This window comes from Zootoca vivipara, chromosome Z2 (genome assembly GCF_965207765.1).
Source record: "Zootoca vivipara chromosome Z2, rZooViv2.hap1.1, whole genome shotgun sequence".
NCBI classification, from domain to species: Eukaryota; Metazoa; Chordata; class Lepidosauria; order Squamata; family Lacertidae; genus Zootoca; species Zootoca vivipara.
Window position 1 is genome coordinate 47,813,324 of NC_142585.1, and position 71,735 is coordinate 47,885,058.

The 71,735-nt window shown below is 45.9% G+C and overlaps 2 protein-coding genes across 2 annotated transcripts in view; both read right to left on the minus strand.

The window, feature by feature from the left end:
• Positions 1-1,112: 1,112 nt before the first annotated feature.
• Positions 1,113-25,325, minus strand: URM1 (ubiquitin related modifier 1). Its single transcript, XM_035133372.3, has 5 exons — positions 25,253-25,325; positions 18,796-18,866; positions 7,355-7,436; positions 3,475-3,523; positions 1,113-2,043 (listed from the first exon to the last, which is right to left on the minus strand). The coding sequence occupies exons 1-5, from the start codon at positions 25,285-25,287 to the stop codon at positions 1,975-1,977; spliced, it is 306 nt and encodes a 101-aa protein (XP_034989263.1). The 5' UTR covers positions 25,288-25,325; the 3' UTR covers positions 1,113-1,974.
• Positions 25,326-40,760: 15,435 nt separating this feature from the next.
• SLC27A4 (solute carrier family 27 member 4) overlaps positions 40,761-71,735 on the minus strand; it is a 31,228-nt gene continuing 253 nt past the window's right edge. The window contains exons 1-14 of the mRNA XM_035133358.3: positions 71,653-71,735; positions 63,883-64,012; positions 63,171-63,337; positions 58,497-58,891; positions 57,653-57,811; positions 54,405-54,474; positions 53,941-54,032; positions 53,249-53,358; positions 52,009-52,218; positions 51,741-51,867; positions 49,086-49,223; positions 47,135-47,299; positions 43,297-43,443; positions 40,761-42,051 (exon numbers count right to left, since the gene is read on the minus strand). The exon at positions 71,653-71,735 is cut by the window's right edge and continues 253 nt beyond it. Of these exons, the coding sequence (XP_034989249.2) occupies positions 41,894-42,051; positions 43,297-43,443; positions 47,135-47,299; positions 49,086-49,223; positions 51,741-51,867; positions 52,009-52,218; positions 53,249-53,358; positions 53,941-54,032; positions 54,405-54,474; positions 57,653-57,811; positions 58,497-58,891; positions 63,171-63,331 (1,932 nt within the window). The 5' untranslated portion in view covers positions 63,332-63,337; positions 63,883-64,012; positions 71,653-71,735 and the 3' untranslated portion in view covers positions 40,761-41,893. The remainder of the gene's footprint in view (positions 42,052-43,296; positions 43,444-47,134; positions 47,300-49,085; positions 49,224-51,740; positions 51,868-52,008; positions 52,219-53,248; positions 53,359-53,940; positions 54,033-54,404; positions 54,475-57,652; positions 57,812-58,496; positions 58,892-63,170; positions 63,338-63,882; positions 64,013-71,652) is intronic.

Sequence of the window (71,735 nt, forward strand, 5' to 3'; positions counted from 1 at the left end):
TGCACATGCTCAGCTGACGTGGACAGAACAGTTCCCTCCCTGCTCATCAAACAAGGATTTGATGACTGGGGAAGGGTCAGTGCGTATGCCCAGGAGAGTGCTGGAGAGGAAAATTGCACAGTTTGTACCTTACAGAAATATGTGACATGGCAAAATGGTTTACTCGGCTTCCCCTCCCACCCAAGCATGTGGGGGCACAAGGTAAAATCATTGGCTTAGTGTTACACAGGAACAGGGAATTGTGGTTCTTTATACCAAAACAAACCACAATCTTTAGCCAAGGTTTGTTTTAGTGAAACTAACCGCAATCTCCAGTTCAGATGTAACATATAAGCCAGGCATCATGATTTCTTTCATTCATCTGCAAAGGGGGTGTAAGTGGTAAACCATGGCCTATGGTTTACTGCGACACATGAACCAGGTTGTTTAATTTAGTACTGGCATCCTAGGGAATGATTGGACTATAGAAGTGCCCAGACAGCTCAATCTATCTTTCTGCAACACAGAGCCCTCCAGGTGTTTTGGACGACAACTCACATCATCCCTGACCACTGTCCATGGCTGATGGGAGCAATAGTCTTAATATCTGGAGGGTGCCATACTTGGGAGGTCCCTGTAAGATGGACAAGACAAGGGTAATAAGACAACTATTTCCCAAGTGAACCATCTACACAAGTCATCCCAACTGTTAACGCTGAAACCTAAGCCAACCGTTGTCATGCTGGTTTACTGGAGATGAAGAGTCTGGTTTCCTAGTACTTCAGAGGCCACATTTCCCCAGATCATGGCCAACTGGAGGCAAGCAACAATTTGGGTCTTCCTGCAGGACCTTTTGATGTTGCTTGAATTGTGGGCAAAGCAAGCAGCTTTTTTATTTAAGACTCTAAAAACAGAAAAATGGCATGCTTCTTCAGCAGTGAGAGAGAGAAGAGAGCTCAAAAGAAACTCAAGTGTTTCCCTGTTTCCAACAGAATCTCAAGGACCACCTCAAAGCACACTGTAGGAGATCCTTGGCCCAGAATTAAAACAGAGACAACACTGACCAACACAATGCAAACTGTGAATCATCACAGGAACTCTAGCCTTGGTACCATTTACTCCTATACTCAGAATCGTTTCACAACTTTTATTGTTTATTGTCACAACCATCCTGCAGAGTAGATCATTCCATTTTCAATCTGCAGACAATTTGAAAAGGGGAATCAATCGCATGCATATGCAGCTGCTGCAGCAGAACAGGATCAGGCAGTGCCTCCAGAAGATTAAAAAAATAGAGCATCATAGAATTGTAGAGTTGGAAGGGACTCTGGGGGTCATCTAGTTTCTTTTTCTTCCAAAAAGGCAGGCAAAAGTGCACTTCATAGGCATCAAAATTCAAAGTAACCATTTGTGAGCTGGCTCTAGATGGGTACTTTTTAAAATTGAGTCACAGAACTGAAATCCATGCATCGTAAATCAAGAGCAGATAGGCTGAGGGTGGCTTGGATGGCTTGCGTCTGCCATCTTCCTTGAACGCCCCCCCCCCAATATCCCTTAATGACTGTAAATGGCTGCAACCTGATCCAAGGCTTGGATTGGAAGGGAGACCCCCTCTTTGATCACAGACCGTTCCCTGCTGCTGCTGCCAAGGAGAAGCCAGCAAACAAGTGTGACAGCCAGGGTGAACTCAGCCGTTCCACGTGCAAAGCGGCTCATTTTCAGCCATTTGTTCCATGGTGTGCGCCTCCTGGAGCAGGGAAGAGGGTGACCAAGTGCAGAAATTATTTCGACCTTCTTGGACAAAGGAGGCGAGAGCTGAACCACTGGGTGGGAGGAGCCAAGTGTCAAAAGGGCAGACTTCATTAAAGAAAAGGAGCTAATGAGAAACCAACTCTGATCTGGGGTGACAGCCAAGAAAGCAAGGAATGTTTATGTCCGGGCCAGGAATCCCTTCTGCACACCAGCACAAATGTTCTTTTTCATACTCCCAGCAGTCTAACCACCATGCAAGGTGGAGATGAAAACGATGTTATCCTGGTCTTGGAGCAGATAGTCCAGCTCCCCCTGATTGAAGAAAAAGAAAACAAAATGAGAATGATTTCCGTACCATTTACTTTATATGAGAGATGGGAAGTGTGCAGCTTTCCAGATGTTGTTGGACTTTAACCTCTAACAGCCTGTCTGCCTAAGAGTCAGTGATGATGAGAGCTGGAGTCTACCAAGATCTAGAGCCACAGATGTTCCCCATCCTTGTTCTATACGCTGAGATCTTAATGTTTCAGCTGCAAGTCAAGTCAATGTTTATTACGGCAAGCAGCCAGCATATTAAACCAGAAATTCTGCATAATTCTCTACATGAACAATAAAAGCAACCGATATGGGGTTTTAACAGTCAATATACAATACTTAAAATACAGGTCCAGCGGAATAAAACAGCATAAAAGAATAAGAGATTTAACTAAGAGCTGTAGCAGCAATATCATCATCAGAGGACAGGACAAATTGTTATAATATGTTATTCAATAAAAGAGATTTACGTTTTTTAATAGCTAAGGTGCAGAATTTGGCCACAGCGTAGGATACTGAGCTCAAAGAGTCTTCCAGAAGGAATTTGCGTAACATTTCGGGGGGAAATTCCAGATAATATTGCAAGGGTGTGAATTTTGATAATAGGGGTAAAATGAGTCAGGATCGTTCTTCATTATAGAATTCACAGAATAGAAGAATGTGAATAACAGTTTCCACCTTGTTGGACATGCATGGACCGAGGCGCTCTTCGATTGGTATACGCAAGAATTTGCCGTGTAAGACAGCTGAAGGCATCACTTCAAATCGGGCTCTGGAAAAGGCCTATCTATAAGATTAATAGATAATATTGGATAGGTACGGGGCAGCTGCCAGATTAGGCCAAGATTTTAGACACCTGTAGTTCTTAGCAAGTAAGGCACCTTCTTTTTGCAGTTCAGTGTCAAAAAGCCTCTGAGTAATAATTGTTTTTGCCTTATTCAAAGTACCATTAAAGAGATTTTCTGGGTTTAGGCCAATTTGTTTGATCTTTTTAGTAATTTGCGAAAGCCAAGGTGGATAGGGGGCTGCGGCCAAGAAATGAGATAACATTCCCTTTGGGTTATAATGAATTTTCACCCAGAGGGATATTGCTTGTTCCCAGACTTTTAATTCAACTCTAAAGCCAGCTTGTTCAATCTCCAGGAAGCCCACAAAATATTTTATTTAGTTCTGCTGTCTATGCACCACTTTTTTGGGCGTAAAGCAGCTCATACACAAAATTAAAAAAACATAAAAACACTACTAAAAATCATCTCATTATAATTACAAAACTGAGGTAGTTGTCCACAAAAGATTAGAAATCCAGACACCATTTTCCTCCCTCCCTGAAGTTGAGGGGGAACTAGTCACTCTAACAATGGTCCGCAAGAGAATTTGCAACACAGTTCCAAACAAACAAGATCCCCAAATGGCAGAATCCATACAAACCATCAACTCCCAATCTGCGTCATTGATCAGCACCAAGATTCCAGGCCGCCTGCAACAAAACAGAGAAGCTGTTGAGAGAACAGGGAATAAGTCTCTGAAGGAAGAGGGGAAGGGCTGTAGTTCAGTGGGAGAGCACCTGCTCTGCATGCAGAAGGTTCCTTGTTCGATCCCTGACACCTCCCTGCCTGAAACCCTGGAAAGTCAGTTATGTAGACCACACTGAGATAGGTGGGCCAGTTAGGAAAGGTAGTAATCATAGATCTAGAGCAGGCATGTCAAACCTGCGGCCCTCCAGATGTTTTGGCCTACAACTCCCATGATCCCTAGCTAGCAGGACCAGTGGTTGGGGAAGATGGGAATTGTAGTCCAAAACATCTGGAGGGCCGCAGGTTTGACATGCCTGATCTAGAGGGTGTCTTGTAGGCCAAGTCCCTTCCTTGAGGCAGGAAATGCAGAGATCTAGAGCATTCCAAGCAGACCTAGTCATCAGCTGTCCAGCCTCTGCATGGAAACTTCCAGTGAGGGAGAGGCCAACTCTTAAGAAATTAGTTCCAGTGTTGAACTGCTTTTGCAATTCAGAGGCTTCTCCTAATGCTCAGCCCATATCAGACAACCTGTAACTTAAGCCTATCAGAGCTAGTCTTTGCCTTCTTCTGTTCTGTACAACAACCCTCTCGTGCCGAAATGGTACCATCACATCTCTCCTCACTCTTGTCTTCTCCAGGCTAAACATGCCCAGTTCATTCAACATTTCCTTGCTGGACTTGTTTTCCATACAGGTGGTATCCAACTCTGAGTATAACTGAGGATGCAACCGTACTATTACTGCAGTCCTCTGGAACTCCTGAAAGGATATCTGTCTACATCCCTCTTAAAGTGTGGCGTCCAAAACAGAGGACCAAATTGATTACCTTCTTGTGACTTGAGAGCTGCCTATGCAGCCTAAAATCACATTCAACTTTTTTTTTTGCAGCATCATGTTCAGCTTGTGATTTACTGCAGTTAATGCTTGCTTATTTTAAAAAGAAAAAAATATCCTCCATTTCTTCAAAATGACTTCAATATGGCTAACAGTAAACTAAAACACTACCAAGTCACCCCGATATCATTTTCACATGTACCACAGAAAAAACATCTCCCATATATATTCATTATTTAAGCCAGATTTTGCTCTGGGTCATTGAGGAATTTGTGCTTTCTGCACAAAAGACTTTCAGACCTTGGGTTCATACATTCCTCCTCTTCCCAGATATAATGAAAGGCCTTTTGCTTGATAAAGAACTCCAAATTTCAGATTAACACCTGCCAATTCTTAGGGAATAGAATGACTACAGGAATGCTGTCCGCTGTCTGCCAAAATGCAAGCACAGTTTTGAGCAAAACTTATAACGCAATGCAGAAAAAGGCAATTGAGTAGCTGAGAACTATATAAGCTTTCATTTTTGAAATTTCTAGATCTCATGATTGCAGAGTTGTGACTGAAAATGTACAGTATCTGAAAAGTTGCCTTACACCTGTTCAGACTATTTCTCCATCCACAAATTCTACTTACTGATGGGAATGATCTGTTACTGTCAAATAGAGATGTCATTTGGGATTGAACTTGGGACTTTCTACATGTAAGGTTGAGCCTCTGACCCTGAGCCCTTCCCCTTCTTCTGCCATGTACTCATCTGCTTACTGCTGAAAACTCAGAACCTGCTCAGCAAATGAGATATCACCAGATGCTGCCTTTGCATTTTTCGAGCTTCAGTTATCTTCACCTCCCTGTTGTTGTTGTTGTTGTTGTTGTTTGTAGTAGTATGCATATAACAATGCAAATGTTTGAGAGATACACAGAGAATGTCCTGCCCTTTTGACATCATATGGTCCACAGACTAGTTCTATTCCTCTTTAAAACGACTGCAGAGATTAAATATCTTGAAATCTGCATTCAATACCAAATTTTACGCTGGCATGGTGTAATCACATAATACATCTATTATTGGCCATTACTTGTTTCTATGCTTGTCTATAGCTTGTGTGCTAAATATACATCATTTCCCCAATTCAACAAATGGCTCGAGGTAAATTTATTTATGCCACCACTTCTCAGCCAAGATAGGTTCCCAAAGCAGTTTACAGACACTAATGATCCACCACAAAATACTGAATCTAATCCCCTCTACAAATTAACCCCCCCCCCCAAAAAAAACCCTGCATTGCTTCAGAGGAAAGGTGATCCAGCTTCTTGACCATTTCAGTGGCCTTTTTGCTGGCTCTACAACAGCCTTCTTGGGATTGTGTGTATGTGAAACAGGGGGTGGGGGCTGACCAAAATGGCCCTTTCCACTCTCCTGCAAAATAACCCCTTTCATTCTACAAAGGGGAGGGGGGGAATGAATAAATGGAATAAATGGAAGAAACTGCAAAATGGAGATGATGAGCAGTGCCCATTGCAAGCTTGGAGAGGAAGACCAAATGCAGAGGCAAATTGCCCCAAAGATGGCTGTGAACCAGCAGCAGCTTCTTCTCAACACCACGCAGCACAGCCCCATAATTGAAATCTGTTCCCTGCAAATCGAGCACAGGGGCAGGTTAATGCGGCTAAAGCGAGCAACTGCAGCCACTTCGCTAATGACTGTAAACAGCCAGGATCAACTGTGAAGTCTTGGATCAGAGGCAGAGGGATTCCCCCTCTTCTGACTGCCAACAATTGCCGCTGCCAGGGGAGTTGGCGCACGCTCCAGCTCACCACAGAGCAGTGACGAATGTTAAGTACACAGCCGCCCCCACCTCGCTGCAGAGGAGGGCTCTTCCGTGCTCCTAGAGGATGAAAGGGGGTGGGGGAGGACTCCCAGGAAGGCTCTGTTAGTCAGCACTTCCGTCTTCAAAACACAGAGGCGGCGCCTGTGTTAACATAGGTGGCAGAAAGCACAGGACGTCATGTTCTGCTAAAGTGGGGTGTTGGTTGACGGAGTCCATAAGAATTATATGAGGGATTTATATTCCTTTTTCTGTCGTACTAGAACGGCTGTGGGAGCAGGGCTACCCGCAGAAATTCCACAGCTATAGAAAGTCTGCATACAATGCACAAAGGACTTCTAGAATTTGCTGGCTCAGGATTTGGTAAAGGCCACCCATCTAGATGGCTTTGGAAAACATGACTAAATGCTGCAATGCGATATCCCAGGGGTTGGGGGCTCTTTTTTGAGTCAGAGGGCCACATTCCCTTTAGGGCAACGTTCCAAGGGCCAGATGCCAGTGGTGGGTGGGGCCAGTGGCAAAAGTGGGTGGAGAAACAAATGTGTACAGCAGGCTATACCCCAAAACCCACCACTCTCTCCACACTCTATCTAGGGAAGCAGAATGCACCCTCAAAATTCAAGGACAAATCTCAGCCAAGCAAACTACACTCTGGGAGTGTGTGCACCCTGGGGAGAGCGGTTGGCGCTGACTGGGAAGGAGCTCGTGGGGCTCCGTTTGGGCCCTGAGCTAGAGGCTCCCCACCCCTGCTGTACCCATGTGTAGATGAGAACAAACCCCAGTGGATGCAGAGGGTCTTACATGGGAGTAGACATGCCTAGGACTATGCAGTAAGACAATTTCATGGAGCACAAGGAATCCACCAACAGCTAAATGGAGTCACAGCATCCCTCTAAATCAGGAACAGTCCACATGGTGTCTTGCAGAAGTTGTTGCGACTCCAACTCCCATCAGCCTAAGCCCCTAAAAGGCTATGGGGATTGTAGTCCAACAACATCTGGCTGTCCCTGCTCTAAATACTGGATGCTTTTTGAGGTGGGGGAGGCAACCAAGTGGAGGGGACAGCCACCTTCATGTCCAACCTTCCTGGGAATATCCAAAACAGGACAATTTTTGGGCAATCACAGTTACTTACACAGAATCTCCTTGCACAAACAGTTCTGGCCTCTCTTTCAACAGGTTCTCTTTAATCCACACCAGCAAGTTTCGAACATCCCCTGCAATATTTTTTTTTGGGGGGGGGGAGAAAAAAAGAAAGGAAGAATTAATTGAGATTATGCTTTAGCAGCAGTGCCCAGGAACATTTTCTGCCCATATGAAATCAGAACTCGGTATTGCTAACATTTCTTCCTACCCAGATAAAAACTGATTGAGAAAGGAAAGTTGTCACTGCAGTAATGTCGGTGAGCAGAAGGAGCTACCTGCAAAAGGATGCTGGACGACCAGGTTAATGCCACCTCATTGCTTTCAAGTATTTGCAGGGGCACCCCATAGTCTCACACTCATACCAACTCCAGTCTCATTTTATAAGCACCCCATGCACACATCCAGAACCCTGGCCTGAGGAGGTGGGGAAGGGGAGGGGGAACCAGAAATAAACATAGAAGGGGAAAGGGAAGCGGCAGCTGTAGAAAGGGCAAAGCACCCCCTTCCCACCCACCACTTCTCCTCTGCAAAGCACACTACTCAAATGCCACTTGGTGGTGGGTGGGGGAAAAGGTAAAGGTAAAGGTAAAGGACCTCAGTGTCCGGGCTGAGCGATGGGGGTGGAGACACTCCTTCAGGTACACTTCAGGTATAAAATAATAATAATAATAATAATAATAATAATAATAATAATAATAATAATAGGAATATTGTTGCTTGTGGATGACAGACTTTAAAAACAGGGAAAGTTGTGAAAATATGAAGGCTCCAAGACTAAAAACATTCCACGTTGGTAACTTGTCACCTTCTTAAAATCCTTTTAACAAATTATTTTCTCTCTCTTTCTTCTCTTGCTTCTCACCTGTCCAGTAGGAAATGAACTGATGCTATCACCATCTAAAATAAATTGTTCTTTGGCTGTCTCAGTCAAATTGATAGTATGAAAAAGAAAACAACCTGCCACCCATTTCTTCTCTCTTCCCCACCCTTAATTCTCCCGCAACCCACAGTGCCCATCTTCCTTGTAACTTTTCTAAATAGAAAGATAAAGACTGGATTTTAATAAGGAATAGGCCAAAGACAAAGGACTGTTGTTGACTTTTCAAAGAATGAGAGACAAAACTGGCAAAGTAGTCTTCCTTGCTGGAGATCCCCTCCTGTGCTTTCCAGCAACTGGTATTCAGAAGCATTGCTTCTGAAAAGGGAAGTTACAGGGTACCAGGGAGAGGGCCTTCTCAGAAGTGGCATCCACCATGTGGAATGCCCTCCTTTCAGATGTCAAGGAAATAAACAACTATCTGACTTTTAGAAGATGTCTGGAGGCAGCCCTGTATAGAGAAATTTTTACTGTTTGATGTTTCGCTGTGTTTTTAATATTCCGTTGGGAGCTGCCCAGAGTGGCTGGGGAAACACAGCTGGATGGGCAGAGTATAATAATAATTATTAATATTAATGCTCCACCTTTTCCCCTAACAGGGAGTCAAGGAAGCTTATAGATAAAACTAAGAACAGCTAAAAACATAGAAAAAACCCATTAAAAATAATTAAACATTAATAGAGTTAAAACACACAAGGTAAGGTGATAGATAAGATAAGGTAAGATAGATAAGATAATCTTTATTGTCATTGCCCCCCTGCGGGAACAACAAAATTACTCAGCTGCTCCATCCACTCAGATAAGGCACTCCACATAAATTTAAAATAACTACAAAACATTAATTAAACAATACAGTACAATACAAGAAGACAAGAAAAAATGGAAGTACTACTGTCTTGGTAGCTCAGTCGGTAGAGCATGGGACTCTTAATCTCAGGGTCATGGGTTCAAGTCCCAGGTTGGGCAAAAGATTCTTGCATTACAGGGGGTTAGACCAGATGACTCTTGAGGCCTCCTTCAAACTGTATGATTCTATGATGGTATGAAAGAGGCACCATCATGATGGTCAAGCTGGTCACTAGGGAGGTGGCTGAGCAGGTGTTGCACCTATGCTTAAACTGCCTCCTCGGATCCCCTCTCCATGTACCGCTTTCACCCTGACATCACCCTCCTATCTTCTTCCTTTCCTCCCTCTCCGCTCGCAACTCCACTTGTAAGAATGAGATCATTTATCATACTGACCACGGCCAAGCTCCAATTTGCTGAGGTCACTAACTCCGGCCAAGCGTCACCTTGCCTACATTCTCAGCCACCGTAGTCATGACAAAGCTCCCCCACCCTCACCCCCTCCACTTGCCCATGTCGAGCCTCTTCCTTTATTCCGGGTTGCATGGATGGGAAGAGTACGTACAACCTCCATCAACTGACAGATGACTTGTTCTTTCAATACTGAGGTAGGGGGTAGGGAGGAGAGGAAGCCAAGCAACCCCCCTACACACACACACACACACACACACACACACACACACACACACCAATGCATTGTTCTGCAAGAGCTGGGCCCTTTGCCCATGAGGCTGAATTAAGGGCACCATTAAAGCAGGAGCATCACCAAACCAGACTACTCAAAAGATAATCCAGTGCGTCTTCACACTTTGATTCCCTCCTCCCCCCAGAAATACCCAGATGGCTTAGTTCCATAAAGCAAAGCAGAACAGAGCTGGGCATTCTGGGTGGGGGTAGGGGTGGAGATGCTATCAGAAGCTGCATTATAGCAGGCCAGGCCAGGGGTGCACTTAAGTAATTTTAGACTCTGGACTTAAATAGAACTCTTTAGACCAGTGGTTCTCAAACTGTTTTCTCTGGGCCACACTTTCAGAATAAAAATTTACTCACATCACACCGAATTTTTTGATAATAAATTCATTGGAAAACAAAAAGAAATAACTCATAGCAGTGCTTAATTTATAACCCATAACACAACTACTTTATAATATGATCATTGATCATAGATCGTATTATATTCAAAAAGTATAAAACAATGCAGCTAGATAAGAACATGGATAATTCCCAAAATAAAGTAAACAAACCTCTTAAATATGTACCTTAAGTATGTCTACAAACTCAGTGAGAGGCTTTGACCAGGTAATCTCATTTATATTATGTCTAATTTGAGTTAAACACACTCTCATCTCCTCACAAACACAAACAAGCCTTTCCCTTTGCTGATCTTGATGGTATATTATACTATACCAGTGATGGCGAACCTTTTAGAGATCGAGTGCCCAAACTGCAACCCCAAACCCACTTATTTATCGCAAAGTGTCAACATGGCAGTTTAACCTGTATGTCCCATTTTTTTCCTGTGTGTTTCACGTTTCTTCTTTATGACTGCTGTTGTAATAAATAATCCTGCACAAAAGTTATTGCATTATATTCTTCATTAAATTATCTTTCCATTGATATATAATTTTATGCTATAACTCAGTGCTCCTATACAAATGTTTAGGGGTACTCTCATTTTGGCTCAATAAAATCTCCACTGGGGAGATGAGCACCGCAACCCCAAAGTTGTCCGCAACTGGACTTAATGGTCAGGGGTCCCTTTACCTTTACATATTTAATATCTGGAGATATTATTCAGTTTTTGTTCCTGGCCCCAAAGTTCCTAGTCTTTAAGGCTGAGAAGATACATTGGGAATTACCAGTATATGCCTGTTTGAGAGGAGGAATAGTTGGCTCTTGAGAGTTGGAAGCAGACTGAACTTCTGGGGGGTAGGAAGGGGGCTCAGCGCCTTGCATTGCTTTGTGCACACAATCAGCAGAAGAAACACGAAGCAGGGCTTTTTCCCCACATGGACCATAGGGTTCAGCTTTAAACGATAACAGGGAGGTATAGCATGATTAAGAGACAATGACTGGCCCATAGTCACCCAGTAAGCTTCATGGCTGAGTGGGGTTTTGAACCTGGCTCTCCCTGGTCTTATTCCAACACACTATGTAAATCGCTTTGGATGAAAGCAGTATATAAACCCTGCTAAAATGAATATAAATAAATAAACATTCCTACCCAGCTTTCCCTAAACCCTAGAATGTCCTCCAGATGTCTAAAAGTCTGAGGATGTTGAGAATTATAGTCCAAAACATCTGGAGAGCACCAGGTTGGGGAGGGCTGCTCTAACCACTGCACCAGGGTTGGCTATCCTTTTTCAGTCCCCGGGTCAGACGCCCCTCCAAGAGCCATGTGCCTGCAGGGCATGGAAAGAAATGGTCCTTCTTTTGGCTCTAGAGAGAGCATCTCTGAAGATCACCTCTCAATCAGGCTGGTGCACCACTTTCCGTGGCTTGGTGTGCAGGATGAATTTTAAAAAGTGATCATGGGTTTCAATACCTTTGGTTCTTAAGAGGATGCCTTGTGTTTCTCTTCAGATGGCACCTTCTGCACATAGATTTGTGAGTACTCAATGGAAATGAAAATTAAAAATCGCTGCCCAACTGATTTTACAACTTTTTAAAAAAACAACTGATCAAAATATTTCAGTTTATTAACTAACATTTTGGGTGATTAACCTGAACTAGCTGCATAGTTTACCCCCCATATAAGAGAATTTTTATTTATGAATTCTTATGTGCTTACTGCCACATTGTTGTTGTTGCTCTTTTACTTAGGACTGATAGTAAAGTTAGTTCATTCACTGCTGTGGGCCCACCTGAACCAACTATGTTGGTGGGAAAGAGGCATACAGTCAAGTTGAATTTAAAGTCCCAACAGGCTCTGGCAGGTGGGCAGGGGAGAGGCATCTTCCAATACTCCCTTTAGACTGTCGTTTACAGTCATCAACAGCTATCAGTCAGTCAATCACCCATTTCCACCACCCTTCTGAGTGATACCCCCTCCCCACCTTAAGTGCCTGGGGACTTCTGCTTCAGTGTATCTGAAGAAGTGTGCATGCACACGAAAGCTCATTCCAAAATAAAAATGTAGTTGGTCTTTAAGGTGCTACCTACCTGTCCCTTTAGAACATTCTCCTCAAGGGCAAGCAGCTTGATTAGCTGATCCACTGGGCCTGCGCATGGAAGTGGTGGCCGTCTCTGATAGTCCTCCCCACCCCACAAGACCTGCCAATGGTCTTCCCCACCCCACAAGACCCGCCAAATCAGAATTCTCAGCTTCACTTGAAAGGGGAAAGTTGGGGTGGGGTGGGTGGGGAAAGCCAGTGAGAGGGATGGGGGGGGGGAAGCAAGGGAGATTTACAAGTGAAAGGGATTGAGAATGGAGCAGTTTGTGGGATAAAGAGACTGCAGAAGGGGCTTTACAGATGTGTAGGGGAGGGGCGGCTCATTGTTTAATTAAGCAGAAAGTGGCTCTTTTGAAAAGCAATTTTGCACAGGAGCCCCCAGCTCTGCAAACACTCCCTGGGAGGGAGGGCAAGGGAGGGGGGGGGGCGAGGAACAGCTGGCACCAGGAACCGTGTGAACTAAACCTGAGCAACTTAAAGGGCTTGTGGACCTCCTACAAACATGCACACAAATACACAGACAGACACACCACCATCCCCTCCTCCACCACCCACCCCACTCGCACCACCACCAATTCACCCTGCTACTACCTTTAGGTTTCATACCTGGACGGTGGGGATAGAGAGGTAACCCTGATCGATTACTGTACTGAACTCTAAAGGAGCTCAAGGCAGTACCTGCCTTCATTCCACACAGCTCCCTTCCAAGGGATGGTGGCATGGTTGGGCCACACTAGCAGGACCAGCCCCTCCTACTTGCTACGGCAACCTGCTTGCCCACCTGCCCCTTGCTCTACTCCAGATGGGGAAAGCTGGCAAACAAGTGCTGGAGGCAAGGAGAAGGAAGAACTGCAGTGGCAGCAATTGTGTGGCAGAGGAGTAGCAGCAGCAGCTGGCAACAGTGACCGCAAGGGAGCAGACTGGCTGAAGGCGGATGGGCCCACTGAAGGCACCTTGCACAGTAGCCCCAGAAGAAGCTTAGAGCTGGCCCTGGCTGTCCCCTCCCTGACCCTCTTTTCCCCCTTCCCACAGCTTGGCCAAAGCCCTCCTAGGGATCTACTCCTGAGGGCCTCACCCTCCCACCCTCTCATCAAGTATGTGGCTGGGAGCAGGGGACCGCCAAGGCAATCTGTCTTAGGCCATTTTCTTTCTTGTGCAGAAGGGAGAGAGAAGCTTGATTTGAATAGTTGACACGCCTTGTAAGAGCCCCTGAGTCATAGTTCAACTACTGTTCTCCAAAAAGCCTTGAAGGAAAAGGCTGAGAAAGAGAGTCAGTTTGATTATTACCAAATAATCAAAGCGTGCATGCGGGGCGGGACACCCTCTGGTACCGTAATGGGGAAATTCCTTGTGTGGCCTAGAGAAGGCCATTCTACTTATGGATGTGAGGTTTCTGTAAGATCAACCCTGCAAGGTCATTGGCATAATGTACCATTTTGGCCACCACCCTCTTTTAGCCTCAGGAGGCAGGTGCTGGGGGACAAGATGGGACACAACTGCAGCAGCCCCTACCCCACTCAACAGCTGCTCCTCTCTCTTGGAGGATGGATCTATACATGCCACACAACCTGCCATGTAGTCCTAACCTAGCCTGCTGTCCCCTGGTGAAGTAGAAGGGCACTATCATTAAGAAGGCCATTAAGAAAGCCATTAAGAACCTTCGAAAAGCCCTCTCATTCCTTGTCAGGCACCATGGAGGAAGAAGAGGAGGAGGAGGAGGAGAGGGAAAGGTGAGCCTATTTTGGACACCAAGAGCAAGCTTTTCAAATTGCCCTGCATTCCAAGTTTATGTTTCGAATGATCTCTCTGTCTCCAAACAGTTGTACACAGACAGTTGCAGTTCAGCATTAAAACCAGATTTTGTTAGTACAATAAAATCCAGGGGAATTCTAAGATTCAGAAGGGAACTATGCAGAAGGGGGAAATGTTAAAAAAACCAACACCACATACTTCCCCCCCCATGGCTTTTGAGGCAGCATGTTAAACAACAGCACAGAAGGCCCACAGTCCAGTGGGAAAGCCTGCACTCCAGTTCCCATTAGTCCCAAGGAGCATGGACCAACTGCCCAATGTGGAATAAAAGAGCTTCCTATATGCTCCTATCAAACACACCAATAACTGAAATATAATAATAATTCTAAATAATGAACAAAGAGCAACAAAGCACTTGAATCAGCCAGCAGAGTAAAACTACACCACCTGCTGTTCTCCAAAGGCATGTGTGAATAAAACAATTTCTATGGAGTATCAAGTCCAGAGCTAGGGAGCTGCTACTGAGAAGGCACAATCCATGGTTATCACCTGCAGGGAAAGCCCAAGACATTTTGTTGCCTGAAGCAAATGGCAAGCAGTTGCCTCCTCCCAGCCCCAGCAGACTGCTGGATCTTATTTCAACATACTTCACTGCACCCTGAGGGCAGTGGTTTATTTAGTGGATGCAGGTAGGTTGTATAGCACACACAGAGAGCTCTCTCCACTTGCTGCCCTTTGATACTTCCCACCTGAGGCAGCTGTCTCACTCTGTCTCATGGTAGGGCCAGCTCTGATCACATACCTAACCTCAGCAGGTGGTCACACCTAAATCTATGTCTCCCTAAATAGACAAGGAGGCAGGCAGCCCTTGAGAAACAAAGGGAGCCCCACACATGACATGAGCCATATTTTGAAACTGGTGCTTTTGCTTTGAGCCCACAAATGCAAAGGAAGCTTGTGAAATTATTACAAATATTGTGATGGGATCTGGAGTGCCTCTTTCGGGTCCTCCAAACCAGGAATATAGTTGGATAGAGTGTCATTTCCCCAAACATATTTACCTGCACTGGCATGAGACCTCTTTGCTCTCCCACAGTTTTGACATCTGCTCCTTTTGGGCCCCTATTAACCCCTCTGGGTAGAGGAAAGCTGTTGACATGACATTGAAGTTACCCTGCAGGTATCACCATTTATAAGCTACATAGATGTTACAGCAGCAGCAGCTAAGCAAGCCCACACATGGGACTAAATAGATGTCACAAGGAGAACAAAGCCTGACTTAGAAGCTGCCATCTATCAGAGCTCACCATTGAAAGAGTTAAGATTATTCCTGGATTGTTGTTTAGACACACACAGAGAGGAGAAAGTGATGCTTCTTTTGACGGCAGACAAATGCTGCACTGTATGGCTACAGGAGAAGGAGGCAGTTGCTCCGACATCTCTGGCTGCTGCAGCCATACAATGACCCGCTTCACTACTGAGTGATGGTGGAGTTCACAGCACTAACATTCAGAAGGACACCAATAAATATAATTCTTATCTTTCATGATCAAGGGTTTCCAGTTTATTCACCCTTGTCTGCAATTGTCTGCATCAGAGGTAGGCGCTGCAGGGTAGCCTACCCTGCTGATTGCCTCACCCTCTTGAGCCAGGCCAATTCACCTGTCCTTCCTGAGCTGGTATGCAGGAGCAAGGAAGAGGAGCTAGGGCAGCAGCAGCATCCCCCTTTAAACATGGTTTTTGTTGGGTTTCAAACAAATGAAGAAACCATCAACAGTACAATGGCAATGAAACAACCATATAGGACAGGAGGTACAGTAAAATGAGGTTGTCAAGAGAACAAAATAAAAGTCAATATGTAAGAGTGGACAGAGCTCTCCAAGTTCACAAATTACCAGGATTCATTGCAGGGGTTGGACTATATGACCCTCAAGCTCCCTTCCAACTCTACAATTCTATTATTCTACATTGTCTGTTTCTGATTACAAAAATAATACACAGAAGCAGACCAGCATCCTTCACTTGCCTTGGGCTCTCTGTCTCTGGACAGTTGTATGGATTGAGTCCCAATTAAAAAAAGGGCAAATGGGTGGGTAGTGGGAAACACCCTGTGCAAGTTTACTCTAATATGTTTAAACAGAGTTCTTGAGTAAGTGTGTATAGGACTGCAGCCTTAGCTAATGAAAACCTCAGTTCAGCCAGGAGCAAGGTGAGGTGAGAAGACACCTCTGGCTCATGAGCCTCAATTGGGGGTCCCAATTTGGCCTGAAAGGCCATCCTCCCAAGCCATGTCCATCTGCCCAACATATAGGATGTCAGGTTTTGGGCAGGTAAATATGTGGTTCCCCATGTCTACTTAAGTTGTTCAGACGGCTCCCCTAATTAAGAAAGCACACTGTGGAGCAGGACTTGATGAGGCTTCTGTCCAAGAACCAGCAGCAGCTGAAGTCAGCAAGACTGAGCTGGATAGACCAGCAGCCTGACTTGGTGTGAGGCAGCCAAGTATGCTCATAAGATTTATTCTTATTTATTTATTTAAAGCAAATAGTTGTGTGCCCCATTCATTAAAAAAAATCAATGCAGTTCACAACAACTGTATGTAAAACCATACAATAAAAAACTATATACAGTAAAGTTAAAACCAGAAGTTGGGTTAACTGTTGCAGAAAGTTGTATTAATTGTCCACAAAGGAAAGTTTCAGAAAGGTGTTTAAAAGCTGGTGCAGAAGCTGCCTGCTGAATCTCTGTCAGAGCCATCTTTAGGGGCTGGGAGTTACTTTGGTCAAAGGCATACATCTCTTTAGTTTAGGCTTCAATCAAATTTTGATTAAATTCTAAAACTAAAACAATTTAATATGGGTTTTAAGTTTGGATTAAGAATGTAAAAACAGCCCCACTGGATCAGTCTGAAATCATGCCCGGTCCAGTTTTCTGTTTTCCACAAAGCAGGACACAAGTGTGATGGCCATTTCCCATTGCTTCTCCCCAGGAACTGGTACTATTAAGAAATACACCATTTCTGACCCTGGAGGCAACAGCAGCAACCATAAGGAGTTTGCAGAAATCCAGGCCAGTTCAAGTTGGCAACCCTCACCTATGGTAGCGATTTCCATAGTTTAACCATGGGATGTGCAAAGCAGTATTTCCTTTGGTCTGCCTTGAAGCTCTCACCACTCAGCTTCACTGAATGACCCTAGATGTTTGAATCTAATGCTTACTCCCAAGACCGTGGCAGGTGACCAGATATTATCACACATATTCAAAAGCACATAACTTGGCAAAGGCAAAAAAACATCCTCAGCTGCAAATGGGAAACACAGTGGTGGATTGCTTCTGCCATTCACTTGTTCCTTGAGTCAGGAATCCCACTACACAGGAATGAGTAGAAACAGATCCTGAACTAGTCATCACTTCTCTGCCTAACCTACCTTACATGGCTGTTACATGCCTCTAGCATACCCTGGTTGTGTCAAGTTTCTTCTTGATACACTACTGATTACACATTATTGCAAAGGTATAGGGGGCGGCATCAGCATCTCATTCCTCATTTTCTCCCACGTGCCATGATTTATTGCTACATTTATTCCATTGTGGAACACAAGGTGGCCTAAGCCTCCTCCCATCCAAGCGCAGATTAGACTCAGATTAGGCTTAGTTGCAGAGAGGTTGCGTACATCACATGCCTTCAAACTGTTCTCTGGGACCTGAATTTTAGGGTACCACACACACACCCCTTACAAATGAGCAGCAGAACTAGCTGGGTGAGTCAGAACAAACACTGCCTGTTTCTAAGAGCAGCCAACTAAATATCTCCGAGAGACTCACAAACAGGGCATGATGTGCCCATGGCACTTCCTGCCTTCTGTCCCCAACAGCTGGTGTTTCAGAGGCATACTGCCTCTGTATTGGGAAGCCCTACTATAATAGGCAATAGTCATTGATAGAGCTAAGCTCTAGGAAGCCGTCTAATCCCGGGGGTTGGTGTGAGAAGTCACCCTTTATTCTTTGCAGTAGCCTTCATTTTGCAGACCAAAAGCACTTCACTATACCCTTGCCCAGAAACATGCATGAATAGGGACCAGAAGCCACCTGAATCAATGATGCAGCAGCTGAGCACCTGATTTCCCTGAAGAAGGTCCTTGACTCCTCCAGTTAAAGCAGGAACCTCCAAGCCAGACTTGGCCTGCCAGACCTCCCCATTTGGGCCATGAGGCTGTTTTGGGTAAACCATGCCCACCACCCTACACTTGACATAAAAAATGTCCGATGTGGGGCAAATAATGGCTTAAAGGGAGCTCCCGATTATTCCTTTACACGCTCCCATCATCCATTATCACTTCTTCCTCCATGAGGGAAAAGCTGTTTCCAAGGCATGGGTACTCCTTTTCCCTCCCAGCACTGCTACTTGAACCTCTGGTTTTTGGAGATTCAAATAACAGAATGGAGCTGTTTCAAACAAGCCATGCTGTGCTTTGAAGTTCCAACAATCAGGGCTTCAAAATGCATCACCCCCTGACATCACAGCAATGTCAAATTTGGCAGTATGGGTAGGTAAGGATCCGATGCAACAGCCATCAACTGAGTTGCAGGCAACTGAAGAGGGCTTTCTCTGCCCAAAATCAAGGAGTCATCAAGTCTGATCTACCATAAGGCAGTTTCCCATGTGCCACTGGACCTCAAGCATAAAAGCTTCTCAAATAGAACAGGTTTTCATTTTCATCTTGGTCCATCAATAAGAACCAAGTCTGGTCCAGAAGAAGACAGAACAGGCAAAATACTCACAAGGTATTTGCTGGCTGGGCAAAGTCACCTGATGTTTTCTTATCCCATCAAACAAGAGCTCTGCTCCACCTCTGAAAAATTAAGATGAGAAACACATAATCAGCAACATTCTGAAAGACAAAAATCATAGAGGCACCAGCCTTTTATAGTGTATGCATAATTAAAAACCAACTAAGGTGTTTACCCTCTACAAACCCCTCACTTTAGAATTATTATTCTTCATGTGCAAATGCAATAAATTAACTCATTGACTTAGCATACAGGGTTGATCCAAGACAATTTGATGCCTGAGGCAATGGACAAGATACAACCTACACCCTCTCATTTCACACAGAGAAGCCTACTCAATTGGCAACTGAATCTTATTCATCAGTGGTTGTCCTCCTTCCCTCTTAACTGAGGGGAGAAGGGGTAGCCTAGGGCAGTGTTTCTCAACCAGTGTGCCTCCAGATGTTTTGGGACTACAACTCCCATCATTCCTGACCACTGGTCTTGCTAGCTAGGGATGATGGGAGTTGTAGTCCCAAAACATCTGGAGGCACACTGGTTGAGAAACACTGGCCTAGGGGGCACATGGCAGGGTGTGTGATAAACTGAGCTGTCTTCTTAAGGGGGTTCAGAAAGATAAACTGCAGGGAGCTGCCTCCACTGTTCTGTAGCCACTCCCCCATTTGCCATCCAAGTTGGCTGCCTCACTTTGCCTACCAGTAGAGTTGGCTCTGCAAGTTATCTAATCAGGGGATAGCCCCACTGAAAACCAATCCGAATCAGTTTTAAAAGAAAAATACATATATAAGTTGAAGAGGCTATATTAGGGAAACAGGCACAGGAGAGAGAACTGCAATGTAAATAAAGCATCTTCTAGCATTTCTGAAGGACAATAAACACATAAAGTTTCAATTGAGGAATCTGTTCAGTACAGACCTGAACCACCATCAATTCTATACACACCCACTCAAGGAAAAACCTCACTAAGTTCCAGAAATGCACATATAACTATTTCCCCCAACCTGGCACCCTTCAGGTGTTGCTCAACTATAACTTCCATCATACTTGACCTTGGCCATGCTGGCTAGAAGTGATGGTGAGTCATAGTCCAACAACATCCGGAGGACACCAGGTTGAGAAAGGCTGGTGCACAGGAATACCACCTAAGACACACAGATGAGATTGATGGAGAGCAGGCAACATCTAACCATGGAACCATGAGGGCATGAGCCATCATGAAAATCTACTCCAGCAGTAAATTGGTACTGGCTTCTTGGCATCCACATGCTTCATGATTGCCATGTTAACAGAGAGATATGGAAAAGGAATTATTATCAAAATACTTACAGTGAAATATTAGCATTAGACCCAGTCCCTTTAAATCTAGCTACGTGGAGGGAGATTTTTGGCTGTACTATGGAACAGCACAACAGTGCCTTTGTAATGCTCACTGCAATGCTATTACTTATACAAAGCCACACTCCCCAAGGATTGCTCTGTTAGTGCTATCTAGGCTCAACAAAAAAGAAAAACGGTTAACTGAAAACTGAAGTAGCAGTTATTAATGTTAGACAAATCTGGAGATTCATGAGCGAACAATCCCTACCAATGATAGGAAAGAGGCATCTTTCTGCTAGCTGTGAAAACAAGCTCACACTTTGTGTTAATTGCAGATACTGGGATGTGAGATAAGGTCCTTCTGTAGCATACTAGCTGGGGGGAGAACTCAGCTGCAATGTGAACACATAGAGCACTCTTTTAGGCACTTCCAAGAAAAGTGTGGGGGAGACCAAATAAACACTGCTTTTCTGGAAATCAGTTCTACAGTGGCTAGCATGGGTGTAGTAGTTATCTCAAAACGATGTACTAGATGGTGTGAGCATGGAGGAAAGACATTATTTATTTAAGTTGAAGAAACCCTTCAAGGTTTGGAGAAAGGTATCTACTAGAACTGATGTTTATTTAGAATGTTTATATACCATATTTCAACTAAATGTTCTCCACACATTTACACAGTAAAATGGGGCACCTCTTAAAATCTCTTCAGAAGTAGCTTCCACCAGCCCAATGTAATCCAAATGCTCTGGACTATCAGTGGCTCCAGGCAGCACAATGGAAGTTCTGGACCAAAGCATATCTTGGTGAAGGCTGAATTTAAGTTTAATAATGTAATAATGTAACATTAATAGGATGTAAATCAGGGATGTGGAACCTAAGGTCCTCCAGATGCTGCTGGACACACAACTCTCATCATTCCCGACCACTGACCATGTTGGATGGGGCTGATAGAAGTTGGGAGACCAGCAACAACTGGGAGGGCCACAGGTTTCTCCATCACAGTCCACAAACATTTATGCCATAATAAATGTGCCAGCCTTCAATGTGCTACAAGCCCATTTGCTGTTTTTGTTATGAAAAACACAGCAGCCCCTCTGGAAATTAACATATGTATACAGTATCTAAGGCACTTCATCTATGTTATTATAGTAGGTTTGGTTCTGATAAGTGTGAATTCATATCATAGTTCACTGAGAATGCAATTTCCCCAGGTTTTCCCCCATAAAGACCCACCATTACAGACAGAGACAGTTATACCCAGCTGCAGGAGAGAGGGGACATCATCAGATACTGAGGGAAACACTTGCAAAGTCACTGGTGGGCTTGTTTGTTTAAAGAAGTATCATTTGTTTCCGTTCTATACCTATACCTGTGATATTTCAAAAACTCAGCATATTCACTGTAGCACAAACTTTCAGGGACTAGAGATACTGGCATTTCTCTTTTTCATAGTTGTGTTGCTTCCCTTTTGTTTTATGCCAATGATGCGTATTTGATTCCCTTCCTTTCTTGATTACGTATATAGTCAAGAGTTGTAATCCAGTCTATTCCCATTCTGGAAAGAGTGCTGTACTTCACATGTATGCTTTGCTAAGTGATGTTCAAACCCCCTCTTTAACGATAGTGCCTTTTTGTAAACTTTTACAGCAGATGTTCTCAGTCTGGTGATCTCCAAATGCTTTGGACTACAACTCATCAGCCCTGGCCAACATGGCCAATTGTCAGGAATACTGGGAGTTGGATTACAACATTTGTAGGCACCAGGGTGAGGAAGACTGCTTGACAGACTCTTCTGAGACCTATTTTCACAGACCTTATAATAAACACTTAACTACGGAATGACATCAGACTATTCAATGCAGAAAGCAGCATTTGAAAACTAAACATCAAGCACCTTGATGTCTGATGCCTAGCTGGATTTTTATCTCCCTTTCAACATTACCAAGAAAGGAAATACATTCAAGACTGAGCCACCTACATGGCACTAATGACATAATATTGTTTCATACCACTTTGTGCATTCATTCATTCATTTATTTTCTTTGTCACCCTTCGTCTGAGGACCACAGGGTTGTTTACAATGTAATTATTTTGCAGTCCTTAAAATGTCTAGCTCTTTATTCAACAAACAGAATCATAGACATAGAATTGAAAGGGACACTGAGGATCATCTAGTGACAGGTAGGTAGCCGTGTTGGTCTGAGTCGAAGCAAAATAAAAAAAATTCCTTCAGTAGCACCTTAAAGACCAACTAAGTTTTTATTTTGGTATGAGCTTTCGTGTGCATGCACACTTCTTCAGATACCTGAGGATCATCTAGTTCAACCCCCTGCAATGCAGGAAAATGCAGCCACCCCATACCCAGATCAAACCTGATGAACCATTAAAATCAGAAGAGGCTAACATGTGACCCTCTAGATCAGTATTTCCCAAACTTGGGTCTCCAGCTGCTTTGTGACTACAACTCTCATCATCTCTGACCACTGGTCTTGCTGGCAAGGGATGATGGAAGTTGTAGCCCAAAAACAGCTGGAGACCCAAGTTTGGATAACACTGCTCTAGATTTTGCTATCCTACACCTCTCATCATTCTGGCTGTGCTGGCAGCAGCTGATGGGAGATTGAAGTCCAGAAAAACCTGGGGGGGCTACAGGTTAGCAACCTGATTTAAAGGATAGTGGCAGACTATGTTCCTTCTGGTGCTAAATTTCTACATTTCTAAGATGAAAGGTGTTGAACTCATACCTTCCACTGCAAGCTAGCGCCCTGAAAAGGGCTTCTCAAGACCCAGCAGTCAACTGATTGGTGGTGCCTGTAACCTCCTCTTTATCTTACCTGCCCCACACCTAACATCAAGTATGTGGGAGGTGAGAATGACTTGGCTGATATGATATTGCCATTTGGCTGCCCTAATTAGACCACTGGGCTGCAAGGTCCACAACCGTATTCTATCCTGAAACACTAAAGGCACCTATGTAGGAACTGGTTCTGCCTATGCCTATTGAGAAAATGGCCATTCTGCACATGCTCAAATTCATTCTTTATTGTTACTTCACACATACCAGTGTTGACTTTAAAAGAAAATGGGATTCTTTGTGGGGAGGGGGAGTTTAAGGACCAACTCTTTGAATGTACAGAGAACAGTTAAATGACATAATACTGGTATATGGTACCCTGTAGTTTCCTTTCACTTCATCAGGTTCTTTTAAAGTAAAGGGTAAAGGGACCCCTGACCATTAGGTCCAGTCGTGACCGACTCTGGGGTTGCACGCTCATCTCACATTATTGGCCGAGGGAGCCGGCGTATAGCTTCCAGGTCATGTGGCCAGCATGACAAAGCTGCTTCTGGCGAACCAGAGCAGCACACGGAAACACCGTTTACCTTCCCGCTATTTATCTACTTGCGCTTTGAAGTGCTTTCGAACTGCTAGGTTGGCAGGAGCTGGGACTCAGCAATGGGAGCTCACCCTGTCGCGGGGATTCGAACCGCCGACCTTCTGATCGGCAAGCCCTAGACTCAGTGGTTTAACCCACAGCGCCACCCACTTCCCAAGTTCCTTTAATCTCACACAAATTTTATTATTTATAAACCTTTCTTTAGTACTGTATAACCAAATTATTACCCACTTCACTTCACTCCTAGACTAGGAAGCCTTATTTGTAGGCCAAAACCGGATATGGCTATCTTCATGCAAGCTTTCCTTCTCATGAAACCTGTGAATCTGCCACCTTGGCATAGTCATAAGCACCAATGACAGTCTCATTTTCAGTTCTCTGCCTCCCTACCTTTTTAAGGCCCACAAGTAACTTTAAGTTGATTGGAGGAAATCTACCTTGCTTGTTAAGTCTCTCTGCACCCCATTCTTAGTCCCCTTACCACCAGTTTGCCCCAGTATGAACTCTCCTCCCCCCCCAAACCACTGGGAATCAAGAAGTATGCACACACACCCCACCCTCTTTTAATCTATGGTGCTTTTTAACAAATAATGAGAAGATATTGTATGCAGTAAGTTAAATTGGTCAAGCAACATCAATAGTATTATTAAAAAGGTCCACCAGAAGTTGTATTTCCTGTGTCAACTAAGGAAATTTAAATTGCCCCAGGAAGTGTTGATCCAATTTTACAGAAGCATCATTGAAACTGTTCTCTGTAATTCTATTACTGTTTGGTATGGTACAGCCTCCAAGACAAACAAGAAAAGGCTCCAACGAGCTGTAAGAATTGCAGGAAGGGTAATTGGTGCTAGCTTGCCTACAATAGAGTCAATCTATGCTACCAGAGTTAAGAAGAGAGCAGTGAGAATTGCAGCAGATCCTTTACATCCCGGTCATCATCTGCTAGATTTACTCCCATCTGGACGTCGCTACAGATCTTCATATACAAAATCAGCCAGGCACAGGAACAGATTTTTCCCTTGTGCCATTAAATTGTTAAATTTGTAGATGTGTAGCTGAAGGGGAGGTCAATTATGGGTGGGTTTCTTTGCTTATTTGTATTGTGAGTGGAACAGTGTATGTATGCTTACATTGCAATGTAGCCGAAACAAATTCCAAGTATGTTGGAAAATGTACTTGGCCAATACAAATTATTCTTATTCTTATTTATGAGGGAGGGAAGTGTATGCCTCTCCACTTTCTCCGCACCATGCATAACTTTGCGCACCTCCCCTGTGTTCCCCGTTAGCTTTCTTTTTCCTAAGCTAAAAAAGCCATGATTTGTCACCTCCCCTTGTTTAGAGAGGAGTCATTGTGTGATCCCTGTGTTTAGATGCGATTCCTGAACTGCTGTGGCAGGCGGGGGACAAGCGACTCTCCTGAGTCCCTGCTGTGACGGAGAGCGGGGCGTGGGGGGGGCGGGGCGAGGTAGGGAAAGAAAGATTCCTCTGGGGAGGAGAGTAGCCTGTGGGGGGGGGGATGCGGAACATGGGGGCGAAGTAAGGAAGCTTTAGAAACCAAATGAAAAACAATGGCGCCCCCCTTTCCCTCCTCCCCCCGCCCCAAAAGAACACCCTCACCCCAAACCCAGACGCAGACCCTCCACCCCTAGACCAAGCACCCCCTTCGCCGGCTGAGCTCCCCACGCAGGATCTCGGTGAGGAAACCCTCCGCCGCCCCGATGGCGCCCCCCTTACCCGAACTCCAGCTGAAGAGACAAGGGCGCCGCCATCTTTCGTGAGGGAACGGCGTTGCCCGCACCGGAAGCGCGACGCCGCGTCTGCTTCCGTGGGCGGCGGAGGTTGCCGAGCAACGGCGCGCCGGAAGAGGCTTGGCCCCGCCCACCCGCCCGCCCTTGTTGAAGAGCCTCGGAGCAGCCTTCTTCCCTTCTGCGCTGGTTGGAACCGCGCGGGTGGCCCGCCCGGCCAAGTCAGTGTTGCCTGCTCTGGCTGGCAGCCAGGGTGCCCGAAAAAGTTGCCAGCCGTAACTGAGAAGTACCAGACTTGCTGATCAGTATTAGGTCCCGAAGTTTCTATACACCGGAAATCACGACTGCAAACGCAGATTATTATCTTGTGCCATTCTTCCAACAGCCCGCTACCTGGTCTGCACCTCCTCCGCTGCCTGTTACATATTAAAGCAGTGGTTCTGGGACATTTTTTCTGTGGGCCACACTTTCTGAATACTGTACAATTTTCTTGTGCCACACCAATTTTTTTATTGATAAGAAATACATTGGGGAGCAAACAGAAACAAAAATTAGCAGGGCTTGATTTGTAACACATAGAACACAACTGCTTTATAGTATGATCATGGGGGCACCCAGAAATAAAACAAAAAGACAAGGCAGCTACATAAGAACACAAATCCTTCCCAAAATGTAATTCTAAACGAACCTCATATGTAACCTTATGTATGTCTACAAACTCAATGTGAGGCAGGAGCTTGCTTTTGCTGGGTAATACCATTTATAAAAAGGTAAAAACTGGACCATTAGGTCCAGTTGCGGACGACTCTGGGGTTGCGGCACTCATCTCACTTTACTGGAAGAGGGAGCCGGTGTACAGCTTCCGGGTCATGTGGCCAGCATGACAAAGCCGCTTCTGGCAAACCAGAGCAGTGCACGGAAATGCCGTTTACTTTCCCGCCGGAGCGGTACCCATTTATCTACTTGCACTTTTATGTGTTTTCGAACTGCTAGGTGGGCAGGAGCTGGGACCGAGCAACGGGAGCTCACCCCGTCGCGGGGATTCGAACCGCCAACCAGGGCCGTCTTGAGCAGATCGCACGCCCTGGTGCTGAGGGGCGGAGATCGCTCCGCCGCCCGCCCCGCCCTCGCAGGGCGCCTCGCAGGGCGCCCACCTTACCAGCCCCCCGCCGTGGTGCACTGCGCCACCTGGGGTCTATGTAGAGCCGGCCCTGCCGCCAACCTTCTGATCAGCAAGCCCCAGGCTCTGTGGTTTAACCCACAGCGCCACCCGCGTCCCTAATACCATTTATATTAGGTCTAATTTGAGAAAAACAAACTCATCAACACAAGCCTTTCTCTTTTCTGATCTTTCTTATTTACTTTACTACACTACACTACACTGTAATGTTAAAATGTTTCCTCAATTGTCCTTGAATCTTCCCGGCACACTTGCCATCCTCTCCTGCCACACCACTGTATTAAAGGCTTTGAAAAAAATATAGGTTGGGGAATTGGAATTTGTGACCTTACAGATGTTGCTGAACGGCAGCTCCCAAATTCTTAGGTGTTCATTGGCTATGCTGGTTGAGGCTGACTGAGTTGGGAGTGCAAGAAATATGGAAGGCATCTTTTGGGGGTTTGAGATGGAGACTCTCTCTCACTTTGCAGGTGTAGAATGAGCTCAGAGAACAACCCTGTGTTTCTGTTCTATCTATTTGAACATTGCATAGTAGTACTAGTATATTTGTTTCGATCAAGGACCAGTAAGAAGGTAGGAAGAAAACAGAATACATAAAACACAATATTATGCACACATAAAGCACATTATAATGTAAAATTAAATACAATATTAAATATAAAATTAAAAACAATGTAGAATATAAAACTGAGAAATATGAAATTATATACTAAAATAATGAAAAGCGCCCTAAAGTGTTGATAATTTTAAAATTAAGATCCTGTGCCAACAAGCTCCTGCTGCCGCACAAAAATGAGCTGCCCTGGCAGTGATCTCAAGCGACTGGTCAGCCAAGAGGTAATCAGTATAAAACACTTCAGATCTTCCTGGTATACTTTGTAAAATTGGATTAGTAAATTGACAGTGGATGTCACAGTAAAAGGAACAATAAAGAAAAGCCTCACCATTTCTACATTCTCTGCTTCACAAGGGTATATAAGTGTTCGCTGTATGGTACATTGTTGTATCTACCCTTCAGTACTCCAGATGGAAGCACATTAAATTTAACCTTCCCAAATTTTAGAATAGTCAGATGATCAGCAGTACACTCTGTCTCTAAAAGTTGGAAGAATGGAAGCTGTACTTAAGTTTGCAACTCCCATGTCCCAGATACAATATATTTTCTTTAGCGTTTGCATAACCCATAGCAAGAGTGACATTATGTGTCAGCAATATTGTATATGAATTCCTGCACCGCAGGCGGTTGGCCTAGATGGGGTTCCTTCCAAGTATACAATTCTATGACTATGACTCTATGACCCTATTTTTGTTGATTTGCACCCCCTGCTAGTGCCCCACTGCTAGGGCCTGACCCTGCACTGTGGTGCGCTTAAAGGTAAAGGTACCCCTGATCATTAGGTCCAGTCGCGGACGCCTCTGGGGTTGTGGCGCTCATCTTGCTTTACTGGCCGAGGGAGCCAGGTCATGTGGCCAGCATGACAAAGCCGCTTCTGGCGAACCAGAGCAGCGCACGAAAACGCCATTTACCCTCCCGCTGTAGCGGTTCCTGTTTATCTACTTGCACTTGACATGCTTTCGAACTGCTGGGTTGACAGGAGCTCACCCCCATCACGGGGATTCGAACCGCCGACCTTCCGATTGGCAAGCCCTAGGCTCTGTGGTTTAGACCACAGCGCCACCCGCGCTTAGGTTCTCCTTTAATCCAACACCATTCTTTCTAGCAGACGGCCTGCAACAAATAAAACAGTGGCATATATTTCATTTTTAATTAAGAGAGGGAGGACAGTGCCATTCCATGCAGTGTGGCTTAGCAGGCCACACTGAGGACCACATCTTTCCACCTGCAAAAGGAGCCAGTTATTTCTCAATAAAGCATTCTGAGGAACCCGCAAACAGCCTGTAGCAAGCCTTTGAATAACAGACGGAGCGCTTGGAGCCGCTCTTGCAGGCCGTGACAATGAGGGGTTCCTTGGCTCAGAGGCTTTTGTTTGGTTTCTCGAGGTCTCCGTGTTGAACTCCCTTCTGCACCAGAGAAAAGGGGTCTGGGGGTAGGGGATGGGGGATGGGAGGGAGAAATGATATGGCAGGGAGGGGGAAGGGAGGTCAGGGGGAGTTAAAACCTTTTTCTGTCTCATTCATGTGGTAATTGGGTGTCAAGCAGAGATCAGTAAGGTGGAGGCCGGCCTCTGAGCTTGGGTTAAACTGCTGCTCAAAGAAAGCAGGGGAGTCCCAGCCTACAGAGGCCTCACAGGAAACAGCCAGCCTCTCCTGCGAGGAGGAGGCCAGGGGGAGCCACTTGGGGAGTGGAGGCTGTGCTTTTCTCCACCCCACCCCCCAATTCACAGGCTCCTTGAAAGCAGCTAAACAAAGCTTGGAGGGTGTTCAAACAATGCGAGAAACCCCACCTCCGCCCTTCAATAGGGGGCTCTAAACAGGCATTTAACCTTCAGAATAGCTGAAAGTGATACTCAAAAGCAGCTTGCCATCCATCCCCTCCCCTTTTAAAGATGAACCAGAGGCCACTTGGACGGCTCCCCTCCGCCAGGAAGCAGGCTGCTTGCTGCCCTCGCCTTGGCCCTGAATCCCTTGGTTATCTTGCCGATAACATGGTTTCTTCAACAAGGCCAGCCAGAGTGCATGAGATTTTTAATCTAAGGGTTGTGGTTTGAGCCCCACATTGGGCGAAAGATTCTTGCATTGCAGGGGGTTGGACTAGATGACCCTCATGGTCCCTTCCAACTCTACATTTCTATGATTCTATAAATGCAAACTTCGCCAAGAGAAGGTGGTAGTTTTGCTGGGTAACACTACCCCTATTTTGCCTTCCTTTATTGTCCTTGTTTGGTGGAGCTACAGAGTTGTCTCTTAGCAAATGGGTGTCAACAAATTTAACCACTCCCTAAAGCTTTAGAATTTGCATCTTAACTCTGGTGCACAGGTCTGTAAATTTGTGTGCATGAACACAGAAGACCAATGTACTTTGGCTTTTCATGCCCTCTGCAGGAGTTTACATTAAAAAAAAAAAGTTGAGGAAAATAGCCCCATCATAGCTGAGACCAGTGGTCCAGTGGTCAAGAAGGCAGTTTCTGCATGTGCTGTAGTGGGAAAGCAAGGAGTAGACGGGGCTCATCAACCAGGGGAAGTAGCCCATCTAGAAGAAGGAAAATTCTGATATAAAACTTCTGCTTCTTTGTGGGACATCTTTGGGAGAAGAAAAGGCTAACACTACAAGTCTGGAGTGGAGAGTCCCTAAGGCAGTTGGATGGAGCCTTGTACACCTCCTTCTGGCAACTTCTGCAGCCAAACTATTGCCAAATATCTTGCTCTGCTTTCCTTTGAACCACATCAGTGATGCTGAGAGAGACGTCTTGCCATTTGGGCAGCCCAGAACCTCCATATTCACTGTCCAGGCTTGCGCCCCAGGGAGGTCACCGGTGTAGCTAATACAGCAGCTTGACTTCACCCCTGGAGGCACACTCCATTGTCTCTCAAACAGGGGGATGCCAACCTAAGACTCTCTCCCCCACCTCCCATCTATAATATGTTCCTGAATTTACATGTGCCTAAAATTTAGATATACATAAATAATATTGTTGGGGTTTTCACCTATGTTGATGAGTTGGTTATTAATTATTATTATAATTATTATTATTATTATAATTAATGGGCTGGGCAATCCATTCCAACCCCCTGCCAAGCAGGAAACACCATCAAAGCATTCTTGACATATGCCTGTCAAGCCTCTGCTTCAAGACCTCCAAAGGAGGAGACTCCACCACACTCCTTGGTAGCAAATTCCACTGCCGAACAGCTCTTACTGTCAGGAAGTTGTTCCTAATGTTTAGGTGGAATCTTCTTTCTTGTAGTTTGAATCCATTGCTCCGTGTCCGCTTCTCTGGAGCAGCAGAAAACAACCTTTCTCCCTCCTCTATATGACGTCCTTTTATATATTTGAACATGGCTATCATATCACCCCTTAACCTTCTCTTCTCCAGGCTAAACATACCCAGCTCTCTAAGCCATTCCTCATAAGGCATCGTTTCCAGGCCTTTGACCATTTTGGTTGCCCTCTTCTGGACACGTTCCAGCTCGTCAGTATCCTTCTTGAACTGTGGTGCCCAGAACTGGACACAGTACTCCAGGTGAGGTCTGACCAGAGCAGAATACAGTGGTACTATTACTTCCCTTGATCTAGATGCTATACTCCTATTGATGCAGCCCAGAACTGCATTGGCTTTTTGAGCTGCTGCATCACACTGCTGACTCATGTCAAGTCTGTGGTCTACCAGGACTCCTAGATCCTTTTCACATGTACTGCTCTCAAGCCAGGTGTCTCCCATCCTGTATTTGTGCCTTTCATTTTTTTGCCCAAGTGTAGTACTTTACATTTCTGCTTGTTAAAATTCATCTTGTTTGCTTTGGCCTAGTTGTCTAATCTGTTAAGGTCATTTGGAAGTGTGATCCTGTCCTCTGGGGTATTAGCCACCCCTCCCAATTTGGTGTCATCTGCAAACTTGCTCAGGATGCCCTCAAGCCCATCATCCAAGTCATTGATAAAGATGTTGAATAAGACTGGGCCCAAGACAGAACGCTGTGGTACCTCGGGTTAAGAACTTAATTTGTTCTGGAGGTCCGTTCTTAACCTGAAACCGTTCTTAACCTGAGGCACCACTTTAGCTAATGGGGCCTCCTGCTGCCGCCGCGCTGCCGCTGCACGATTTCTGTTCTCATCCTGAAGCAAAGTTCTTAACCCGAGGTACTATTTCTGGGTTAGCGGAGTCTGTAACCTGAAGCATCTGTAACCCGAGGTACCACTGTAATTCATTTTTTAAAAATCAAAATGGTTCCAAACAAGGCCCAAAGGTAGTCTCATATAGAGCACATGAGAATGCGTGGACTACAGTGGCCAGGCTATCCCTGCCCAGGAATGGCTGTAGCTGGACGAACTAGTCAGATAAAGCTAGTGAAAGGCACACCTAGCCAAAGAGGACCCCATGGCCTCTAAGTGACAAAGGTTTCTTCTGAGGGAGAGCATCCCCATGCAAAAAAGGTAGCTCACCCCCCTGGATATGGGAACCACTCGCCCAAAGAATCTTCCCAGGATTCAGGCAGTTTAGTGATCCTCATACAGTCCACCACTGTGCTCAGACACATAGCTAGAGAAGCAGAGCTGCTTGTCATCAGCATACTAGTGATAGCTTGTTCCAAAGTGTGTAGGCTGCACCCAACAGATGTTAAATAGCACTGGAGGGACAGGAGGGTAGTTCTCTGCCTCATAGTGTTAAGTGCCAAGGTGTTGAGGAGCACTCATCCTGAAGATATGGAAAGAACCACCGTAATACAGTGCCTTTGATGCCCATCGCTCTGAGTCAGTCCAGAAGGATACAATGGTAAACAAATAGTGCCAGAAGCAGCTGCTGAAAGATGGAGAAGTCCCTCTCATGGCAGAGGCCACCAAGACTGATTCAGTTCCAAAGTCGGGTCTGAACCCAGATTGTAGCAGATCTAGATAATCAGCCTCCTCCAAGAATACTTTCAGCTGCTTCACAACCACCCTCTCCACCACCTTTGCCAAGACAGGGTTGTTGGTGACCAGCCTATAGTTATTACACTCCATTGGTTGGCTTTTAAAGGGACACACCACATCCTGCTGCTGCTTGCCTTTTGTGCTCAGTGCCTTTCATTGGAGACGGAATCTGGGACCTTCTGCTCTTTCACTGAGCTACAGCACCTTACCAATGACATTTTAAAAATAAGCACTTGTAATAAAAGATGTATACATAAAATTGAAGGCAATTCTTTGATCTATTTAACATTTTTCAATCTAACCAATTGCTCATTTAGGGACACAGTTCTATACTTTTAGTACCATATATTTTTATATTTTATAAATGTTTTATATTTCAGCCTTAGGCTGCTTTTGAGGAATCCGACTTTAAAATTGTTGTTTGTATTATTAATATGTGTGTCTCTGTCTGTGCATACACCCACCCCAGTTCTGTGAATTTTAGCTGGGTTTTATCTACATTTTATTATGCACACCACTTAGAGAGCTCCTTGATTAAGTAATTTATAAATGTTTATGTTTAATAAGTGGCTTGTTTTGTTTTATGTGATCTTATGAATTGCTTTGCACATAGCCTTGGAAGGGGTACATGTTGGAAGCCAAGGCAAACATATTTCACACTGAATAAAATGCACCTGTAAAGTTGGGATCTAGTTGAAGGGCAAATCATCCCCTACCCATAGCAAAAGAAGAAAACAACAAAACAATGGCAAGTAACTTTGAAATCCTCTTTTATTAGACATGAAGATTCCATTTTCTTCCCTAGTTCCGTTGCAGGAATCACAAGCCATGGTGCCTCGAGATAGCAGAAGATGTTGTGTGATGATCATGAGCAAGCATCAGAGGTAAAACACAATTTTCCCTACTTTTCAATTCAGGGAAAAACACACATACATAGGGTAGGTAAAATACCCCTTTCTTCTCCATGGCCTCCCAAAACAGACACACAAAGACACTGACACCTCTTGCTGCACCATGTTCCCTGAGTAAATGTTGAAACAGCATTGATTTAAAAAAGACCAAAAAACAATAAAAGCAAATACACACCCCCACAAAGAAAACAATGGATTTATTTTAAAATACGCAAACTGGTATTAGGAGGACCTGTTCCTGCAACCACAAATGAGATGCCCAAGTTCAGATTCAGGTTCAGGATAACAGAATCATAGAGTTGGAAGGGACCCCAGGGGTCACTTAGTTCAACCCCCTGCAAAGCAGGAACCTCAGCTCAAGCAAAGGAGGGTGCTCCACTGTTGAACATGTCTGTCAGAAAGTTTTGAGGAAGGCATGGAAAAAGGGGGCCCTGGCAGATTGACCTGGCTACATTGGCAGCGTTCTGAGAAGCACAGGACAGCTAAGTCTAGCTATCCTTTCAGTTTCCCACAACACCCCAGAACAGCCTTTGTGCATCTGTTGTCCTCCATCCAGAAGGTACAACACTGGTGAAAGCTGCCCCGGAATGACACTAAACTGGGGGCACCAGGGTAAATCAAAAGTGGGTAGCTGAGAACTTGCCACCTGGTAATGTTCAGAGTACCAGGTCAGAAAACAAAACAAGGAAAACAAAGGGAGTCCGCACAGCAGACATTAGCAGTGTGTCCCAGACGAATGCCCAAAGGATGTCAGCTGCTGGAATTACACACGGAGACACCTTAGGAAAGGGGGCACGTTTTCAGGGAAGCTTAGTAAACTCCGATTGATAGCAGGTAAGGAAATGGAAGCTGGACTTCCTAAGCTTGAAGGCTAGGCAGCCGGTTCCAATGAACAGCCATTCTAGCTAAGCACCCACCAAGCTAAGTGAGGAGGGGGGGCTTCTCCTTGATTTCTTTTTTACAATCTTCAATATGGAGCACATATCTCCCTCTTCCCTTTGTATCTCCTTTCCAGGACTTTTTTTTTTTTGCAGAGCTTAGTCAGTGCTGAATTGAAGGGAGTTTCCCATTGATGTGGAAAGCATCTCCTGTGGAAGATAATTTAGAGTTGTAAACAGGAGGGGAAAATTTAGTAAGTGTCTCCTTTTTCCACCACTGAAACAGGAGCAGCTGCATCATCAGATGATTTTACCTCCTTGTCTTGAAGACACCGGCTTAATTCAGCTATCGTTCTAAATAATGGTTTGGAACCCAAACCGTGGTTTAGGCTTCCAAAGACATGGCGGGCAATCCATGGTTTAGCTTGCTTGCTTTCACCATTCATGGCACAGAGTCATGGGTGTGGTTTGCCTATATAGACCTGTCAGGGATTAGGCAGAGGAGGAATGGTGGAGACCACACCCCCAGCTTAACCCTTCCAGAGAAGAAGAAGTTCAGAATTACAACAGGGGTTTGAGGGAGATCACAGCTCAGAGGCAGATGAGGGGGAAAGTGGGGAAATAATGGGAGAGGAGGAAGAAGCAGCACCAAGGGGGCAACAGCTGATGGACACAGTGTCTTTAGAAAGCATTCCAGAGCCCTCTTCTCCCAGAACCCAGCGAACCTTGAAAGTAAGGGGGAGGGGGGGGAGAGTCACTCAGAAAAATGCCATTATTCCAAGAGACTGTGTTCCAAGCCTCTCTCTGTAAATATTGAATAAAAAGCAGGTGGTAATGACTTTTCCTTGTCTTATCCATTCCTGGCATTCCTGGCAACCTTGCCGCCTGACAAGACCTCACACAACTATCACACACACACACACACACTGCCTAAGCAGAACAACAGATGACTTCTAAAAAGAGTTAATGAAGTTTTCAACTCATAAAAAGAAAGTCTACAGCTCTTCAGTGCCAATGGCGTAGCAGCGTGCCCCCCCCAAAAAAAAATTCCGAGGGGGCAAAAACAGGTTCCCCCAGCCGCCAGATTCTTTGGGGTTTCCACCCCACCCTGGCAAAGGAAGCAGAGCCTTCCTCACGCTCCCAGGGGCATGGACCTAGAGTACAGAAACATAGAAACAAAGGAAAACATAGAGATACAACACAGAGAAAGGTATAGAGTCCAGAAAAACAGCAGCAGAATATGACAAAGCTTTGGCAGGGGCTGACCTGACTCAGGGTACTTTGCTGATATTGCAGTTTGTCTCAGGATTGAGTAAAACCACCGACTCAACTTCTTATTTGGTCCCAGCAGAGCGCACTTGCACACCTCTACTGTTTACACACAAGCAGCATTCAGAGAACATAGGATGCTGTTTCATTCATGGTCAAGGCCATGTGTTCTCCTATTCCTGGACAATCTATGTCACCAGCAGCAGCTCTCCAGGGTGCAAGGCAGAAAAGTGTCTAGGATCCAACATTCTGCCTGTAAAGTGTGTGCTCTAAACACCTGCCCCCTCTGTAAACAGTCAGTCCATCCACAAGTTCTCCACATGGTCATGCGCACAACTGCACACACACACACACACACACACACACACACACACACACACACGAAATACTGCTTGTTTGTGGATCAACTTGAACGGAGCAGCTTAATCAAGGAAGCAGCAAGAAGGCATAGCAACCTGACTCTGAACTGGGGATCCTGCAGCCCTCCAGATGTTGCTGGACTCCAACTCTCATCATCATTGGCCATTAGTCACTATGGCTGGGGCTGATGGAAGCTGCCATTAACTCTTGCACCATTTGTTCCAGAATCGGCTCTACTATGAGGCAATGTATTTAGTTATTTAGACATTTTGGTACTGCCTAATCAACCGTGTTCTTTGGGCAGGTCCAGAAGCAGCCACCTCAGGCATCAAGTTTTGGGTTTCCAATGGTAGGACCGGCCAAGCTAGATACTAAACTTGCTTATTTAAAAAAGAGAGAGAGAGAGAAGTTGGTATCAGGCATGGGAATGGGCCCAGTGCTATCTGGATCACAACATGTGGAGGTGTTCTTTCCTCCTGCACTACAGTACAAGCAACCCCTGTTGCATCAAACACAATTCACAATTGCTGTTAAATCCAAAGAAAGAGAGAAGATCCCTTTCGGACCAACTGGTTGAGGTTCACCAAAGGGCATGGCAGACCCTGTGCCCCATGATGCCATAATTACGGTAGTAAAAAGACACATTTTAATTGTCTGTACTTTAGCCACCAAAATGTCCTGAGCTGAAGCCCATTCAGTAGCCGGGGCAAGAAGAACCTTCACGGCACTCTTGTGGCTACTTGCACCATATGATGCAAAGGAAGCTTCAGTTAACCAGTGCTCTAGAGGCATGGGGAGAATATCCCCATGTAGTCCTGTTCTAAGAAACAGAGATGGTAAGCATCAGGAACCTGCCAGGCACAACTCCTATCACCCCTAAGTAGTGGCCATGCTGGTTGCGGCAGGTGGGAAGACCAACGTCTGGAGAAACACAAATGTTCTCCATGGCTACTTTAAAAATGTATATGACCCACTCACATAAGATATGTCTGGAACTAACTCTGTCTTCAGGACCACAGCCTGGATTTCAATGCCACCAGCACAGAACTCTTGGGACTTCCTCACTGCACCAGAGTCATATGCACTACAGCAACCTTTCCCCCACCCAACACGCTACCACTTCCATCACCACTGGCCATTAGTCATGCTGGCCAGGGCTGATAGGAACTGGGTTCCAAAATGTCCAGAGGACACCAGGTTGGGGGAGGCTGCAATAAAGAGGAATGCAAGCAGACCTCTCAAGCTGCATCATCTGGTATTCAGGCTACAGTTAAGACACAAGGTTGGCTAGGGAAAACTTGTTCTCTGCTGCCTTCAGTAGTCCACCTGATTGAGCACATTAAAAACACAGCACATTGGGTGCATGAAGTTCACCCAATGAATCATGCACAGGGGTTTTAAAAGAAGCCCCCAACCACCCCAACTCAAAGTGGTGGGAGCCGCTTCTCAAAGTGGAATGAATACAACTGCCTCTTAGCTTGCCCTCTTTGCGGCAGTTACACGGATTGGGCCCAGAGTGGGAAAGTGAGTAAGCAGTAGGGCCCTGGGAAGGTGAAATGCCCATTGTGGGAATCTCCCCCCCCCAAAAAAAAGAACCTCCTAGAGCCACAGGCCTCAATATGTGGGTGCTCTTTATTTTGGACCACCACCCAACTGCACTCAGATGTCTGTGGTCAATAGTGGCGTGGGGGTGGGGCAGACACATCAGTGAAGAGCAAAAGCTCTCAGGGGACAGGAAGTAGTTGCCTCTTCTTCTTCTTCTTTGGCAATCACTTGTAGCTGAGTAAGATTGTCTTCCATAAACATGGTTTTAACAATGAGTCTGTAAGTGACTGTGGAGGCCAATTCTGGATCTACATGTCCTTCCACAGTGGGGACATTGGTTTCCTGGCAGGAGTTGATCACGGTGTGGATTTGCCAAGTGTGCCTTCCTCTTAGCACATTTCTCCCTTGCGTCTTGAGTTTGAGTGTCTTCAAAGCCCATGACACCTTTGGTCAAGGCTGTTCTCCAACTGGAGCGCTCACAGGCCAGTGTTTCCCAGTTCTCAGTGTTTATACAGTATTACATTTTTTAAAAAGATTTGCTTTTATACCTCTTTTGTTGACCACCAGCATTACGCTTTCCATTTTAAAGTTTGGAATAGAGTAGTTGCTTTGGAAGACGATCATCAGGCATCTGCACAACATGACCAGTCCAACGAAGTTGATGTTGAAGAATCATTGCTTCAACACTGGTGATCTTTGCTTCTTCCAGTACACTGATATTAGTTCGCCTGTCTTCCCAAGTGATGTGTAAAAATTTTTGGAGACACCATTGATGGAATCTTTCGAGAAGGTTGAGATGACGTTTATAAGTGGTGCACATTTCACAAGCATACAGTAAGGTTGGTAGTACAATAGCTATGTAAACAAGCATTTTGGTTTCCCTGTGAATGTCCCGGTCCTCAAACACTGCACTTCAATCGGGAGAAAGCTGCACTCGTAGACCTCAGGTGATGCTGGATTTTGACATCAATGTTGGCCCTTGTGGAAAGATAACAGCCCAGGTAGGAGAAGTGATCGACATTTTCCAACGTTACACCAGTGAGTTGGATTTGTGGCACTGCAGAGGGGTTATTTTGTACTTGTTGGTGCAGCACTTTGGTTTTTTGGATGTTGAGTGATAACCCAAGCTTTTCGTAAGCTTCTGCAAAGATATTTAGGATGGTTTGGAGGTCATCCTCTGAGCGTGCGCACACTACGTTGTCATCAGCATACTGAAGCTCTATGGCGGAAGTTACAGTAACCTTATTCTTTGCTCTTCTGCCCTCCTTGTCTTGATGTTTTTCCTTCACCCATGTGAAGACTCTATAAAGGAGGCTAAAACTCTGAAATCGCAGGTCAAGCCCTGACCCCAGGGGAGATCCAAATCAATACATATGAGTGTACACACACACAGAGAGAGAGAGAGAGAGAGAGAGAGACAGACAGACAGACAGACAGACAGACAGAGAAAGAGACAGGAATGTAGAGGCACAAAAGAGCCCTCAAAGTCTACCTCTCAGGAATACAAAGCAAAGAAGGGCAACATCATTACTGGAGCTACCAAACATCTTAAGCAGCTGCAGTTACACTGCTTTTGAATCACCTAACGTTCTTCTGACACAGGTGCTTGCTAGTCCAGTAGTTCAAGCACTGCCCCCTATATATTTGATTGTTCCTATTTTGTAGGACCAGCAGACAAGGTTTAGTCTGCCTCAATAACCACCAGTGCTTCCCAGGCTGTTGCTATTCTTAGCCCAAGCCTATCGGAAGCAATGCTAAAGAAAAAAAAAGTCACTCTCATTTTTGTGCGGCTTTTCTGTAAACGGATCAGAATGAGTGCTGAATGAACAGGTCACCTGGCTGGAAGTGAGGCTCATGTCTCAAGAGAAACTGGATTTCTGCCCTTGTGGAGAAACCATGCAGTGAAAGGCAAACTGTTCCAACTTCAACCTGCTCAACATTATTTTGGGGAATGGGGGGTACATCTTACAGTATGTTAGTGTTAGTGAAAGCAGTCCTACTGAAATTCATGGACATGACTAAATCAGGTTCATTAATTTCCATCGGACTACTCTGAGTAGAACCCAGTTGGATACCACCCTGGGCTGATGGCAGTGGGAACACAAGAAGCTGCCTTATACAGAGTCGGACAAATGGTCCATCTAGCTCAGTATTGCCAACACTGACGGGCAGTGGCTCTCTGGTTTTTTTGGACAGGAGTCTCTCCCAGCTCTACCTGGCAATGGCTGAGATTGCATGGCTTCTGCATGCCATTTGGTTACAGCACTCCCCTTTCTGATTTACGACTCCCAAGACAATTACCCTACTCACAAACAACAGAGGTGTTTTTTCTACTTACAAAATTTCTGGGCAAGGACTTTGGCATTAAAACTGGCAAATGGCTGGCTGACGTCCCCAAAGCAGCCTGCAGCAAGAGAGCAAAGGACCACTGACTTCCTCTTAGGGGGGTGAGAGGTCCTGTGGCAACACAGCTCCCATCAGCATAGCCGAGGGATGAAGGGAGCCGGAGTTGGAAGACACCTGACAGACCACAGGCTCCCCACCCCCTGCCTTGGAGGTTGCTAAAAGGAAGCTGAGCGCAGACGCCTCTTGCGGATGCTTATGCCTTGCAGGATAGCACTAGATCCAAGAACAAACTCTGAGATTATTCTCCCATCCTTCTACATTTAGGTAATTTTAGACTGGAGGAACTTACTTCAAGATATGGTAAGGCAGCCCTGCTGAGCGGGCCCTTAGATCCCTTCCCCCAGAGTCCTGCCCGGATGGCACCAATGCACACCCTTGTGCAAAATACTAAGAGATAAGGAGCTCTATCCAAGCCCAGTGTGGCCAGCAAACTCCTCCAAGGTCTCAGGCAGAGATTCTCCCCAGCCCTGCCAGAGACTGAAGCAGCAACCTTTGTCTCTATATGCAAAAGCACATGCTCTACAGCTGGGCTGTGGCCTCTCCCAAACAGGTGTCACAGCACATGTGCAAACATTGCACATAGCAGAAGAATTTAAGCACTCATCAATCGTTTGGACTGACACTTCTGATAGGCGCTAGTGAGATGAGGCAGGACTTCCTTTTTCCCAGCAAGGGTCCTGCCATTCAGTTCTATGGCTAGGTAGAGAGACAGAATCATAGCATGAATGGGATCACCTGGCTCACACCCAAACAGGCCTTCAACTCACAAGGAATTAAATGGAACCTGTGGTGGCTCTGAGCCTTCTGGACTGCCTTGGGCAACAACTGACACCACCAGCCCCCCTTGTCCCCATGCATAGAAAATGAATAACCCTCAAGTGCCATGCACCTGCTCCTCTGGAACAGGGGTGCATTCATGGGGTCTTGTTTGCACACGCACCCTAGTGCCATCCTGACAGTACAATGCGCCATTGTCAGTGGTGGGCTTGAGGAAGCCAAGCAACCAACATGCCCCTGTATCTTTGTTCGTGAAAATCACTCAAGAGCCATTTGAAGTGCGCACACGCACATACACACCTTTCTGAAAAATGCAGGAGATGGAAAGTTCCACCTAGCAAAACTTAAGAAACGGGTGGGATTCACACCGAGACACAACTGCTGAGCACACAGATGAAGGAACTGACCTGTAAGGAGAATTTTTGCCTCTGACCCTTTAAAATCTCCCCCACCCCTGTAGGAGAAGTGGAACGAAGCCGCCTGTGTTCACACATGAGATACATGAGAATGAGATGCTGTTGCCAGACAAAAAGAAGAATGAAAAGCTAACCAGGCTTGTACTGTGGGCAGAATTGCAAGCTTGCCGTTAACCCTTTTCTGTTTCTTTAAAAACAAAATGGAACTTGAATTGCAAAAAATATATATGAATTGCAAAAAATATATATGAATACCCCCACATACAAATAAACATCCATTTGTGAAGTAAAACAAAACCAAACACACCACCCATATCCCTGGAATAAGTTGAGCCACTGTGCCCTTTCCTGCCCACTCCGCAAACTAGGGACAGTGCAGTCACAAGAGAGAGACAATCTCTCCTCATAAAAAATTATGATTACAACCTTGGCAAAGGGAGGAGGATCAAAGGTGGACCCCAGAAGGCAGAGGGGCTCCAGTGAACCCAGAGTATCCAGACATGGCGGAGAAAGGAAGCACCATGGCACCACCTAGAGGCGTGATGAAGCAGTGCAGCCCTTGTGGGTCCTATGGGGAAACACAGAAAAGGGGCAAAGGGAGATCAGGGCCTCGCCTGCACTATAAGATTTAAAACAGTACCGTTCCACTTTTAACTGCCATGGTTTCCCCTCCCAAGAATCCTGGGAGTTGTAGTTTGCTCAGGGTCCTGAAAGTTGTTAGGAGGCCACCCCGTCACAGAGCTGTAATTCCCGGAGTTCCCGGGACTGCAGCTCTAGCAAGGCCTCTTGACAACTCTCATTACCTTAAACAAACTTTAGATCCTAGAATTCTTTGTGGGGGTGGGGAGCCATGGCTGTTCAAAATGGTGCGATATTGTTTTAAATGCAGAGGGGTGGATGGGGCCTGGGAAACCGGAGGGCAGAGCCTTAGAATTTGACACACTGACCTAGCATGCTCATCCCAGAGGAACAGGAAACAGCATGGCCACTGTTCCAACCAAGTAGAAAATAAAGCCATAGTGCTTCTATGCTTTGGTATGCATCAACCTGCCCCCCCCCTCCCCGCAGCTGCCCCCCTGCAAACCATACGGCAAGCTTCCCTCACAATGCGAGTTATAGTCTGAAACTCCTGGAGGGCACCAGGTTGGGGAAGGCTGCCATTGACCATCGTCTTCTACAAAAACTGATCAAATCATAAACGAAACCAAAAACCAACTCGCTGTGCCTCCCCCCACCCCCCGGCCGCCTTTTGTTAAATCTCTAACCATCACTGGCTTTTCCTTTCCTATGCAAACTCTTGTCCCACCGCTGCGCTACCCTAGACAGAGGGACAGAAGTCATGGAGAAGACCAGGGGCTGTTTCACAGCTTCATTTGTCCTGACTGGATTCTCATAAAGATGTCCTCGTTCAACGGGAGGTAGCGGCACTGCCGGGGCTCCAGGAAATAAAGCTTGTCCTTCACCACATTGACATCATATCCCTCCTTACGCAGGTCCATTTTCTGGAACTTGAAGGTACCTGAGAGTAGATGATGGGAGGCAGGAAGAAGAAGAAAAAAGGAAAAGTGGTTAAGGGGTGTTGTCCTTGTGAAATTCTCCTCAGCTCTTAATTGTAAAGGGAAAACGAAAATTTACGGTAATGAAATTTATGCCTAGGGGCACAGGAAGGAAACTGCCTTTTACTGAACCAGCTCAGCATGGTCCACACTGATTCACGGGGGCTTTCTGGGGCTTCTGGCAGGGATGCGAATGCTCTGCCACTGAGCCAGGAGCAGTACCCTTGCTGCCAGGTACAGAGCTAATCTGACACCAGGACAAGCCCTACTGAGACAGCTACCTCTAGCAGCAGGTGATGGGTGTGTGGAGAACAGGTGTGACGTTTTGGAGGAAATTCTGTGCCCCTCCAGATTGGTGCTTTTGGGGGGCAGGTTGTGTGTTGTTCTGCAGCATGTCATGGGCCAGTGTTTTGACCCTGCATAAAACACCTTCCTATGTTCCTATGCCTGGAGGCAAACTTGCACATACTGATGCAAACAAGCAGATGTTTTCCAAGCCAAAAAATGTACAAAGATGTCTATTTATGGTAAGTGAGATCACATGGATGAGGCCCTTCTCGGAGTACCATCAACAGGCGAACAAGCCATGTTTTTGCACATGGGCTTCAAAAGCTTGACTCCTGCCAACACTCCAATCTTTTCAGTGCCAAGTCAAAGCATTTCTACTTACTTTGGCTTTTAAATCTGCTTTTACAGACTCTCTCTATCTCTCTTTCTTTTAATCTGGTATTTTATTTAATTCCTAATTTGTTGCCTCTCTGTTTTAGCGTTGTGTGAAGGATATTATTGTTAGTATTATATTAAACAAGATAAATAAATGAAATAGTAAGTACATTGCAATGCACTGCAATATATTATATTACATTCTCCAGACTTGTCCTTCATATTGTGTTGTTGAATTATCATAATTTGTCAGAAAATTTAGAAATTTTCTTCCTTCAAACCATGACCTAGGTTCAGCTGACACAAGTCATATTGTGTCTCATTTGTTAGAAATTGTATTAAATAAATGCATTTCTGCTGAAGTACATTCCAGAAAAGTATTAACTGCTCACATGTGGAGCAGACAAGAGTCTCCTTTTCTGTAGGTGCAATTTACTTACAGACGGATTTCACACTGATGTGGCTTCTGAAAAACGTTGCAGGAAAAACTCCACATTTCACAATCAGATTAAAGCCTCTTACGTATCTCTGTCAAGGAGACTCACTTGTCTTGTGCACTTCCGAAAGCAGACGCAGGAAAACAGGTCGGGCATAAGCAGGCAGCGCCTTCTTCATTTCCTCTGCAAAGCTCTCCAAGTCACAGGACTGGTCTGGATCCACAACTGCTGCCATCCCAGCCTTCCCTTCAGAACCTAGAACACAAAAAAACACACACTGAGGTTTCTAGAGCTACTCTCATAGAGTTTCTAGAGCCCTCTCCTCTCCTGTGGCTTCCAGCAACTTGTGTTCAGAACCATTGCTGCCTCTGACCATGGAGGCAAAGCAGAGCCATTGCAAAGCAGCAGGCCCTCTCCTCATCTTCCCACCCACGTTGGTGGCATCACGGCCTCCTGGGGAGCAAGTTCCAGAGTTTAATTTTGTGCTGTGTAAAGAAGTACTTTCTTTTGTTGTTGTTTAGTCATTCAGTCGTGTCCGACTCTTCGTGACCCCATGGACCAGAGCACGCCAGGCACTCCTGTCTTCCACTGCCTCCCGCAGTTTGGTCAAACTCATGTTCGTAGCTTCGAGAACACTGTCCAACCATCTCGTCCTCTGTCGTCCCCTTCTCCTACTGCCCTCCATCTTTCCCAACTTCAGGGTCTTTTCCAGGGAGTCTTCTCTTCTCATGAGGTGGCCAAAGTCTTGGAGCCTCAGCTTCACGATCTGTGCTTCCAGTGAACACTCAGGGCTGATTTCCTTCAGAATGGATAGGTTTGATCTTCTTGCAGTCCATGGGACTCTCAAGAGTCTCCTCCAGCACCACAATTCAAAATACTTTCTTTTATCCACCCTCAATATCCCAATGTTCAGCTTCATTGGCTGTTCACAGTGGAAAACTGTTAGCTGTTATCCTGGTGGAAACTGTTAAGAGTTCCATTACTGGGCAGAAGCACAGCCAAAAGTGGGCGGGGCCACAGCCACACACAGAGACACACCTTAATACCAGAGGTGGACTTTGGTAATCTTTGGTAGTTTGGCACCCTGAGTGAGGCCAAAAAGTTTTGCTCCCTCAGCTCAGCACCCTGTGTGGCATAACTGCCTGACCAGCCTAAATCCAGTGCTGCTTAAAGCTATTTCACATGGAAGCAGATACATATATTTAATTCCTGTTAACTATGCTCATGTTTCACCTTCTGTTTTATCTAATATGCTTTTCTATTTTATTTTTTACGAAGCTAAAACAAGAAAGAAAGAAAAAGTTATCCCAAATCCTTTATCTGTCCTGAGTGTGCAAAAGGCAAAAATAATTCAGTAACCTCAGCAGAAGTAGGCAAATAAACTGAACTGCAAATCTCTGACTTATAGCTGACTCCCGAATGCAACTGCATTACGAAAACTGAATGCATACAAAATTCTGCATTGCTGCAAGGAACACAAGTCCACTGAGGAATCACATCTCGCACGGCATTGTTCTGCCTGCAGAGGAAGAAGCTGAAATCTCATACTTTGCACAACATCAAATCATTTTCCTGTTCCCATGGCTTACACTTTTAATTTTAAGTAATAAATCAGTTAAAACATGAAGGCACAGTCTAAAATCCATGCTTATGCAAGGAAGATAAATAATTCAAGTAGAAAGTAAAGGTGGTGTGAGAATTTGAGTAGAAATGCATGCCCCCCCCCCGCTGGAGTTCTTGTGAGAAAAATCAAGACGGGCATAACTCACGACTGGTTCCTTCCCTGCCTCAATTCTCGTCACACATACCTTGCTGCCTGCTATCCCACCCTGTCCTGAACAGAAGAAAAAAAACTATTTTAATTGTCAATAAAGGTAAAGGTACCCCTGACCGTTAGGTCTAGTCATGGACGACTCTGGGGTTGCGGTGCTCATCTCGCTCTATAGGCTGAGGGAGGAACATTTGCCCACAGACAGCTTTCCCAGGTCATGGCCAGCATGACTAAGCCACTTCTGGTAAACCAGAGCAGCGCACGGAAACGCCGTTTACCTTCCCGCCGCAGCAGTACCTATTTATCTACTTGCACTTTGACGTGCTTTCGAACTGCTAGGTTGGCAGGAGGAGGGACTGAGCAACGGGAGCTCACCCCGTCGTGGGGTTTCGAACCGCTGACCTTCCAATATTGGGCAATAAATAGCAGCAACTCCTTCAAAATGGTTCTTTCCACAATTGTTTGAAGATGACTCTGAACAAGTGTGCCTGCACCATCTAATTAAAGCACTATCACACCAGTTTAAACAGTCATGGCTTCTCCCAAAGAATCCTAGGAGTTATGGGTTGTTAAGAGATCCTTATTCCCCTTCACATTGCCACAGTTCCTAGAAATTCCCCACAGAGGGGAATGGGGGCTGCCTAACAACATTCAGGAGTTCCCAGGATGCTTTTTTGCAGCTATGGGGTTGGGGTGGGGACTAGTCAGGGCTTTTGCCCTGGGTGACGCTTCCAGAGGGTCACCATTGGGCATCCCAGCCTGTGTGTGTGTGTGTGTGTGCGCACGCACACACACACACACACACACACACACACACACACAAATGCACATTTGGGGATGCCAAGCTGGGTCTTGGGTCTTGGGCCTGGGTGAAATAAAGTCTAATTTCACCCCAGCTTTGGGGAAGCCCACAACTCTTTAAAGTGGTATGATACTGCTGTAAATGTAGGGTGTGGATGTGTCCATAGTGACTATCAGGACCTTTTTAGACCAGGGACCACAAGGGCTGATCTACAGCACCACCAGCGAAAATGCTCCATCTCTCATAGCTGCCCATTGTATCGCCAGAGCAAATGGGGAAGAGGTGATCCCTGAGGCAGTCTGCTCGTAGGCTAGGAAGGGCTTTAAAGGTTTGCACCAGCACTTCCAAATAAATTTAAAAGTAGGGACCACAGACCTCTATTTAAGCAAGGACCGCACTGCCATTCCCCCTTTTTCTAAGCCACGCTGTTCCATCAATCCAAAATATCACAGCATGAAATCTTCTAGTTGACAAGTGGCTGCGGGAGTTTGATTCATCCACAAATTATTTTACCACTAGCCAGGGGTAGGTTGAAGACATTCCCATGAAATTCATGAGGTTGAAGGCATTCCCTGAAATATATTGGGCCCAGAACATTTAGCAGAGGGATAGAACTCTTCTGGCTTGCCAGGTGTTGTTAGACTACAAATCCCATCATTCTTGACTATTAGCCGTGCTGGTCAGAGATTATGAGAGCCCAAAAGCATCTGGGAAGGCTGCATGTTCCTTGTCCCTGGTTTGGAGCTGTAAAGATTATAACAAAACACCACATTGAATATCTGGGGCTGGAAACAAACAGGACTGTGATCCTCACAGCACCAAGACTGGTATACGCAGACTTACAGCTTGTGGGATCAACTTTAGCTTTCTAAAAGTGTCTCAAAGCCACTGGGATCCAGTTGCTTGAAGGAATGGAGCCAGACGTACCATTGTCAGCTCAGGAGGAAGCCTACTGTACTGTAAGCCATGTACTGAGATGACTCCACATCACTCCCCTTAATAGCCAACACAGGCAGTGAGTGCCAATAGTTATGGAACCAAAATGGTGCCAATGAAAAACGAATCAAATTGGTAGCTCTGGTGCTACCAATTATCTACAGCACTATATGAGCCATTCATCCAACCGGGCTCTCTGTAAAACTACAAATCTGCACCAGAGTGCCCACATGTTTGGGATTCTAACAGGCTAAATAAAGGGGATGGGGTGGAGTTTTTACTTGGTGCTATTTTAAACAGCTTGGAGTCAGAAACTCTTGCTGATCTGCCTCAAACAGTCCAGTGAACTACCAGTCTATAGTAATCAACTTTCTGCCCTGCAGGAAAAGGGAAGGGCAACATTGGAGGAGAACCCAGAAAAGCTTGCCAGCCATTACCTGGAACTTCCACCCCGTAGACCACGACGTCTGTCATGTTTAGGATGCGACTGAGCATCCCCTCCACCTCCGTCGTGGAGACGTTCTCACCCTTCCAGCGGAAAGTGTCTCCTGTGCGGTCCCGGAAGAACATGTAGCCCAACTCGTCCATGATCAGCACATCACCTAAAGGGAAGCATTGGGGGGGGGGGTTGGGGAGAGAGAAAAGGACCTCACAGTAAGATGAGAGTGTGGTCCTTTGCCACCTACGCCTTTATCACTACAGCACCCAACAGTTATTATTGGAAGAAGAAGAAGAAGAAGAAGAAGAAGAAGAAGAAGAAGAAGAAGAAGAAGAAGAAGAAGAAGAAGAGGAGGAGGAAGAAGTTTTTCCCAGTCCAGGACTCAAGGCATGCTTACACAGATAAAATAGATCAAGCTAAAAACACAGAAAAGAGAATCGTTAAAATGTAACTAGATCCTAATGGGAATAAAATAGTATATAAAAATGCCTTAAAAACACAGACAGTAGCAATAAAATCAACACGGCACCAGCCCTTTCCTCAAAAGCCATCAATTCCCAAAGGGCTGTTGGAATAGGAAGGTCTTCACTTGCCGGCAGAAGCACAGCAAGGAGGGAGCCAGTCTGGCTTCTCTAGGGAGGGAGTTCCAGAGTCTGGGAGCAGCCACCACTGAGAAGGCCCTCTCCCATGTCCCCACCAAGGGTGCCTGTGAGGGTGACAGGACTGAGGGAAGGGCCTCTCTTGAAGATCTCAAAAACCAGGCAGGTCCGTATGAGTGAATACAGTCTTTCAGCTAGCCTGGGTCTAACCTGTGTGGGACTTTATATGTCATAACCAGCAATTTGAATGGTGCCTGGAAGCAGACTGGTAGCCAATGGAACTGTTGGAACAAGGAAGTCACTTCCAGGTAATTTTTAAAAAACACTCTTTCTATTTCCAATATTCAGAGGTGAGTGTTGTTGCTTATAAAACCTAAAGAACACCATCCATAAGGTATCAACAGGCTCTTTTGGGGGGGGCAATGAACAGATGACCCTTCCACCCCAAAAAACAGTCCAACGAGGACTGAGTGTGTTTCATGCCACATCGGTGGTGGATACAAGCGAAACCAGGACGGAGGGAGAAAGGATTGGAGGAGTAGGAGCTCTTCACACTGCAATGTTTTGTTGCAGGCCCCCTTGCAAAATCCAAGCGCGTTCTGATCCTTTGTTCTTGTCCATGGAAGGGAAAAAAAGTGTTGGCCCATGATGGCCAAACTGGGGCACTTATCCCCAACTTGGTGCTCACCAGATACCTGTATGTTTCCGTGTATAAGACGCCCCCATATATAAGACAATCCCTATTTTTCTGAACCCAAATTAAGAAATCAGTATTTTAAACATCAAACAGAACAACTCTGAGCTTTTCGTGGGGAGATTGCCCAAAGTTGTACACGGAAGAATACAGTATTTCTTTGGCTACAATTCCTGCTGTCCCTGACCATCTGGCCAGGATGATGGAGGCTGATGGGAGCTGCCTATTCTTTAAAAAATAATAATCCTGCCTTGGGTTATTTCCTCCTATTTGTCAATTGTTCTACACTTCTTTAATAATTTTTGAAAGAAATAAAATGTATGGAAAGCACCAAGTTCAGAAGGCTTAATGGAGAACACAATGGCCAACTGAACGGAAAAGTCAATGGATTCCACTGGCAATTTGGTGAAGACAATGTCCCAATATCCTGATTCAGTATAAGGCAGCTCCTGGTGCTATGGGGGGGGGGGAGGATGTGGCTTGGCGGCAGAGCACCTGCTTTGCATGCAGAAGGTCCCAGATTCAATCCTTGGCACCTCCAGGCAGGGCTGCAAGAGACCCTGGGAAGTCAGTGCCAGTAAGTGCGGGCAGATGGGTTGGTGTTAGGCAGGCAAATGGTCTTACTACCTGGAAGAAGGTGAGGAGGAGGGCCTCACCTGTGAGATAGGCACAGTCGCCTTGGGTGAAGACATCGCGGGCAACCTTCTTATTGTTGGCCTCATTGTTCAAGTAGCCATCAAAGCGCTGCAAAGGATCGCTCTGGACAATGCGCCCAACCAGCTGGCCTGGCTCTCCTGTGGGCAGAGAGGGACACCTTACATGGCCGCCATGTATTGTAATAGCAATGCAAGAGGAGGCAGAAGAGGCATTTGGCAGAGCAGCAATGTCACGAGAAAGGGCACATGCGTTCCCTGAGTTTTGCTCCACAGTATCTTCCAGCTGCACTCCAAAGCACTGGACCGAGATGACAGGGACAAATGATTAAGCTGCAGGGGTAGGCAAAATAAGTTCTCATATCCCACATTTCTTCCATTCTGGATCCCAGGCAGTCATCTATCCATGCACTGACCAGCCCCCAGTGGCCTCATGAAAAAATATATTTTCCTTCTATTTATAATAAGAACAACTAAGTGTCTTGTTTCCCCTTAAAGATTAACAGAAGCTTTCATGCATGAGGTGAGTAAACTTTTATTTATACCCCGCCCTCCCTGGCCAAGACCAGGCTCAGGGCAGCTAACATCCCATATCAAATACATTAAAACACAATCAAACAATTAATTAAAATACAACTTAAAAATTGGAATCAGGATAAAATTAAATGATTGCCCATGAATTACAACCATAGGGGTAGGGAACCTCAAGTATTCATCAGGGCCAGCTATCTATGAAGGATTAACATCACTTGGCAAAACTCTCTGAGCACAATATCCCCTTCTCATGTTTTCCCTGCACAACTTCTGTCTTCACACAGCTCAGAAAATCCCACTTTTACTTTTTAACTTGATGAACTGCAATTTCTCCAGGTACAGACGACCCATTGCTCGGTGTATTTTGGGGCTGGCTATGACATATGCAGATTACTCTAGCCATTTCCTTCTCTATGGTCTGCATCCTTTCTCTAGGAATAAACTCTTATCAGTTTAACCTCTCCCTTTACAAATAGTATAGTATTGGTTTTATATCCATTTATTTTCTCTCCCCCCCTCCCCACTAAATTGCATTAGGGAGGCAATCGTAACTGGAAATGTAGGAAAAATAACAGACCATGGCAAATCTCAGGGAGTAAAGCATGAGACTCTTAATCTCAGGGTCATGAGTTTGAGCCCCACGTTGGGCAAAAAGATTACTGGGTGGTGGTGGGGGGTTGGACTAGATGACCCTTGTTCTCCCTCCCAACTCTACAATTCTATGGTTCTATGAAAAGGGCTGTATTTGATCCTTTCCCTCATACTTCGGTCAAAATTAAAATGATTCCATCACCACATTGGGAGCTGGGAGAAAAGAGGGACGACCTAAGAACATTATTTTGATTAGAGCCACAAAGATCTGTACTGGGCATGTGGGCTCATACACAAACAAACAGTCATCAGAAGTGCTGGAAACATCTTTCTTTAAAAGGATTCCCAAGCTTTGAATTAAGCTCAGTTGATGAGTAGATGACTCAACTAACAGCAAAATCCTCTGTATGTTCACTCAGAATTAAGACATAAAATCATGACAGATTAAAACAAGGTATTTATTCATATAACGCCTTAAAGCTGTTAAAGCTCCAGCTGCTTAAATATAAAAGTACTTTGTTGATATCACTCATTGTTCCCCAGAAAGAATGTAGTGCCTAGATTGGACTATCTTCATTTATAAAGTTCATCAATGCCTGGCCAACTGTAAGGCACTCAAGAGCTAATTTGGCCGGGGGGGGGGGGGGGACAGGTTTCCCTCTTCCTGTGTGGTGCTAGACTGCCCTCTAGTGTAAAGGTGGACAAACTTCAGACTAAATTGTATGTCTATATATAACGTATTTTCCCGTGTATAAGACGCCCCCTATTTTTTGGGACACAAATTTAAGAAAACTGGGGGGGGGGGGGTGTTTGCCTAAACCCTTGCCGCAGCAACCAATCACCCACCCTATTTCCGCACCAGCAGCCAATCCAAAGCAACACTTGACGCAGCCACCAATCAGCAACAAAATCACCGCTGACAAGCTCCTACTCGCAGATGCAACCAATCACCCGCCCCGCCCCCCTATCCGCTTTAAGGTTTCCTTTAAAAATAAATAAATAAATCACCATACTTATTATATGAAATAAAGTAAACCATTCTCCCCCTAAACTTAAGATAACTTCAAATGTTATTTTCACTACTACTGTGTGTGCATTTTAACGAGCATTTCAGTCCAGCGTCTGCATTCCTGTACCAGTTATTTGGCCGGAGACCTACACTGCAAAATCCAGAAGATTTGGAAGGATGTCTGCATCTGCTCTGCACTCCAAGGCAAAGGGGGCAGCAGAAAGGCCAGAGCTGCTGGGAGCCCATTGGGGTTCTGCTTGGATTTTACAAGGGAGAGGATCCAGCTGCTAGCAGTGACCCAGTAGAGGACTAGAAAGAAGAGGCAGTGTCTATGCAAGTCTCCCAGGCCTCATCTGAACCTTTGCTGGGTTTTGAGGTCCCTCATCTCCTGCTGCAGAACCCCCTGGCTCTGCTCCCTCTCAAGCTTCCATGCCACATGGATGTTAGCAACACAGTGCCCAGCCCTCTCCCTCCTATTCTCATTCAAGGATTCCCCAGCTGCTCTCCACCCTACCCAGCCTCACCTGGTTTGCACCGTATACAGAGCCCGTCAGGTCCCCGGATCAGCTCCATAGTTTCCTCATTCACTCGGACTAGGTTGATGGGGTAAATGTTGGGAAGGATCCTGCTATTGAAGCCACAAGCCCCCAGCTGCAGAGGAGAAAATTTTGGAGGTTACCACGGAAGCAAAGGGATAAGGGGCAGGAGGTCTGGGGCCCAGGGCCAAAAGCCAGGGCTCAGGCACTCTGGGCAAACACCTAGCAATACCTTCAGCAAGAAGGTGGCCCTTACCTTGTTGTCAAAGTTGCCCACACTGCAGTTGCATTCGGTGGCTCCGTAAAACTCAGCTATCTGGGGGATGCCGAAGCGCTCAGTGAACTCCTTCCAGATGGAAGCCCGCAGGCCATTGCCCAAAGCCATCCGGACCCGGTGCTTCCTCTCTACCTCTTGAGATGGCTGGTTCAACAAGTACCGACAAATCTCCCCAATATACTGTACGATCTGATGGCAGCAATAGAGGAAGAAGAAGTAGTCAGGAACAAAATGAGATGCATGGCACGAGGTACCTACATTTGGCAGCTATACAGTCTTCTACCTTTCTCATGAGAAGAGAAGACTCCCTGGAAAAGACCCTGATGTTGGGAAAGATTGAGGGCACAAGGAGAAGGGGACAACAAAGGACGAGATGATTGGACAGTGTTCTCGAAGCAACCAACATGAGTCTGACCAAACTGCGGGAAGCAGTGCAAGACAGGAGTGCCTGGCGTGCTATGGTCTATGGGGTCACAAAGAGTCGGACACGACTAAACAACTAAACAACAACAACCTTTGAAATGATAGCCTTGATTCTCACGTGGGCCCCTGACAAATCTGTACCCTGTCCCTCCTCTCAAAGAGTTAATGTTTTAGTTCATGTCTCTCCCACCTTTTTAGGCACCGGATGTTAAATGAAATGTATTCAGCTCTGGAAATAAGACTTGGAGAAGGCAACCCCTTAAAAGTCCATCGATCATTTAATCCACACAAAGCCTAGTTTAAGAGGAATGTTTTCATCTGGAGCCTATAAATATGTAATGAAGGTTCCTGGAGAGCCTTCCACAAAAGGGCCCTGTTCTTGTGCTGCCACCTTCCAGCCTTGGAATTCTTTGTCTGCATGAGATGAAAAATCTCCAACTCGCCATCCACCTTACAGGTTCTTGGTGTTCCAGCTACTGAGTCAATCCCCTGACTCTTAAGGTGCTTTGAAAATGTGCTGCTATGTGTTTGCCTTTGGGAGGAATTTGTTGCTTTGTCTGGTGTTTTTCTGTTTGTTATATAAAAATACACACACATGCATTTATTATGGTGTTTATGAGATGATGATGAGGAGGAGGAGGAGGTTGGAAGGCCATCTGTCAGGCATTCTTTAGCTGTGAAACCTGCATTGCAGGGGATAGAACTAGATAACCCTTGGGGGTCCCTTCCAAGTCTACAATACGATGGATCTCCTCTTTGGCCCACCCGCACAGTCATGGTCTCGGCCCTGCCTCACCGTACAGTTGTATTTCACACAGTCTTCCCAGAAGTTAGAAGCTGAGAATTTCTTCCTGATCACGACCGTCATCCCATGCAGGAGGCATTGGCCAACCCCAACAATGTTACCTAGAAGGGAAGAATTGAGAGGGAAACCCAGTTTAGCCAGCAGGAAATCTGGAACTAAAATGGTGACTGGCCAGTTTATGAGAAGCAAGACTTTGCTGTTCTCAGTTTGGCTCAGACCCAATCTACACAAGACCCCAGGATGTGATCTTGGGAAGGGAAGAATCCAGCAAGCCAAGTCAGTGCCTGGGTGGGGGAAATCACCTGGGAATGGCACCTAGAGAATCACATCCGGTGGGTCACTCCAGAACCCTGGAACTTCCTCCCTCTAAATAATAACAGGTGTACAGAATGGTGGGTAGGACACAGATTCTGAAGGCAGAAGGTCCCAAGTTCAATCCCCAGCACCTTTGGGTGGGGCTGGGATAGGCTCTTGTCTGAAATGCTGCTGCTGCTGCTCTTGATAGACCAACGGTTTGACTCAGTGTAACACAGAATCCTGTGTTTCTATGAATTCCCTTCGTTTCATCTGGACGTTTTGTTCACTGTTCAGCAACAATATTGCCATCACAAAAGTGAAGCAGATGGGTTGGGTTGAAGGTAAGTCACTGGAAAAGACTGAAAGGTTAAACGTGCTGGAGTTACCTGCTGCGTGGTATAAGGGGAGGCAGTCATAGACCACATCGTTCTGTCGCATGCGGAAGCCGTTGAACACCAGGGTTGCCATCCGGAAATACCTGGATTGGGAGACCAAAGAGAGAGATCAGTATTTGCCTGGAAACCAAGCCTTATGAGGAACAGCTGAGGGAGTTGAGAATGTTTAGCCTGGAGGAGAGGAGATAGGGTAGCTACTTTCAATTGCCTCAGGTTTCAGGAGCTTTTTGGGGGTGGGGCCATGAGGTAGGGGCACCACACAGCCTGTCCTGTGCACCCTAAGCTTACTTCTGAGTAAATATGCACAGTATGCTTTCAACCTGCTGTTTTGGATTTGGGTTTATAATAAACTTAGTCCTGTTTTCTTCGAGAAGTTGAGTAACACAAAACAAGATCGACTGGGAGTCTCCTCACCCCGACCACACAGCAGAGGGATGCCTCACAATTTTGCTCACCTGCAGTGGACAATGATTGCAGCTTTGGGCAGCCCAGTTGTGCCTGAAGTATAGATGTAGAACAATCTATCTGCAAGGCAAAAGGAAGTTGAAAGATTCAGGGTCACCTTTGCTATCTAGTGGCATTGGTGTTCCGTGAAAAAGCAGAACTTCAGTGCCAGGCTTCATTCTGTGGCAGGGAACCCTTTTTCCTGTCAGAGGCAGGGGGAGGCCACATTCCCTTGGGGGTGGTCTGCCAGGGGCCGCAGGCCAGCTGTGGGCAGGCCAGCCATAAGGTGGGCAGAGCACCCCTTTACTGTATTTCTGCCACACTCTCTCTCGTCATTTGCTTCTCCTCACCAACCACATGAAATTTGCAGGCTGCACGTTCCCTAGCTCTGTTTTTAAGGAGCCTAATTACCAGCCAAAATTAGACAGGCACTCAATGTTGTGATCTTTAGGTGCCTGCCTACAGAAGATGTTTCTGTTTAAGAAGGCTTTCCCTGAGTTGTGACACAGTCATTTATGAAATAAACTGCTGCAAAGCAGTTTATAAATTTGCAAGACATTGGTCCATACCTTTCGCCAGCCCTGCCTGTAAGTGAGATGGAACCTGGGATCATCTACATGCAAAACAGATGCTTCACCAGGTAAAGGGGCCCCTGACCATCAGGTCCAGTCGTGTCCGACTCTGGGGTTGCGGCGCTCATCTCGCTCTATAGCTGAGGGAGCCGCGTTTGTCCGCAGACAGCTTTTCCAGGTCATGTGGACAGCATGACAAAGCCACTTCTGGCGAACCAGAGCAACGCACGGAAACGCCGTTTATCTTCCCGCCGGAGCGGTACCTATTGATCTACTCACACTTTGACATGCTTTCGAACTGCTAGGTTGGCAGGAGCAGGGACTGAGCAATGGAAGCTCACCCCGTTGCAGGGATTTGAACTGCCAACATTCTGGTCAGCAAGCCCTAGACTCTGTGGTTTAACCCACAGCGCCACCTGGGTCCCTGTGCTTCATCAAGGTGCTTCACCAACCCCCATATAAATAATAAGCTGTTTTGGTGTGGCGACTTAAACTGAACACTGATGTGAACAGCTGTGTGTGTCAATCTGAACTTATTATATGGTTTATCTCTGTAGATCATAGCACAAGTATAAAGGTTGACATGCTAACTTAAATATGACATGAGATTCTCCATCATGAACCTTGCTTGACCTCAGTATAAGCCTGATACTAGCCTCAATTCAAAAAGTCAAATCAAATCAAAAATTTTATTGCATTAGCCGGTTGGCCATAGCACATAGCACATAAAAAATCCTAGCGGTAACCTATTGCTATTATACAGAGCATGTATCAAAAGCACTTACAAAACATCAGATATAAAAACATGCGATATAAAACAGAATTTGGTAAAAACTAGGATGCATCATGTGTGTTTTGTCCATTGGAGAATGTTTAGTGAAATCTGCGTCTAGAGAGAATTAGCCAGTCGAGAGAGCTCTGAGTTTCAGGGCCTGCAAGATATAAATGGCCACTCTGTGGGTAACCCTGGGGTTAAAGGTAAAGGGCCCCCTAACCATCAGGTCCAGTCATGTCCAACTCTGGGGTTGCGGCGCTCATCTCGCTCTATAGGCCGAGGGAGCCGGCGTTTGTCCGCACACAGCTTCCGGGTCATGTGGCCAACAGGACTAAGCTGCTTCTGGCGAAACCAGAGCAGCGCACGGAAATGCCGTTTACCTTCCCGCCGGAGAGGTCCCTATTTATCTACTTGCACTTTGACGTGCTTTCGAACTGCTAGGTTGGCAGGAGCTGGGACCGAGCAACGGGAGCTCACCCCATTGCAGGGATTCGAACCGCCAACCTTCTGATCAGACTCTGTGGTTTAACCCACAGTGCCACCTAGGTCCCTAACCCTGGGGTTAATGTCCACCAATAGAAATTTCATGCGGTCATCTTCCAAGGCGATAAGCGAAGGAATTAGTATGAGGAGCCTTGGTCTTATTGCGTTGTATAGGGGGCAGTGAAAGAAAAAATGGATAAAATCTTCTATCTTTCCCTTGTTGCACGGGCAGAGTCGGAGATCGGGGGGGGGAGTGTTGGAAAATATACCCTGTAAAAATGCTGTGGGAATGGAATGGAAGCGGGCAAGTGTGAAGGCGCTTCTTTGTGAAGGGTTCGTCAGGTCCCTCAAATAGTGAGCCATAGTTCTTGCTGCCTTCACGCGAGGATACCACGTGGATAGGTTGGCCGCATTAGATAGGGCCAGGTCCAGCGCCTCGTCCCTATCTAGAATCCATTTACGGATTTTATCATTGTCCCAAGCGATCAGAGCGGAGAAAGCTGGGAGGGAATAATGTTCACAGGTGGCCTCCATGCCTTTTGGCCAAATGCGGCTGCCAGTAAAGGCTAGAAAGGCGGGGGCTTCTGCAATTCAAAAAGTGTCCTGAAGCCATTCAGGCATATCCTGAGTTCCTCACACCTTGTAAAGGTCAACACATGTAAATCAAGCTGTCAGCAAAGTCTACTCAAACTCCTGGTGATGGAAAGGCAGAGAGCAGACAAAAGATAAGTCAGTTCAGTCACAACTCACTAGCATGGTTTTTAATTCAAACACTTTTTGCAAGACAGGGAGGTGAGATGCAGGCAGGAAATTCTGGGATAAATTTAAAAGCACAATGAATCTAGCTGCTTATGTTATTAGTGTAAGCCAGGCATCCCCAACCTGTGGCCCTCCAGATGTTTTGGCCTACAACTCCCATGATCCCTAGCTAACAGGACCAGTGGTCGGGGAAGATGGGAATTGTAGTCCAAAACATCTGGAGGGCCGAAGTTTGGGGATGCCTGGTGTAAGCCCTGCTAGCAAAATTGCCGTGATCACTTCTGTAGGCTTTTGAGAGTAGGTATAGATTCTTACACTCTTTAGGTGTTTGTGTGTGGTAGGATTTGTTGCCTGCTTAAATTGTAATTTTACAGTCTGAAACAGAATTCATGCATTCCATCATTTTCATTTCATATAATAAACCCAAGCTTTCTTTGTTAATGCGTCTCTCAAGAATCAATAATAATAATAACAACAATATATTATTTATACCACTCTGGGCGGCTCCCAATCAAATATTAAAAACACAATGCAGCATTAAACATTAAAAACTTCCCTAAACAGGGCTGCCTGTTTAGGCAAAAGAGTAGGCAAAAGAGAATGAGAAGGTGGCAGCAATTTCAAAGGAACATGCCATGAAAAATGGTCCCTACCCGCTGCCTGTGCCTACCTAGGAATCCCTTGTCTGGGGGACTTGGTGGCTGGCGAGATGCTTTTTCAATCAAAGGGTCCAGATGTTCTGAGCCGCGCAGCGTGCTTTCCGCTTTCCAGTCACCAGAACAGAAGAGGTGAATGGACTTCCCAAGGGAAGGCTGCACTTCCCGCAAGGCTAGAAAGGGAGAACAGGTGTTAGAAGTAAAAGCACAGAGAACACAAACCCTTCTCTGCCACAGTGGCGCATGGATCTACAGCTGCAGGTCTTCACAATGGTTCATATTCTACACCAGGGATTGGGAAACTGTGGCCCTCCAGTCATTGCTGATGGACATCACGAGTCCAGCAACATCTGGAGGTCTTGGCTCAAAAAATGTGTGCAGTGTGAATATTTTAGGACAAATAAGTGCATCAAAGAGTATATTTTTAAAATATGTGCAATCATATGTTTGAATCCTCATCTGTTCTTTCTAGGCTCTTCTTTAGCAGGTTTCTGACCATATAATAAATGACTGATTGGTTGTATAGCTATGTTTAGAAATGTGTACGTCAGTACAGAATGCGTAGTTCTGTGCAGACTCTTTAAAAAATATATCTAAGATTAATGCAGAAACGGGACAGAATGGGCTTATGAATAGACACATGTGGCTTTGACATGAACCAGAAATAGAGGAGCTGAACTCCATTATCCCTGAACACTGGTCATGCTGGCCTGGGGCTGAGGGGTGTTGGAGTCCAACAAAAGCTGGAGGGGCATAGGTCCCCTAGTCTCTTTTTCAAATATACACCATATACACCTGCTCTTATGCCTACTTTCTGCTCTGCTTCCTACCCCTGGCTTCTCTCCCACCTCCTCTCACCATCAGCCAACTCGCTTCCAAACACGACGGCCTTTGAGTGCGAGATGTTGATGCAGTGAAGGAGCGAATCCTGCCGCACATTAGAGTTGAGGAGGGCAGCCTCCACACCGATCTTGGCCATGCCGAGCCAGAGACCAACATACTGGTTGCGGGATTCCATGAACAGGGCGATGACATCCCCAGAGCGGAAGCCTCTTTCATGCAGGAAGTTGGCCACCTGGTTGGAGTAGTTCTCCAGGTCTTGGAAGGTCCAAGTCTCGCCTGTCCCCTGGAAAATCAGGGCTGCTTTTCCTGGGTGCTTGCGTGCCGTCTGCTGGAAGAGCTTCGGGACTGTGTATTTGTGCTTCACGTACCACCAAACCTTCAACCGAGTCATGAGGACAACGTATCCAGTCCTGGCAAGGAGAAGAAGGCACAAGTAAGGCTTCCTCCGGGAGACAGAATCATAGAGGTGTAGAGTTGGGTGGGACTCATCGCTAACCAATCCTTGACTGGTGGTCATCCAACCTACGCTTTAAAATATACAATGAAAGAGAGTCCATCACCTTCCGAGGGAATCTGCTCCACTATTGAACGGCTCTCACCCTCACAAAGTTCTCCTTCCTTGTATTTGGAATTAATTGGTTTGGGCGGTACTAGCCTCTGGAGCAGCAAAAATGCAGCCTTTCAGATATTTGAAGATGGCTCTCATATCTCCTCTCAGGCTCCTCCAAGCTCCCTCAACCGCTCCTCATAAGGCTAGGTTTTCAAGCCCTTTATCCATAATCTTGTTTGCCGTCCTCGGCACGCCTTCCAGCTTGTCAATATCCTTCTTCAACTGTGGCGCCCAGAGCTGGACATAGGACTCCAGGTGGGGCCTGACCAAGGGCAGAGATGCCATGATTCCAGTTGGCCAGCTCATCCCAAGGGAATGGGGAGGAACCACCCACCCACTTGTTGTCTTCATTGAAACACTCTTGACAGTGTGGCAATCTCATGCCACTGAGTCTCCATCCAGCCTGTAGGCGTGTTCAACTGAACAAGAACCAGGATGCATTTCATGGAAGAGGGTTTCGCAAACATCCCAGATTCAGCCCCCTCCTAAACTCGCCCTTATTGCAAAGCCCCACCTACACATTCAGCCTGCTGCCTCCTCAGCACTCAGTCACAGAATTTCCACACGGGGCTGACTGTAGGCACAGGAGGGATGCCTTATACCAGGTGACACCATCCAGCCAAGCTGCAGGACTGGGGGTGGGGGCTCTCTCATCACCTGCGACAGGGTGATGGCACAGGGGGCTCAGCCTGGGACCTTCCACATGCATAGCAGGTGTTCCACTGCTAAGCTACAGCCCTCCCCAAATGGGAAGCTGCTAGGTTCAAGTCAAAATATTGGCCCACCTACTTCAGTATTGCCTAGGGGTGGCCAACTCCCAAGAGACTGCGATCTACTCACAGAGTTAAAAACTGGCAGTGATCTACCCCCTTTTTGGGGTTCAGGTCAAAGTTATTGGAGCTTTTTTTAGGAAGTAGGAAGGCCCATTTTTGGGGGGTTCGAGTCAAAGTTGTTGAGTTTTTTCAGGGAGGAGGTAAAATGTTGAGCTTTTTTTTTTTAGGGAAGCCACAGTTGTTCAGCTTCTTTGGGGGGAGCCAATTGATCTACCAGTGATCTACCGCAGACGTCCAGTGATCTACTGGTAGATCACGATCTACCTGTTGTGTTGTTGGACGTGCCTGGACACAGTCCGGCAGTGGCTCTTCAGCATTTCACTAAAAAAGTTGGAGTTCTTGATTGAAGCTTACATAGAAAATTGTAGAAAGGCAAGAACTCTGGCCACAAAAGTAAAATTGTCTTGGATTTGAATGCTTCAAAGCAAATCCTGTATATTCCTGCGTATAAGACTACTTTTTAACTCAGGAAAACCTTCTCAAAAGTCGGGGGTCATCTTATACTCTGGGTTGTATTTCTTATACGGCGAATATATCCCAAACTCTATATTTTAACTGGGAAAGTTTGGGGTTGTCTTATACGCCCAGTCATTTTATACGCTGGAATATACGGTAGTCTTAAAGTCAATGTGTACTATTTGCTGAAGAAGAATTTTCGAAACAGGGTCTTGTCCTGGCACATTAACTTAACCTGGCATATAAACTTCAAGAAATAAATATATTCATAAGAGACTATTTGGAAAAATTTAATCATTCGAACTATTAGTCCAACACAATTTTACTTTTCTTCAGCATTTCAGGCAGGGTTCCCTGCCAGGCCCATGTGGAAATGCCACCAGGGAATTGAACCTGGGACATTCCACTTGCAAAGCAGATGCCCTGCCGCGGAGCTAAGGTCCCTTGCCATTAATATATTAGTGCCCCCCCACTGGCAAATTGAACTCTATCTCCCTGCCAGTACTATGAAGCCAGCCTGTTTGCATTTTTTATTTATATTATATTATACTGTATTATATTTCCATACCACCTTTTCCTCCAAGGAGCTCAAGGTGGTGTAATTGGTTCTCAGCTTCCAATTTTCATCTTCTCAACAAACCTGTCAGGTAGGTTAGCCTGAGAGACTGCGGGTGGCCCAAGGATACCTAATGAGTTTTATGGCTGAGTGGGGATTTGAACCCTAGTTTCCCAGCTCAAATCCCAACATTCTAACAATGACCCTACACTGGCTCTAAGCAAGGAACTGTTGAGTGGGACCCCTTAATACAACACCAGCACTAGAAGACTGTGCCTGCAGTTCTGCATCTAGTTCTGGATGCCACATTTTAAGAAGGACATTGATAAACTGGAGGAGTGACCACGGGCGAGGTGTCTGGAAAATAAGCCCTACGAAGAACTGTTGAAAAAGCTGGGAATGTTTAGCCCAGAGAAGAAAATATGGAGACATACCCGGTAATAGCTACCTTATAATACCTGAAGGATGTCCTGAAAATGACAGAGGAGACTCACTCTGTGTTACTGTACTTCAGAGGACAGGAATAGAACCCTGTGGTGGAAATGGCAAGGAAGCAGATTCTGACTAAACTTTACGAGAAACTCATTGACACAAGGGCTGTTTGACTGTGGAAATGGCTCTCTTGGAAAGTGGTGGGCTCTCCTTTCATGGAGGTAATTGAGCAGAGGCTGGATGACCACCTGGTCAAGGAAACCTCAGGAAGGAAGAGGGCTCTTGTGCTCAGATCCTGCTTGCAGGTTTGCCACAAGGTATCTGGTTGGCCACTGTCTGTGAGAACAGGATGCTGTACTTGAAGGGCCACTGGTCTGACCAAGCAGGCCCTTCTGATGTTCTTATGTTCATCTAACAAAAAGGAGAATTTTTCTTATTGAGTTTCAAGAACCTTCCCCCCTCTGTTGTAGGGTTTCTTAGACCAGGGATTGTGAGAGGTGATTGCAACACTACCACACCCTGAAAGGAGCCATGCTGATTCTCCTCTTTGTGTGTGTGTGTGTGTCTGTTCCCTTCAAAAACCAGTTTTGCCTGAATAAAGGCAGGTTCTTGGCATCAGACCAGCCAAAGCCATAGACTAGAAAGCTTGGCTGTTGGTAATTTCTTAGGCACGTCTGAAGTCCAAAGTACAGTCTGGCATGGAACAGTACAGTATACTTCAAAGGAGATTTAGCAATATGATCACAAACGAGCAGCAACGTTTTATTCCAAGCAGGAAGAGAGAAGATTCTGTCATCTCTCTCAACATCGTTCCTCACATTACACCAGGGCTGCCGATTTTGGGGGGCCTGTGGGAACTTTTGGAATTCTGAGAGTGTCGTGGACCACTGGAGGACGAAGAGGAGTGGGGGAGGGAGCACACCGCTCCCGGCAGCGCGATCCCAGTGGGCCATGCTCCCAGGACGCGCACCAGTCCCGCCCCCACCTGCTCTCCACCCCCCCCCCCGAGTGCCAGAGCATGAAGCTCTGCCACGGCCATGGACACTGCCCCCGCCCTTTGGTTACTTTATCTCCCTCTCTCCCAGGTCAATCCCTGGCCCCAGCGCAAACAGAAGAAGGGCACACGCACATGAATGCACACACATGCATACAGCCTTTCCATGGGGTCTGTGTAAAAGTTACATACAGAAGATGAAAACAATAGAGTCTCTTGAATCGTCAGCTTTTTGCTTTGGGTCCCCGCCAAACTACCATCAAATAAGGCTTACATTGGTAGGCTGCACAGAAAAATAATCACAGATCTGGTGCCTGCCCTCTTATCGGGCTGTGTGTTCACCTAACCCTGTATTATCTGTCTCAGGGCTCTGACCACTGGTCATGCTGGGTGGGGCTGATGAGAATTATAGTCCAAGTGCATCTTCATGGCACCACGCTGGATCCCCCTAATCTGTTCTGACTGGCAGTGGCTTTCCAGGGCCCCCATTACTTCCTGCTGGTCCTTCCAAGTGGGTATACCAGGGATAGAAACTGGGCCCTTCTGAAAACTAAGCACTGTGTGCTCTTCCACTGAGCAATGGCCCCTCCCTAAAACCAGCACATGCCCTCTTCAAGATCCTGAGCGACGCAGCTGGTGCCGAAGCTTGCAATTCTCAGGTGCTTCTGAGAAACCCACATAAACTCTGGAACCACAGCTACATTAAAATGATTGCTGTAAAAGGCACGTTGGCAAGAAACATATAAATCAGATGAAGACACACTAACGAGGCTCAGAGGGGGAGGGTCCCCCAGTTTGCAAAACTTACGAAACATCCCGTCTGGCTGTCTTGATGACGATGCGAAGGAAAGTCCATCCTCCGGATCCCAAGTAGAATATTAAGAGGGCTGGGACCACCTGGATCCATGGCAGCTCCAGGAACAGCCGGAAGACCACGAAGAGAAGAAGCAGAGCCACCGAACGTAACATGCTGGCCTGGGGAGAGGAGAGAGGGAAGTTCCCTTTGGTGAGATGCAGAGCCCCTGCAGGCACCCTTCTTATTGCACATTCAGGACTATTTGCGCTCCTGATAGTAAGAGGGCTGTACCATCATGTTTTCAATGCAGCAAGTGCTTTGGGGTAGACTTACAGCTGCCCTTTCAATCAGTGTGTGCCCCATAACCCTGCTGAAACCCTGCAACTTTTCATGCCGCAAATGTTTCAGAGTTGTCCCGTTTTCATAACAAAAGGGACAGCGATAATGCAATCATGTTCGAGAACAACTAATAAAGTGGAAAGATGTTTGGACAGTCCAGTATAAATCTTTAACTAGTGCACTATTATTGCACCAATGACATGTTGCAGACTATCCCCCCAAAACAACAACAACCCAACACCTAACTTGGATGATCCCCTGCTTTCCAAATAGCTGGCCCCAAATGGCCACTCAGGTTGGCCACATCTGTCCACCTTTGCTAAACTGTGAACAAAGACTTTAAATAATAACATTTTTTTTAAAAAAAAGCCAAGGCCCAACTCACCAAGGGAAATCTGGGCTTGCAATCCTAGCTAATTCTTCTCCTGCACAAGGCAGCCTTTTGCTTCAGCGACGTCTCTCCGTCTCTTTGCTTCACCTTCTCCCAACAGAGAGAATGCTATTTGGACCATAACCTAATGAGCAACAGGATAAATACGAACAGAAGTCCAAGGTTATTGATTATTTTTCCAGCCTGCTGTGCTCTGGTGGACCTGGGAACGCGGAAGGGAATGTTATAAAAGTCAATTTCTGGTCTGTGACCATAATAAACAAATCCATTCATTCGTTATAAAAGTCAGGTTTCCTGCAAGTCTTTCCCGGTTGCTCCCCTCAAACTTCTGCAAAGTAAACCCTCCTCCACCCAAATGAGATCAATGCTGCCATTGACTCTGGCCACAGTTAGGGTGAGACTCTGGTATTGTGAAAGGTACATGTTCAGGTTAATTAACATGGTTTAACTTGCCTGCTTGGCATTCTCCGTTCATCAGTACCACAATATTTCTTTGAAATATCCACCTACAGCAGCCGTCATCAGTTGGACACCCTCTGATGGTTTGGACTACCATTTCAGCCATTTCTGATAATTGGTCATGGTGGCTGGGGCTAATGGGAGTGGTAGTCCAAAACAACTCTGGAGGGCTCCAAGCTGGGCTACAGGAGTTTTGGTATGATTGTTCAGGAGACGATTCTACCATACAAGTTTGAAAACCATCTCAGTCCTAACTCCCTGCTTCCTCTCTTACAAAACTAGAACATGGGGACCATCCATTGACATTGCATGGCTGGAGGTGCAGGACAAGCCGAAAGAAACACTTCTTCATGGGTGTGGAACTTCAGGCCTGGGGGCCAAATGTGGCCCTTGAAACCTCTCCACCTGGCCCTTGGGACATTTCTAATGCCAGAACCTCTCCCCAGGCCACCTCCTTGACTGGATCTGCTTCGCACCCTTCCTCGGTGTTTCTGTCTCGCTGAAATGTTCAATTGAATTCTGATAATCCCTGGATAGGAGATAAAGAGGGGTGTGTGCAGAAACTAGCCTACTTCACAAAGGTAACAATTACATCTAACGCTCTCCCAACTTTTGCTTCTGGCTCTAATCCGGCATGTGGACATCTGCCCACAAGGCCAGTGTTTCCCTAACCTGGAGAACTTCAGTAACATACCGACAAATTCAGGGTGGGCAATTATAGTTGATTGGGAGGTTTAGTGCAACTGCAACAAACCCACTTCCCCAAAAGATTAGACTTCTTTTAGGAAAGGTAAGTGACAGGAAAATGCAGTCCAAAGTGCAGGATAACAATAATAATTGATTTTTCCTGGTAGCAGCCAGGATGGAGAAGTGATCGTTAGTTAACTCTGCAAAACTTGTTCGGAAGCTTGCCTTTGTAGATGAACTAACACAACACTGCAAAGTAGTCAGAGGTAACATTACCAGAACTAACTACCGTAGTCGCCCTGCATTTCTTCCATTAATTCACCACCAGAAGAACCTTCTGCTCACTTTTCTTATTGGAGAGGTTATATATCCTGTTATCCTGAATTTTACCTTGATATTCTGGATTTTCTTTATTTATATATCATGTCAATGACTCTTGCCAAGTGTTTAAAGAAGGTTGTACTTAACTTTGCAAGTCTGCAAAGTTTGGCATTTATCTACACTGTATATTTTTCCCAAAGTGTGTAATTGGAATGAAATGTCATTAAACAGCCAGTGCCATCTACACTCCCCTGCCTATTGAGATCTAGCAGGCGCCTTCACTGTGCTCTTTTCGGCACCTCCTAAAAATGTATTTGTTTAGACAAACCTACCCAGGTGCTTGGAAGGTTGAGGATCATTGGGTAGTATTTCAACTTTTGTATGTTTTAAAGTATAGTTGTGATTTTTTTCCCTTGATGTTATTATCTTCTTAAAAACCACTTTGAAAGGGTTTTTTTGTTTTTGATTTTAACAGCCAAGCGGAGTATAAATCTTATTAAATAAATAAATAATAAGTACAAACATTTCCAAACCAATGACTTCAAGTTACAAGAAAGGAGAATCCGACTTTAAGCACTGTTCAACAGTGGAATGGGCTCCCTCAGAAGGTGGTGGACTTTCCTTAAGTTTTTGAGCAGAGGTTGGATGGCCATTTGTCATGGATGTTTTAGTTTAGTTTACAGATTAATAAATAGATAAATAAAATTCCTGCATTGGGGGGTTGGGGTTGGGGTAGATGACCCGCAGGGTCCCTTCCAACTCCAAGATTCTAAAATTCTATGATCTGAACAAATGTTGAATGAACAGATCTTCTGGAAGTACCACAGTTATATTCGATGTGTTCTGGACTCCCACAGCCCCTGACATGCTAGCTGGGGCCGGTGGGAGTGGTGGCTGCAACAACATCTGGAAGGATAGGGAAGTCTGCCCTAGGGTCAGGGGCCTGATCCAATGGCCCTGGCCAAAAAGTAAGCCCGGAGGAAGGGCTTACAGAAAACAAAGGAGGTGGGTTCTCTTATAACAAGGTGGTATTAACTAAGTGAAAGTATGTGTAACTGAAATAATCACATATTCTTCCCCTTTCCGTATCCAACCACATTTGCCTCTGGTATGACAAGCATGCCCCTATTTCCAGCTGTGATAGTGTCCGAGGCCCCTTTGCATGTGTGCATCTAGAAAGGCATGCCTGAGGCGCCACAGGGATCCGGCACAACTCTTAGATGTTTGTAAAGCACCTCAGCTTCTGAAGGACTTGATTCTTCTCTGCAGCACAGGCTCCAACCCTGAACTCTAGACAAACCCTCCCTGGCCTCCAACCCATTCGTGCACATCACGTTCCCTTTTGATGTGTACAGGGAGAAACAGGACGTTAGACAGGCAACAGGAAACACATCAGCTAAGCCGGTGGGGTTTGCAAGCCCTGAGATGACACTGCAGTTTGCAGGCTGCCCTCAAGCCAAGGGTTATTCAGCTAAAAAGCTGAGCAATGAGGAGGATGGGGATAGAAGAATCTGCCCCACTTGCTCTTTGTTTGTTGCTCTTGGATGGCAAGTCAACAAAATGGATCCTGGTTTTTGCTGAAGCCTGAGAAGAAGGTTAAATACAACTCCCTGGATGGGTTCTTCATGCCTGCCTGCAGCAGGGACCCCCCCCCCCAAAATCCAGTCCATTGGACTGGACTCAATGGAATCCTGCAGAGTTAGTTCATTGTGTCTTGATGATTCAAAACACAGTGGGCTAGTCAATTAGCCCCTATTTTGCTCAGAAAAAGAATAATTTTAAAAACCGTGTCCAAAAATTCTCTGTGTGTTTTTAAAGACAACTACAGAATTTGTACATCAGCAGTGCTATTGCAATTGTTCAGAATTACACAATTTGGAGAGACATCTAGTTTGATTTCCTTCAGAAGCCAATCACACTTTGGGCCAAATTATTAAGCTAGATGCTTCTCTTGCAATTTGCAGTTGTGTGAGTGACTTATTCAAAGTAAAGAGCAGGAAGGGGTGTGCTCTTCGGAATCCCTCACTAAAAGGGGGGAGGGTTTTTCCCATACTTTTGAGCAGGGGTTCCCATGCAGGTATACTTGGAAACCTCTGCTAAAAACGATAGGGAAAACCTCTGTTTAAGCAGTCCAAAACACCTTCCTGAAATAAAAAGAGGCTTGCATGGATCCTATCCAACCAAGTAGGATTTAACCTGTGCTCATCATCCTAAATTTGCCAGCCTAAATTTACATCTATACACTATAAATCAACGGACAAACTACTTTCCGAAATATACAGTAGATGAATCACTTACATCCCCAGGTCACTGTAAGCGGCACTTGAGCTGCCTCCTGCCTTCCTCTCCTCCAGCCTCCCCTCTCTGTTTCTCCACCTCTTCATGGTTCCACCCTTATCTACCCTTCCTTCTCTCCCAGAGGGCAGAGTCATCCCCACCTACGCCTAGCAGCTATCTGGGCTTCGATCAAACCTCCCCAAACAGGTGCAGCGACTTCTCCCTCGCTGCCATGTGAACGGCACTCCGGTTGCCTCTGGCCTCACAGGGTGCATCTAGCTCAATATTGTTTACACTGACCAGCAGAGGCTCTCCAGGGTTTCAGACTGTCAAAATTCCTAGCCCTACCTGGACATGCCAGGTTTGCCTGGCAGGCAGGTGCTCTTACACTGAAGCTATGGCTCTTCCCCAACAGGAAGGGTTCAATCTGCTATTCAACTACCCTTTGAGCCATTTGATAAAGGGAAATAAGTTTATTAAGCTGTTCAAATATATAAAAGGATGTCGTATAGAGGAGGGAGAAAGGTTGTTTCCTGCTGCTCCAGAGAAGCGGACACGGAGCAATGGATTCAAGCTACAAGAAAGAAGATTCCACCTCAACATTAGGAAGAACTTCCTGACAGTTAGAGCTGTTCGGCAGTGGGATTTGCTACCAAGGAGTGTGGTGGAGTCTCCTTCTTTGGAGGTCTTGAAGCAGAGGCTTGACGGCCATATGTCAAGAATGCTTTGATGGTGTTTCCTGCTCGGCAGGGGGTTGGACTGGATGGCCCTTGTGGTCTCTTCCAACTCTAGGATTCTATTCTATTCTAAAGTGGGGACCCAGGAACTGGAAAGCAGAGCTCCTATTACTCAACATTTGAGTTCACCATGGCTTATTATTGTGATGTAACACTGCCGCTTCCTACTCACTGTTACAAACCTGACAGTCTTGATTCCTTGACTGGACCTGTCACCAAGCAACCAATGAGCAAGCATGGGCTTGGAAAAAAGAATGTTCATGCCCCCAAATGATATTTTCCTTTAAAGCATGAGAGTATCAGGTTTCATTTGGGAGACAGACAGATTTCTGGGAATTGTCGATCAGGAGTCATGCTGGGTGAAAGGCATGTGGTGTGAGATGCAAACGTGCTTTGAGCATCTGAGGCAGGTTTAGTGGTTTTGCTACCTGTTATCCTTGCTTCTACTGTATTCCACTTGTACATTTGTAAATGAGAGATACACTATCACAAGGTAACTTCCCAGTGTTCTAGTGGAGAGGTGGGAAACTGTGGCCCTCTAGATGTTGCTGGACCACAAAATCACCATCCCTGTTCTAGCACTGCCCTGTTGCCACACTGGCATGTTATGCTCACTCCACATTTCCAAGCAGTGAGAGGTTCCAAGGGCACAGCACTTTTCAGGCTTGGCTCCCCTCAGGAGGTTGCTGCTGGAGGCTTAGTGCCATTTTGTAACATTAACGTTTATTCACAAATATGTAGGCTGAACACTCCAACAAAATGGGAAAGGGTCATCGTTCAGTGGCAGAGTGCATGCATGCTTTGCACACACATGGCCGCAGGTTCAATCCCTGGCATCTCCAGGTAAGGCTAGGAGAGAACCCTGTCCAAAACCTTGGAGAGCTACTGCCAGTCAGAGTAGGCGATACAGAGCTGGATGGACCAATGGCCTGGCTCTACATAAGGCAGCTTCCTGTGTTTGTAATATCTTTACGCAACAGTCACTCACAAACACAGCCTTCCTTTGGTCTTTTAGCTGTGCTTTCTTTCCCCCTCAAATATGTTCTTTTGACACATGCATATCATTTAAATAACCAATACTGGCCTTTCCCCCAACCTTTCCACTGTCAAAACCTTTGCAACCTTGCAAAGCAGAGGCCCATGATTAGAATCCTGATTCCAGAGAAGCAAAGCCCTGCACCATCTACGACAGGGGTCAGCAAACTTTTTCAGCAGGGGGGCGTTCCACTGTACCTCAGACCTTGTGGGGGGCCGGACTATATTTTGAAAAAAAAATATGAACGAATTCCTGTGCCCCACAAATAACCCAGATATGCATTTTAAATAAAAGGACACATTCTACTTATGTAAATAACCAGGCAGGCCCCACAAATAACCCAGAGATGAATTTTAAATAAAAGGACACATCTACTCATGTAAAAACATGCTGATTCCTGGATCGTCCATGGGCCAGATTTAGAAGGCGATTGGGCCGCATCAGGCCCCTGGGCCTTAGTTTGGGAACCCCTGATCTACGACAATGGTGAGCCCATTATAGTCCTGGTTGCCAGGGTGAAATATGGGCAGTGAAAGCTGCTTTGTGCTAAGTCAGACCAGGAGGGTTCAGCGCCCTAACCAGCCAAATTGGTGCCATTGGACGCTCAGCTTCCGAAAAACGTTCGAAAACCGGAACACTTACTTTCGGGTTTTCGGTGTTTGGGAACCAAGGTGCTTGAGTACCGAGGCATTTGAGAACCAAGGTATCACTGTACATGGCTTTGAAAACAACAACAACAACACAGACACACTTATCTCCACCAGCCCACCACCAACCAGTGATTTCCTTATGGCTGCCCTATATATATATACACACACACCCTATATATATATACACACACACACTGGAGTGAAAAGGACACCTTATGCTTGGAAAGGTGTGGTGATGCTTAAAAGGCACTTAATGCTCAAAAAGCTTTTACCTGGAGGCCAGATGGGTGGAAGATCTGGGCCTCAGAGATCAGAACAGGGGCAGGAATGTGGAGGGGCTTCCTCAAAATCTTCACCCACCCCCAGACCTAGGTCTGAATGAGGCAATGTCTTGATCTCTTTAAGGTAATTTCTGTGCCACAGGAGAAGCACACACCACACAGTAAAAATGTTGGGATTTCAATGTCTGGCAGGTTTTGTGGTCATGCTGCAGAGTGTGAATTCTATAGTATCCTGGAGAAACTCTCTGCAGGTTAGCAAAGCAAAAACTGCAATTTCTCCCCCATCCTTTTCAATAAGAAATATCACACACCTTGGTTGCTTGAGAAAACAGGTGCTTGCAGCAGGAAACTCTGGGATGGGGGAGGCTTCCCACATCAAATTATCTTTTTTAAAAGAAGAAGACGACAAAGCCTTAGTATTATCTATTCATCTTATGTTTAGAGCCAGCCTTACTTCTCCCACCACCCAAAGAAACATTAAAACACCAACTCCTAAGAATGGACTTAAAAATATCCACCACACTCATTCCTGAAAAATGATCCTTAAATTCCAAGAAGTCCTTTTCAGTGATATAAAACCAACATACAATTAAACACCCCAAATGGTAGCTCCCCCAGCCCTCTACTCCATTTTACTCCACTCTCATTATCTGCAAAGGAATAATAGAGTACCAGCTTCACACAGGAGGAGCTAAGCTTAAAGTCCTCCCAGCTTCACAGCAACCCACTGATGCTATTACGAAAAAATAATGGGAAAGGAAGAAAGGGAGTAACGATAATAGGCAACCCTGCTATTATAAGCCTCGTTAGGCATAAACGAGACACTAGATTTGGCTGTGAAGAATGCACTCCTAACAAGGTCTACTCAGAAGCAAGAGCCGTTGAATCTAATGGGGCTTGCTCACAGGTAAGTGGAGGTAGGACTGCAGACTGAATTTGGGCGTCCGCAGCATTAAACCAAACTAAAGCATAGCTGGGCCCTGACAGCTACAAAACGAAGGATATTATATATTATTACGCACACACGAAGGAGAAAATAAGGTCAATGGCCCCGCTTCCTTCCAATCACACCCACCCCCCAAACAGAAAGTGGGGGGGGAGATGCAGGGTTTTTTATACGCATCTTTGCACAATAGCCCCCCTTCCTTAACACACAGAAGTTGCGGGGATGTGGATCCACCCGGCTTTAGAATGAACAGCAGCATCCTGGGACATACCCCCTGACAAAAGGGTCCCCTCTCTTTCCAGCCCCCACCCCCACCCACCCCCGATGTAGCGCCCTGTGATGCTGCAGAGCCACACACACAGCGACCCACCTCTTTCTCCTTTCCTACGGAGCTCTGTGGCTACTGAGTGTCACAACACCGCATCCTCGCGGGGCAGAGGAGCGGATCCGGCA

Coding starts and splice junctions, on each gene's coding strand:
- URM1 (XM_035133372.3), bottom strand. CDS start 25,287: ATGGCGGCGCCCTTGTCTCTTCAGCTGGAGTTCGG. Junction 18,867..25,252: donor TCTCTTCAGCTGGAGTTCGG/GTAAGGGGGGCG, acceptor TTAATTTTTCAG/AGGTGGAGCAGAGCTCTTGT. Junction 7,437..18,795: donor GCCCAGCCAGCAAATACCTT/GTGAGTATTTTG, acceptor AAAATATTGCAG/GGGATGTTCGAAACTTGCTG.